The 72,089-nt window shown below is 41.1% G+C and overlaps 2 non-coding genes across 2 annotated transcripts; one reads left to right on the top strand and one right to left on the bottom strand.

The window, feature by feature from the left end:
• Positions 1-37,584: 37,584 nt before the first annotated feature.
• On the bottom strand, positions 37,585-37,692 carry LOC130955988 (small nucleolar RNA R71). The gene has a single exon (XR_009076957.1). It is a non-coding gene; the product is annotated as a small nucleolar RNA R71 (small nucleolar RNA).
• An 11,077-nt stretch (positions 37,693-48,769) lies between these two features.
• LOC130953330 (small nucleolar RNA R71) lies at positions 48,770-48,877 on the top strand. The gene has a single exon (XR_009075505.1). It is a non-coding gene; the product is annotated as a small nucleolar RNA R71 (small nucleolar RNA).
• Positions 48,878-72,089: the final 23,212 nt, after the last annotated feature.

A 72,089-nucleotide genomic window follows, 5' to 3' on the forward strand; every position in this document is an offset into this window, starting at 1 on the left:
TTTCTAGGAGAAGGCGGCACTTTTCCAGTGATCATAAGCTCTGCTTTAAATCCATAGGAAGAGGAAGCACTAATTCAAGTGCTAAGGACACACAAGACAGCTCTTGGGTAGTCCATAAGTGATCTTAAGGGCATTAGCCCAGCAAGATGCATGCACAAGATCCTATTGGAGGATGATGCTAAGCCAGCGGTTCAACCACAAAGGCGGCTAAATCCAGCCATGAGGGAAGTGGTGCAGAAAGAGGTCACTAAGTTACTAGAGGCTGGGATTATTTATCCTATTTCTGACAGCCCCTGGGTGAGCCCTGTCCATGTTGTCCCCAAAAAGGGAGGCATAACAGTGGTTCATAATGAAAAGAATGAACTGGTTCCTACAAGAACAGTTACAGGGTGGCGTATGTGTATTGACTACAGAAGGCTCAATACAGTCACCAGAAAGGATCATTTTCCTTTACCATTCATAGACCAGATGCTAGAGAGACTAGCAGGTCATGAATACTACTGCTTTTTGGACGGCTACTCAGGTTACAACCAAATTGCAGTAGATCCTCAGGACCAAGAGAAAACAGCATTTACATGTCCTTCTGGAGTATTTGCCTACAGAAGGATGCCTTTTGGTCTGTGTAATGCACCTGCAACCTTTCAGAGGTGCATGCTCTCTATCTTCTCAGATATGGTAGAGAAATTTCTGGAAGTCTTCATGGATGACTTTTCAGTGTTTGGAGACTCATTCAGCTCCTGCCTTAACCATCTAGCACTTGTTCTGAAAAGATGCCAAGAGACCAACCTAGTTTTAAACTGGGAAAAATGTCACTTTATGGTGACTGAAGGGATTGTCCTTGGGCATAAAATTTCAAACAAGGGAATAGAGGTGGATCAAGCTAAAGTTGAAGTAATTGAAAAATTACCTCCACCCACTAATGTTAAGGCAATCAGAAGCTTTCTGGGGCATGCAGGATTCTACAGAAGGTTTATAAAGGATTTTTCAAAAATTGCCAAACCTCTGAGTAATCTGCTAGCTGCTGACACGCCATTTATCTTTGATAAGGAGTGTCTGCAGGCGTTTGAGATCCTGAAAGCTAAGCTGGTCACAGCACCAGTCATCTCTGCACCAGACTGGACATTACCATTTGAACTAATGTGTGATGCCAGTGACCATGCCATTGGTGCAGTATTGGGACAAAGGCATGGTAAGCTTCTGCACGTCATTTATTATGGCAGCCGTATCCTAAATGATGCACAGAAGAACTACACAACCACAGAAAAGGAGTTACTTGCAGTGGTTTATGCCATTGACAAGTTCAGATCTTATTTAGTAGGATCAAAAGTGATTGTGTACACTGACCATGCTGCTCTTAAATATCTACTCACAAAGCAGGATTCAAATCCCAGGCTCATAAGATGGGTGTTGCTTCTGCAAGAGTTTGATATAGAAATAAGAGACAGAAAAGGGACAGAGAATCAAGTAGCTGATCACCTGTCAAGGATAGAACCAGTAGCAGGAGCATCCCTCCCTCCTACTGAGATCTCTGAAACCTTTCCGGATGAGCAATTGTTTGCTATTCAGGAAGTTCCGTGGCTTGCAGAGAGTACAGACTATAAAGGTTCTCCTTCTGTAACCACGGAGAGGAAGCATGAAGAGCTTCTCTCAAAACAGAGTCAAACAGAGCCTCCACAGTCAAACTCTAAGTTTGGTGTTGGGAGGCCACCACCAACTTCTAAGTTTGGTGTTGAACCCCCACATTCAAACTCTAAGTTTGGTGTTGGGAGGTTCCAACATTGCTCTAAGCCTCCGTGAGGCTCCATGAGGGCCCACTGTCAAGCTACTGACATTAAAGAAGCGCTTGTTGGGAGGCAACCCAATGTTTTATAATTAACTATTTCCTTTTGTTATTTTACGTTTTTTGTAGGTTGATGATCATGAGAAGTCACAAAATCAATTGAAAAAGCAAAAACAGAATGAAAAACAGGAAGAAAAATAGCACACCCTGGAGGAAGAACTCACTGGCGTTTAAACGCCAGTGAGGCTAGCAGTTGGGCGTTTAACGCCCAGTCTGGCAGCATTCTAGGCGTTTAACGCCAGAAAGGGGCACCAGACTGGCGTTAAACGCCAGAGAAGGGCAAGAACCTGGCGTTAAACGCCAGGAATGGGCACCAGCCCGGCGTTTAACGCCAGAAATGGCTCAAAACGCGATTTTTGATGCCATTTGGTGCAGGGATGACTTTTCCTTGACACCTAAGGATCTGTGGACCCCACAGGATCCCCACAAACCCCTCACCTATCAAATCCAATCTCTCTCTTCACCACTCACCTCCATAAAACCCCACTTACCTCACCATCCAAATTCAAACCACTACTTCTTCCCCTTTTGGCCTAACCACAAAGCCATCTCCCTCTCCTCCATTTCTTCTTCTTCTACTCTCTTCTTTCTTCTTTTGCTCGAGGACGAGCAAATCTTTTAAGTTTGGTGTGGTAAAAGCATTGCTTTTTGTTTTTCCATAACCATTTATGGCATCCAAAGCCGGTTCAACTGAGAAGGCATAACCTCAAGCCCATCACTAAGAAGAAGATGGAGCAAACAAGAGACCCCTCTCATCAAGAAATCCCTGAGATACCTCAAGGGATGCACTTTCCTCCACAAGACTACTGGGAGCAAATTAACACCTCCCTAGGAAAATTAAGTTCCAACATGGGACAACTAAGGGTGGAGCACCAAGAACATGCTATCCTCCTCCATGAAATTAGAAAAGATCAAAGGATCATGAGAGAGGAGCAACAAAGACAAGGAAGAGACATTGAGGAGCTCAAGCACTCCATAGGATCTTCAAGAGAAAGAAAGAGCTGCCATCACTAAGGTGGACCCGTTCTTTAATCTTCTTGTTCTTTATTTTTCTGTTTTTCGAATTTTAGTGCTTTATGTTTATCCATGTTTGTGTCTTATGATCATTAGTGTCTTAGTGTCTATGCCTTAAAGCTATGAATATGAATCCATCACCTTTCTTAAATGAAAACTGTTTTTATCACAAAAGAACAAGAAGTACAAGATTTCAAATTCATCTTTAAAACTAGCTTAATTAGTTTGATGTGGTGACAATACTTTTTGTTTTCTGAATGTATGCTTGAACAGTGCATATGTCTTTTGAATTTGTTGTTCATGAATGTTAAAATTGTTGGCTCTTGAAAGAATGATGAAAAAGGAGACATGTTACTGAGGATCTGAAAAATCATAAAAATGATTCTTGAAGCAAGAAAAAGCAGTGAATACAAAAAAAAAGGGAGAAAGAAAAAAGAAAAGAAAAAGAAAGAAATAAAGTTGTGATCCAAGGCAAAAAGAGTGTGCTTAAGAACCCTGGACACCTCTAATTGGGGACTTTAGCAAAGCTGAGTCACAATCTGAAAGGGTTCACCCAATTATGTGTCTGTGGCATGTATGTATCCGGTGGTAATACTGGAAGACAGAGTGCTTTGGGCCACGGCCAAGACTCAATAAGTAGCTGTGTTCAAGAATCATCATACTTAACTAGGAGAATCAATAACACTATCTGGATTCTGAGTTCCTAAAGAAGCCAATCATTCTGAATTTCAAAGGATAGAGTGAGATGCCAAAACTGTTCAGAGGCAAAAAGCTACTAGTCCCGCTCATCTAATTTGGAGCTAAGTTTCATTGATATTTTGGAGTCTATAGTATATTCTCTTCTTTTTATCCTATTTTTTTTTTAGTTGCTTGGGGACAAGCAACAATTTAAGTTTGGTGTTGTGATGAGCGGATAATTTGTACGCTTTTTGGCATTGTTTTTAGTATGTTTTTAGTATCTTTTAGTTAGTTTTTAGTATATTTTTATTAGTTTTTAATTAAAATTCACTTTTCTGGACTTTACTATGAGTTTGTGTGTTTTTCTGAGATTTCAGGTATTTTCTGACTGAAATTGAAGGTTCTGAGCAAAAATCTGATCCAGAGACTGAAAAGGACTGCAGATGCTGTTGGATTCTGACCTCCCTGCACTCGAAGTGGATTTTCTGGAGCTACAGAAGCCCAATTGGCGCGCTCTCAACGGCATTGGAAAGTAGACATCCTGGGCTTTCCAGCAATATATGATAGTTCATACTTTGCCCAAGATTTGATGGCCCAAACCGGCGCTCAAAGTCACCTACAGAAATTCCAGCGTTAAACGCCGGAACTGGCATAAAACTTGGAGTTAAACGCCCAAACTGGCATGAAAGCTGGCGTTTAACTCCAGAAAAGGTCTCTGCACGAAATTGCTTCATTGCTCAGCCCAAGCACACACCAAGTGGGCCCGGAAGTGGATTTTTCTGTCATTTACTCATTTCTGTAAACCTTAGGATACTAGTTTACTATTAATAGGATCTTTTGACATTGTATCTGTACCTTATGACCTCATGACATTTTTACACGTTTCTTTGTGTACATTCCACGGCATGAGTCTCTAAACCCCATGGTTGGGGGTGAGGAGCTCTGCTGTGTCTTGATGGATTAATGCAATTACTACTGTTTCTTATTCAATCATGCTTGCTTCGATTCTAAGATAACACTTGTTCTTAATCCGGATGAATGTGATGATCCGTGACAATCATCATCATTCTCAACTATGAACATGTGCCTGACAACCACCTCTGTTCTATCTTAGATTGAGTAGTTATCTCTTGGATTCTTTAATCGGAATCTTCGTGGTATAAGCTAGAACTGATGGCGGCATTCAAGAGAATCCGGAAGGTCTAAACCTTGTCTGTGGTATTCTGAGTAGGATTCAATGACTGGATGACTGTGACGTGCTTCAAACTCCTGAAGGCGGGGCGTAGTGACAGACGCAAAAGAATCACTGGATTCTATTCCGGCCTGATTGAGAACCGACAGATGATTAGCCTATGCTGTGACAGAGCATCAGGGACGTATTTTCACTGAGAGGATGGGAGGTAGCCACTGACAATGGTGAAACCCTACATACAGCTTGCCATGGAAGGAGCCTTGCGTGTTTGATGAAGAAGACAGTAGGAAAGCAGAGATTCGGAAGATGGAGCATCTCCAAAGCCTCAGCCTATTCTCCATTACTGCAAAACAAGTACCTTTTTCATGTTCTTTTGCTTTTTACAATCAATCCTGATAATTTCTGATATCCTGACTAAGATTTACAAGATAACCATAGCTTGCTTCAAGCCGACAATCTCCGTGGGATCGACCCTTGCTCACGCAAGGTATTACTTGGACGACCCAGTGCACTTGCTGGTTAGTTGTGCGGGATTGCAAAAGTGTTATTGCAATTTCGTACACCAGGTCTCTCTGAACTATCCAAGATGTCTTTGGATAGCTCTGCTGGAGGATCTCTTCATTTGAAGAAGACGCCTACAGAAGCTCAAGAGCTGATTGAAATGGTTGCAAATAACCAATTCATGTACACTTCTGAAAGGAATCCTGTGAACAATGGGACTAATCAGAAGAAAGGAGTTCTTGAGATTGATGCTCTGAATGCCATTCTGGCTCAGAACAAGATATTGACTCAACAAGTCAATTTGATTTCTCAAAGCCTGTCTGGAATGCAAAATGCACCAAGCAGTACTAAGGAAGCTTCATCTGAGGAAGAAGCCTATGATCCTGAGAACCCTTCAATGGAAGAGGTGAATTACCTAGGAGAACCCTATGGAAACACCTATAATTCTTCATGGAGAAATCACCCAAATTTCTCATGGAAGGATCAACAGAGACCTCAACAAGGTTTCAACAACAATAATGGTGGAAGAAATAGGTTTAGCAATAGCAAGCCTTTTCCATCATCTTCTCAGCAACAGACAGAGAGTTCTAAGCAGAATACCTCTGACTTAGCAACCATGGTCTCTGATCTAATCAAAACCACTCAAAGTTTCATGACTGAAACAAGGTCCTCCATTAGAAACTTGGAAGGACAAGTGGGTCAGCTGAGCAAGAAAATCACTGAACTCCTCCTAGTACTCTCCCAAGCAATACTGAAGAAAATCCAAAAGGAGAGTGCAAAGCCATTAACATGGCCGAATTCTGGGAGGAAGAAGAGGCAGTGAACACCACTGAGGAAGGCCTCACTGGACATCCACTGGCCTCCAATGAGTTCCCCAATGAGGAACCATGGGAATCTGAGGCTCAAAATGAGACCATAGAGGTTCCATTGGAATTACTTCTGCCATTCATGAGCTCTGATGAGTATTCTTCCTCTGAAGAGGATGAGTATGTCACTGAAGAGCAAGTTGCTAAATACCTTGGAGCAATCATGAAGCTAAATGACAAGTTATTTGGAAATGAGACTTGGGAGAATGAACCTCCTTTGCTCACCAAAGAACTGGATGACTTGTCTAGGCAGAAACTGCCTCAAAAGAGGCAGGATCCTGGGAAGTTTTCAATACCTTGTACTATAGGCACCATGACCTTCAAGAAGGCCTTGTGTGACTTAGGGTCAAGTGTAAACCTCATGCCCCTCTCTGTAATGGAGAAGCTAGGGATCTTGAGGTGCAAGCTGCAAAAATCTCACTAGAGATGGCAGACAACTCAAGAAAACAAACCTATGGACTTGTAGAGGATGTTCTGGTTAAAGTTGAAGACCATTACATCCCTACTGATTTCATAGTCCTAGAGACTGGGAAGTGCATGGATGAATCCATCATCCTTGGTAGACCCTTCCTAGCCACAGCAAAGGCTGTGATTGATGTTGATAGAGGAGAGTTGATCATTCAAGTGAATGAAGAATCCTTGGTGTTTAAGGCCCAAGGATATCCCTCTATCACCATGGAGAAGAAGCATGAAGAGCTTCTTTCAAAGCAGAGCCAAACAGAGCCCCCACAGTCAAACTCTAAGTTTGGTGTTGGGAGGCCACAACCAAACTCTAAGTTTGGTGTTGAACCCCCACATTCAAACTCTAAGTTTGGTGTTGGGAGGTCCCAACATGGCTCTAAGTATCTGTGAGGCTCCATGAGAGTCCTCTGTCAAGCTAATGACATTAAAGAAGCACTTGTTGGGAGGCAACCCAATGTTTTATAATTAACTATTTTCTTTTGTTATTTTATGTCTTTTGTAGGTTGATGATCATAAGAAGTCACAAAATTAATAAAAAAAGCAAAAACAGAATGAAAAACAGGAAGAAAAATAGCACACCCTGGAGGACGCACCTACTGGCGTTTAAACGCCAGTGAGGTTAGCTGTTGGGCGTTTAACGCCCAGTCTGGCACCATTCTGGGCGTTTAACGCCAGAAAGGGGCACCAGACTGGCGTTAAACGCCAGAAAAGGGCAAGAACCTGGCGTTAAACGCCAGGAATGGGCACCAGCCCAGCGTTTAACGCCAGAAAAGGCACAAAACGTGATTTTGCATGCCATTTGGTGCAGGGATGACTTTTCCTTGACACCTCAGGATCTGTGGACCCCACAGGATCCCCACATACCCTACCACTCTCTCTCTCTTCTTCACCAATCACCTCAACACCTCTTCCCCAAAACCCCTCACCTATCAAATCCCTTCTTTCTCTTCACCACTCACATCCATCCTTCATAAAACCCCACCTACCCCACCATTCAAATTCAAACCACTTTCCCACCAAACCCACCCTCAAATGGCCGAACATCCTCCCTCTCTCCTATATAAACCCTCCTTCACTCCTTCATTTTCACACACCTTAAACACCATCTCTCTCCCCTTGGCCGAATACAAAGCCATTCCCTTTCTCCTCATTTCTTCTTCTTTCTCTCTTCTTTCTTCTTTGCTCGAGGACGAGCAACCATTTTAAGTTTGGTGTGGTAAAAGCGTTGCTTTTTCGTTTTTCCATAACCATTTATGGCATCCAAGGCCGGAGAAACCTCTAGAAAGAGGAAAGGGAAGGCAAAAGCTTCCACCTCCGAGTCATGGGAGATGGAGAGATTCATCTCAAGGGTGCATCAAGACCACTTCTACGAAGTTGTGGCCTTGAAGAAGGTGATCCCCGAGGTCCCTTTTTCACTCAAAAAGGGTGAATATCCGGAGATCCGACATGAGATCCGAAGAAGAGGTTGGGAAGTCCTTACCAGCCCCATTCAACAAGTCGGAATCTTGATGGTTCAAGAGTTCTATGCCAATGCATGGATCACCAAGAACCATGACCAAAGTGTGAACCCAAATCCAAAGAATTATCTTACTATGGTTCGGGGGAAATACTTGGATTTTAGTCCGGAGAATGTGAGGTTGGCGTTCAACTTGCCTATGATGCAAGGAGATGAACATCCTTACACGAGAAGGGTCAACTTTGATCAAAGGTTGGACCAAGTCCTCACAGTCATATGTGAAGAGGGCGCCCAATGGAAGAGAGATTCAAGAGGAAAGCCGGTTCAATTGAGAAGGCATGACCTCAAGCCCGTGGCTAGAGGATGGTTAGAGTTTATACAACGCTCAATCATTCCCACTAGCAACCGGTCCGAAGTTACCATAGACCGGGCTATCATGATCCATAGCATCATGATTGGAGAAGTAATAGAGGTTCATGAGGTTATAGCCCAAGAACTCTACAAGGTGGCGGACAAGTCCTCTACCTTGGCAAGGTTAGCCTTTCCTCATCTCATTTGTCACCTCTGTTATTCAGTAGGAGTTGACATAGAGGGAGACATCCCATTGATGAAGACAAGCCCATCACTAAGAAAAAGATGGAGCACACAAGAGACCCCACTCATCATGAGATCCCTGAGATGCCTCAAGGGATGCACTTTCCTCCACAAAACTATTGGGAGCAACTAAACACCTCCCTAGGAGAGTTGAGTTCCAACATGGGACAACTAAGGGTGGAGCATCAAGAACACTCCATCATCCTTCATGAAATTAGAGAAAACCAAAGAATCATGAGGGAGGAGCAACAAAGACAAGGAAGAGATATTGAGGAGCTCAAGCACTCCATAGGATCTTCAAGAGGAAGAAAGAGCCGCCATCACTAAGGTGGACCCGTTCTTTGATTTCCTTGTTCTTTATTCTTCTGTTTTTCGAATTTTATGCTTATATTTATCCATGTTTGTGTCTTGTGATCATTAGTGTCTTAGTGTCTATGCCTTAAAGTTATGAATGTCCTATGAATCCATCACCTTTCTTGAATAAAAACGTGCTTAATTGAAAAACAAAGAAAGAATTGCATGAATTTTGAATTTTATAATAGTTTAATTATTTTGATGTGGTGGCAATATTTTTGTCCTCTGAATGTATGCTTAAACAGTGCATATGTATCTTGAATTTGTGGTTCATGAATGTTGGCTCTTGAAAGAATGATGAAAAAGGAGACATGTTACTGAGGATCTGAAAAATCATAAAAATGATTCTTGAAGCAAGAAAAAGCAGTGAATACAAAAAAAAAAAAAACGAAAAAAAGGGGGAAAGAGAAAAAGAAAGAAAAAGAAAGAATAAAGTTGTGATCCAAGGCAAAAAGAGTGTGCTTAAGAACCCTGGACACCTCTAATTGGGGACTTTAGCAAAGCTGAGTCACAATCTGAAAAGGTTCACCCAATTATGTGTCTGTGGCATGTATGTATCCGGTGGTAATACTGGAAGACAGAGTGCTTTGGGCCACGGCCAAGACTCAATAAGTAGCTGTGTTCAAGAATCATCATACTTAACTAGGAGAATCAATAACACTATATGGATTCTGAGTTCCTAAAGAAGCCAATCATTCTGAGTTGCAAAGGATAGAGTGAGATGCCAAAACTGTTCAGAGGCAAAAAGCTAAAAGCCCCGCTCATCTAATTAATACTGATCTTCATAGATGTTTTTGGAATTCATTGCATTCTCTTCTTTTTATCTTATTTGATTTTTAGTTGCTTGAGGACAAGCAACAATTTAAGTTTGGTGTTGTGATGAGCGGATAATTTATACACTTTTTGGCATTGTTTTTAGTATGTTTTGGTATGATCTAGTTAGTTTTTAGTATATTTTATTAGTTTTTAGTTAAAAATCACTTTTCTGGACTTTACTATGAGTTTGTGTGTTTTTCTGTGATTTCAGGTATTTTCTGGCTGAAATTGAGGGACCTGAGCAAAAATCTGATTCAGAGACTGAAAAGGACTGCAGATGCTGTTGGATTCTGACCTCCCTGCACTCGAAGTGGGTTTTCTGGAGCTACAGAAGCCCAATTGGCGCGCTCTCAACGGCGTTGGAAAGTAGACATCCTGGGCTTTCCAGCAATATATGATAGTCCATACTTTGCCCAAGATTTGATGTCCCAAACCGGCGTTCAAAGTCACCCTCAGGAATCCCAGCGTTAAACGCTGGAACTGGCACCCAAATGGGAGTTAAACGCCCAAACTGGCATAAAAGCTGGCGTTTAACTCCAAGAAGAGTCTCTACACGAAAATGCTTCATTGCTCAGCCCAAGCACACACCAAGTGGGCCCGGAAGTGGATTTTTATGTCATTTACTCATCTCTGTACACCCTAGGCTACTAGTTTTCTATAAGTAGGACCTTTTACTATTGTATTGAGATAATCTGGGTAGCTATCTTCGTGTTTCATGCTATCTTAGATCATTGGGAGGCTGGCCATTTGGCCATGCCTAGACCTTATGCTTATGTATTTTCAACGGTGGAGTTTCTACACACCATAGATTAAGGTGTGGAGCTCTGCTGTACCTCTATTGATTCCGCTTGTTCTTGTTCTAAGATATCACTTGTTCTTCAACTTGATGAATGTGATGATCCGTGACACTCATCATCATTCTCACTTATGAACAAGGTGACTGACAACCACTTTTGTTCTACAAGCAACCAAGGCTCTAGTGAATATCTCTTGGATTCCTGATTGCACGATGCATGGTTGATCGCCTGACAACCGAGTGCTCGCCTGACAAACGAGCCAACTGTTCCGAGGGTTTGCCTGAAACGTGTAGCTCGGTCGTCTGGAGAGGCCCGAGGTGGGGGGTTCAGTGACCCGAGCTTGATATGCAGAATGGTTGGTGGTTGTACCTGCAATGACACTCCGATGCTTAAGTTAGCATGGGTCCAAGCAGATATATGTAGATTTGGAATTGAATGCCATACCTGGGTGCTCCAGTGTATTTATAGTAGTTGGCGGTGATCTTCCCTGGATAAGATATTCTTATCTTATCTTATCTTTGGGAGTTTTATCCCTATCTTTGTGGAACCGCCTTTCCTAGGCCTTTTCGGCCTTTAGGTTTTGGGCTTCGTTCCTTTTGATGGGCCTTCCTTGTTTATTGTCCGAGGTCCGACCTTTAGGTGTGAGCTTTAGGACAAGGTCGGACCTCTTATGGATTTGCCGGGTTGGAGGACCTCGGTCAGGGTATGAACAGTGCCCCTGCCCGAGTTCGTCATTTTTTGGAAGGTCGTGCTCGGGCATAGTAGTTTTCAAAATTCAAAAAATGGCTGTTTCTGCATTTATTGTATTTTACCGTTTTTCCTCGATTTCCGTTTCGGGCTCTGTGAGGGCTTTATTTATTTGCTCCTTTTCCTCTTTTCTGTGTTTTGTTTTTCTTATGCTTTTGCGAGTACTGCTTCTTTTTTCTCTTTGAATCTTTCTGTGTGTCTTTCCGGGGTTTCCTCTGTGCCGTCGTTTCGTTCTCCTTGCTTCGGAGCTCTTCGTCTTCGTTTCTTCTTCCAGGTTTGTTCCCATGTTTCTCTTTTCTTGTGATCATATGCTTCTGTTCTTTGTGTGGCTCTCTTTTTTTTTTGGATGGTTCCTGTTTAAATGCTTTGAACACCTTTTTGCTTTTAGCTACTTGTAGTAACTTTTTAGCTTATTATGCGGTGTTTGTTTGCGTTTTGACTTTTAGCTCCGCTTTATGCTTTTTAGTTGTTTTTGGATAACAACCTTTTAACTAGCGTTTTTTGAAACTTTGTTTTACATTCCTCTTTGATTTCGTTTCTTCGCTTGTACTTTTTAGTTGTTTTTGTATAGCAACCTTTTAGTAAGCGTTTTCGAAATCGTTGTTTTCGCCTTTTTAAGGCTTCTTCTTGAATCCGGGCTTTTTCTCGGACCCGGGCTTTTTCTCGGACCTCGGGGGGGCGGTCGAGTACTTCCCTTGTTGGGTCCGACCTTGTTGTTGGTCGGCCTTTTAAGTTATTTTTGTAACCTCTTTTATTTTGGCTTTTTGAGCCTTTTCAGGGTTGCTTTATAACTTCTCACATTAATTTGAACCTCGTCGCTTTATCTTTGCCGACCTTGTGTGGTCTTTCGGCAATGATTTTTTGCGTTTTGCCGAGCATAAATTAATGCGCCTTGGCGGGGTACTTTTCAGGATTTGTTTCATCACGAGGAAGAAGAAAAGAAAATAGAAAAATTTGATTAGTATTAAAAAAGAAAGAATATTTACAGAGTGTTTACCCTTGACTAGGTCGGGTGCCTTACTTGACCGGGTGTCTCATTAAAAAACCCTTGTAGGGAAAAAGAGTACACCTCGGGTTATCTTTTTCTAGCTGTAGTATCGTCTTAGATTACAGGCGTGCCAGGCCCTGGGCAACTCATTGCCTTCTAGGTCAGATACTTTGTAATAGCCTGTTCCTAAGACTTCTGTTACCTTGTAGGGCCCTTTCCAATTTGCAGCTAGCTTTCCTTCTCCCGACTTTTGTGTTCCGATGTCATTTCGGATTAGAATCAGGTCGTGAATGGAGAAGCTTTGTTTTATTACTTTCTGATTGTATCTGAGGGCCGCTCGCCGTTTTAAGGCTTCTTCTCGGATCCGGGCTCTTTCTCGGACCTCGGGGAGGAGGTCGAGTTCTTCCCTTTGTGCCTGCGGGTTACCTTTTTCGTTGTAGAAGATGGTTCTAGGTGACCCTTCATCTATTTCGATAGGAATCATTGCCTCCATCCCATAAGCTAGTCGGAATGGCGATTCTCCCGTTGTAGAGTGTGGAGTTGTCCGATATGCCCATAGCACCTGGGGGAGCTCCTCGGCCCATGCCCCTTTGGCCTCTTGGAGTCTTCGTTTTAACCCGGCCAAGATGACTTTATTTGCAGCCTCTGCTTGTCCATTGGCTTGTGGGTGCTCGACTGAGGTGAATTGCTGTTTGATTTTTAGTTCGGCCACCAAGTTCTGAAAATTTGTGTCCGTGAACTGTGTTCCATTGTCTGTTGTGATGGAGTAGGGGACTCCGAACCTTGTGACGATGTTTTTATATAGGAATTTGCGGCTTTTCTGAGCCGTGATGGTGGCTAAGGGTTCAGCTTCGATCCACTTTGTGAAGTAGTCGACCCCTACTATGAGGTATTTGACTTGCCCCGGTCCTTGGGGGAACGGGCCAAGTAGGTCAAGTCCCCATTTTGCGAAGGGCCATGGTGCGGTGATGCTGATAAGGTCTTCGGGTGGTGCCTTGTGAAAATTGGCATGTTTTTGGCAGGGCGGGCATATTTTCACAAATTCCGTTGCGTCTCTTTGCAAGGTCGGCCAATAGAACCCGGCTCGGACTACTTTCTTGGATAATGCCCGAGCTCCGAGGTGGTTCCCACACATGCCTCCGTGGACTTCTTCGAGGACGCTCTTTGTTTCTGAGGTCGGGACGCACCTAAGGAGGGGGTTTGAGAATCCTCTTCTGTATAATACGTCGTGAATTAGTGTATAATTCTGGGCGTCTTTCGTGAGTCTTTTAGCTTCCTTTCTTTCGGCGGGGAGAGTTCCCGACTTCAGGTAGTTGAGTATGGGGGTCATCCATCCTTGCTGTTGGTTGGATATATTTAGCGTTTCTTCCTCTCTTAGCACGGAGGGAGATTGTAAGGTTTCCTGGAGGAGACTTCCGTTGTTGCCTCCGGGCTTGGTGCTGGCAAGCTTTGAGAGAGCGTCTGCCCGGGCGTTTTGTTCTCGAGGTATGTGCTGAATCTGTATTTCTGAAAAGTGGCGTAATTGTGCCTGTGCTTGGTCCAGGTATTTTTCATAGTTGGGTCTTTGGCCTGGTAGCTTCCATTTACTTGTGATGTGACGACCTGGGAGTCGCTGAGGATCGTGATTTTCTGGGCTCCGACCTCTTCGGCTAGCTTTAGACCTGCTAGTAGGGCCTCGTATTCGGCTTGGTTGTTCGAAGCCTGGAACTCGAATTTTAGGGATAGTTCTATCCGCGTTCCTTGGTCGCTTTCGAGTATAACCCCGGCTCCGCTCCCAGTTTTGTTTGAGGACCCGTCGACATACAGGTTCCATGAGAGTGGGGTTCCAGGGGTCTCAGTGTATTCTGCGATGAAGTCGGCTAGATACTGAGATTTTATGGCAGTCCGGGTTTCATAGTGGAGGTCGAACTCGGACAGTTCCACTGCCCATTGCAGTATTCGTCCTGCCAGGTCTGTTTTTTGGAGGATGTGTCTCATGGGTTGGTTCGTCCGGATTTTGATGGTGTGGGCTTGAAAGTAGGGACGGAGCCTCCGAGCTGTGAACACTAGGGCGTAGGCGAATTTTTCTATCTTCTGATAGTTTAATTCGGCCCCTTGTAGTGCCTTGCTTACAAAATATATGGGGTGTTGTCCTCGGTCATTTTCTCGTATTAACGCTGAAGCGACTGCTCGATTTCCCACCGAGAGGTATAGTACGAGTTCTTCTCCTTTTAAAGGTCGGGTTAGGATTGGTGGCTGCCCGAGGAATTCCTTGAATTCTTGAAAGGCTTTTTCGCACTCTGGGGTCCATGAAAAGGGTTTCCCTTTCTTTAGGTGTGAGTAGAGAGGTAGTGACTTTATTGCTGCTCCTGCCAAGAATCTTGATAGGGCGGCTAGCCTTCCATTCAGTTGTTGTACTTCTTTGACACACGTCGGGCTCTTCATATTGAGTATCGCTTGGCATTTGTCCGGGTTTGCTTCGATGCCCCTTTGAGTCAGCATGAAGCCTAAGAACTTTCCGGCTTCTGCGGCGAAGGTGCACTTTGTCGGGTTAAGTCTCATGCTGTGTTTTCTGAGGGTGCCGAAGATACTGGTGAGGTCGGTCAGCAAGTTTCTGTCTTCTTGTGTCTTTACCAGCATGTCGTCGACGTACACCTCCAGCTGTAGTCCGATGTGCTCTGAGAACACTTTGTTCATTAGCCTCTGGTAGGTTGCCCCTGCGTTCTTCAGCCCGAAGGGCATTACTACGTAGCAGTAGTTTGCCCTTGGGGTTATGAACGAGGTCTTTTCTTGGTCGGGTCCGTACATCGGGATTTGATTGTATCCCGAGTATGCGTCCATGAAGGAGAGATATCTATGGCCTGAGGCTGCGTCTACCAAGGCGTCGATGTTTGGTAGTGGATATGGGTCTTTGGGGCAGGCTTTGTTGAGATCCGTGTAATCGACGCACATCCTCCATTTTCCGTTGGGCTTTTTTACCAGGACCACGTTTGCGAGCCATAGGGGGTATTTTACTTCCCTAATGAACCCTGCATCTAGCAGTGCTTGTACTTGTTCTTCTATTGCTTGCATGCGCTCGGGTCCGAGCTTCCGGCGTCTTTGTTGGACAGGTCGGGATCCCGGGTAAACTGATAGCTTATGGCACATCAGGACGGGGCTTATGCCTGGCATGTCGGAGGCTTTCCAGGCGAAGAGGTCGGAATTCTCCCTTAAGAGGGTTATGAGTTCCTCTTTTAGGCCCGTTTTGAGGTTTGCTCCTATGTTTGTTATTTTTTCAGGTGTGTTCCCAATCTGGACTTTTTCAGTCTCTCCCTCTGGTTGTGGCCGAAGATCTTCTCGGGATTGAACTCGTCCGAGTTCTATCGTGTTGACCTCCTTCCCTTTTAGGCTCAGGCTTTCGTTGTAGCATCGCCGCGCTAGTTTTTGGTCGCCTTTTAGGGTAGCGATTCCTTTTGCGGTAGGGAACTTCATACAGAGGTGTGGGGTCGAGACTATAGCTGCCAGTCTGTTTAGGGTTGGTCGCCCAATGAGGGCATTGTATGCTGAAGCGACGTCGACTATAATGTAGTCGATGCTTAATGTTTTAGATTGCTCGCCTCTTCCAAAGGTAGTGTGTAGCGAGATGTATCCTAAGGGATGGATCGGAGTATCCCTAGTCCAAATAGGTCGGTGGGATAGGCCTTTAGTTCTTTTTCTTCAAGTCCGAGCTTGTCGAAGGCCGTTTTGAACAGGATATCTGCTGAGCTTCCCTGGTCAATCAGGGTTCGATGTAAGTTGGCGTTTGCTAGGATAATGGTGATTACCATTGGATCGTCGTGTCCGGGAGTTATCCCTTGAGCATCTTCTCGGGTAAATGAGATAGTGGGTATTTCGGGCAGGGGACTGTCTTCTCGGACGTGATAGATTTCTTTGAGGTATCTTTTTCGCGAGGATTTGGATGTTCCTCCGCCTGCAAAACCTCAATTTATCATGTGAACATGTCTTTCAGGGGTTCGCGGGGTTTGTTCGGCCCGATCTTCGTTGTCTCCCCGCCTTCTCTTCCTGGTCTCTTCTCCTTTCTCTGCTATGTATCTGTCGAGTTTTCCTTCTCTGGCTAGCTTTTCTATAACATTTTTTAGGTCGTGGCAGTCGTTAGTAGGATGACCGTAGAGCTTGTGATATTCACAGTATTCGGACCGATCTCTCCCCGCTCTCTTGTGTTTAAGCGGTCGGGGCGGTGGGATCTTTTCGGTGTGGCATACTTCTCTGTAGACGTCTACCAGCGAGACTCGGAGGGGGGTGTAGTTGTGGTACTTCCGTGGCTTGTCCGAGTTGGGTTCTTCTTTCTTCTTCTGTTCCCGATCCCGATCTCGGAGTGGGTAGGTTGATTCTTTCCTAGAAGAGTCTCTTAGCTGGGAGGTTTCCTCCATGTTGATATATTTTTCTGCCCGCTCCTGCACTTCGTATAGGGAGGTCGGGTATCGTTTGGATAGGGATTGGCTAAACGGTCCCTCTTTTAGGCCGTTTGCTAGTCCCATGATGGCTGCTTCAGTGGGCAAGTGTTGTATGTCCAGGCAGGCTTTGTTGAATCGCTCCATGTATTCTCGGAGAGTTTCTTGGTTACCTTGTTTGATCCCGAGTAGACTGGGGGCATGTTTTGTCTTGTCCTTTTGAATAGAGAATCTTGTTAGGAATTTCTTGGTTAAGTCTTCGAAGCTGGTGATCGATCTTGGTGGCAGGTTGTCGAACCACTTCATAGCTGACTTGGTGAGAGTGGTGGGGAAGGCTTTGCACCGAATCGCGTCGGAGGCGTCGACTAGGTACATTCTGCTTCTGAAGTTGCTGAGGTGATGACTTGGATCGGTGGTGCCGTCGTAGAGGTCCATATCGGGTGGTTTGAAGTTTCGCGGTACCTTCTCCTTCATGATCTCTTGCGTGAAGGGATCGTGGTTGCCTTCGGTGGTGGTGCCGCGTTCTGTTCGGTCTTTCAGGTTGGCCTCTATTTTCCGCAGTTTTTCTTCTAATTCCCTGCGCTTTCGAGCTTCCCTTTTCAGATCTTGTTCAGTTTCTTTCTGCTTTTTTATGTCCTCCTCGAGTTGTTTTAGTCGGTTTTGTTGTGCTCGGACTGCTTCTAGAATTTCCGAGCTCTTCTCTTTTTCAGAAATTTGTGGATCTTTGTTTGGGAGTGACGTTTTTGGGCGATTCTGTTTGTTTCCTCCTGGAGTGCGTGGTGATAGAGGGCTGTCCGGTCGTTCTCCGGTGTCAATTTCGTCCTCTTGTTCAGATGTAGCGTGGTCATTGTTGAGAGGGTCGTCCGCCATGGTAGAGAGATGACTTCCAGGTTCCCCGGCAACGGCGCCAATGTTCCGAGGGTTTGCCTGAAACGTGTAGCTCGGTCGTCTGGAGAGGCCCGAGGTGGGGGGTTCAGTGACCCGAGCTTGATATGCAGAATGGTTGGTGGTTGTACCTGCAATGACACTCCGATGCTTAAGTTAGCATGGGTCCAAGCAGATATATGTAGATTTGGAATTGAATGCCATACCTGGGTGCTCCAGTGTATTTATAGTAGTTGGCGGTGATCTTCCCTGGATAAGATATTCTTATCTTATCTTATCTTTGGGAGTTTTATCCCTATCTTTGTGGAACCGCCTTTCCTAGGCCTTTTCGGCCTTTAGGTTTTGGGCTTCGTTCCTTTTGATGGGCCTTCCTTGTTTATTGTCCGAGGTCCGACCTTTAGGTGTGAGCTTTAGGACAAGGTCGGACCTCTTATGGATTTGCCAGGTTGGAGGACCTCGGTCAGGGTATGAACACCAACCATTCCATGAGATCAGAGTCTTCGTGGTATAGGCGAGAACAGATGGCGGCATTCAAGAGAATCCGGAAGGTCTAAACCTTGTCTGTGGTATTCTGAGTAGGATTCAATGATTGAATGACTGTGACGTGCTTCAAACTCCTAGCAGGCGGGGCGTTAGTGACAGACGCAAAAGAATCGATGGATTCTATTCCGGCCTGACCGAGAACCGACAGCTGAATTCCGCGTGCTGTGACAGAGCATATGCAATCGTTTTCACTGAGAGGATGGGAGGTAGCCATTGACAACGGTGAGACCCTACACAAGCTTGCCATGGAAAGGAATAAGAAGGATTGGATGAAGACAGTAGGAAAGCAGAGAGACGGAAGGGAAGGCATCTTCATGCGCTTATCTGAAGTTCCTACCAATGAATTACATAAGTATCTCTATCTTTATCTTTTATGTTATTTTCGTTTATCACCATATCCATTTGAGTCTGCCTGACTAAGATTTACAAGATGACCATAGCTTGCTTCATACTAACAATCTCCGTGGGATTGACCCTTACTCGCGTAAGGTTTATTACTTGGACGACCCAGTGCACTTGCTGGTTAGTTGTGCGAAGTTGTGTAATGCCATGGAATTGAGCTACCAAGTTTTTGGAGTTCATGACCGGGGATTATGAGAGTTGTGAAAAAGTATTGTTCACAATTTCGCGCACCAGTCACTAAGAGAACAAGACTCGTGATCATCATCATCAAGGAAACCTGCGTCTTGGGTTATTCCGTTCAATTCTTCATAAGATATTTGTATTGGAGGCGGTGCAAAATCCTCCTCAGCGTCAATTGTAGCATCCTCGACAGAGTCTTCCATGACTCTGTGTTCCCATGGAGGTTCAGCATCTCTTAAATCTTCAACCAACTCTTCCTCTTCTACAATGACAGCATCCTCTACTTGTTTCAGGACGAATTTATGATCTATGCTGTCCACTGGAGCTTCTCGTGTCTTCTTCACAGTACATTCTTCATTAGATTCTCCACATAAAGCCATGGGAGTCTGTTGAGTGTCTGAACGTCTGGAAGATAATTGAATTATTGCTTGCTCCAGTTGATGAAGGGTTGCATTAAATTGGTTTATTGATTCTTCGAGGCGAACCTGTGATTCTGGCTTTGATGGATATGGGCATGGTGTATGGGGGAGTGGTGGTTCTTGGGAGTAATTGGATTGGTGTTGGGGTGGATAAGGATCGTATGGTGGCGAATGGTGAAAAGAAGCTTGTGAGTATGGTGGATTAAGGTTGTGTTGAAATGATGGTCTCTGAGCATAGGGTGGGGCTTGTTGGTAGCTACAAGGCGGTCCACCATATCTATCAGCTTGGTATGCATTGTAGACTGGTCTTTGTCCATGATATCTAGGAGGGTGTTGTTGCCTAAAAGGGTTATTAGATCCTTGTGGCTCCATCCATCTTTGATTGCTTAGACCTTGATGCATAGTCCTGTTATAGCTTCCATTCCTTGCAACAAAATTAGAACCAAACTCAAAGCGAGGGGGTGAGAATTCATAATAGATATCAGAAATAAGAGGGAAGAGAGAAAACAAATAAACAAGTAAAAGAAAATATTTTTTTTGAAAAATATTTACAATAACCAATAATAAGGCACACGTTTGCAATTCCCCGGCAACGGCGCCATTTTGAAAGAACTGAAGATTGATGGTTTAGAAGTTATAGTAAACTCTCATTGTAAGTATAGTTACTAAACCAAGCAATCAACCTTTCTTACAAACGTTTTGGTTGTCACAAGTAACAAACCCTTTTAAAATTGATAACCGAGTATTCAAACCTCGGGTCGTCTTCTCAAGGAATTGCAGGGAGGTATGTTCTTATTATTGGCTATGAAAAAGGTAAAATTGGGGGTTTTGGAAATAAGGAACAAGTATGATAAATGATAAGCGAAATAAATAAATAACTATAAAATAAACTCTTGGCAAGATATGAAAATTCGGAAGTTCTATCCTAGTTGCTCCTATGAGAATGAAAGTTAATCCCACTTAGTTAACCTTTGCGTAAGCAATGGAAAGTCAAGTGAACTAATTGGTTAGATTTCCCAAGTCCTAGCCAAATCCTAAGGAAAGACTAGAGTTAGTGAAATTCCAGTTAATTAGCCGACATAACAATCAATCATGAATAGTTGATAACTCAAGAGCTTCCAGTTAATCAATTAAAGCCAATAACATAAAAAGCTAAATAAGAATCTTAGATCTAAAATACCTTAAATAACATACATTCAAAGCAATAGAATCTAACATGGAAAATATTCATAAGCCAATTGGGCAACATAAATCAAACATAAAATAAAAGTATTAAAGTATCTCAAAGTAGAGGAGAAATATAAAGTAAAAGAAATATTGAACCTCATGAAGAGTCGAATTAAATTCTAATTTCTAAAAATCCTAATTTCTAAATCCTAAGAGAGAGGAGAGAGCCTCTCTCTCTCTAAAAAATACATCTAAAATTAAAAATTGTGAATAATGAAAAGCTTCCTGAGTCTCTGCATGTTCCCTGAGTTTAATCTGTGTTTCTGGGCCGAAAACTGGGTTGAAATGCGGCCCAGAATCTCTGCCAGCGACTTTTGTAATTCTGCAGATCGCGCACGTCACGTGGACGCGTCATTCATGCGGACGTGTCACTTAGCATTTCTCGTACCACGCGTGCGCGTCGTCCACGCTTTCGTGTCGTTCGTGCAGCTTCCAATCCGCGTGGTCGCGTCAGGCACGCGAACACGTCACTCTAATTTCTTCCATTTCGCGCGGTCGTCTCCTCAATTCCTTGTATTCCTTCCATCTTTGCACACTTCCTCTTTATTCTCTAAGCCATTCCTGCCCTATGAAGCCTGAAACACTTAACACACAGATCAAGGCATCGAATGGTAATAAGAGAGGATTAAGATTAGCTAAATTAAGACCAAAGAAGCATGTTTTCAATCATAGAACTAAACTAGGAAGGAATTGTAAAATCATGCAAATCCTATGAATAAGTGGGTGAAAAGCTTGATAAAATCACTCAATTGAATACAATATAAACCATGAAATAGTGGTTTATCACTCACCATGGAACTCCTTCAGCATCAAGACATGAAAAACAGGAAGAATAGTGCTACCCGTAGGAAGCTTGAGCCGATATTCTGCTTTACCCACCCTACTTTATATGCAATAGGGCCCGAAGTACCTCCTTCCAAGCTTATGGGCCTATCGGTAAGGCTTCATTTTGAGCAACACCCAATCTCTCACCTTGTATTCCTTATCCCTCCTATGCTTGTTTGCTTGATTTTTCATCCTTATCGTGTCTGATGTAAGAATCGGAGTTTTTCCAAAAAACTGTTTAATTAGAATAGAATAGTTTAATTGCCCAAAACAAGATCTGAAAATTTAGAGTGAGAATTTGAGGATCTAAACGTGATTTCTAGACTCAGTAGGTTTTTCTGAGACAGAAAATGTGTTTTCTGCGAAAAACTGTGAACCGACAGTCAGATCGGTTGAACCAGTTCAAGTCTGCCCGGTACTGTGCGAACAAAGGTAAAAACAGTCAAAAACCTTAAAAAATATTAGATTGCAAAGACCGGGCGTTAATTTTAAAGGTTTAGTCCAAAGTTGGGCCAAACGAGCTAAAAATGCTAACGGGTTGGACCGGGCCTAAGTTGGGCCTAAGCCCAACATATATTAGGGTTTATCAAATGAACCCATTCAAAACACCACACTCACAAACACAACACACCAGCTGAGAAAGCGAAGATGGAGAAGAAAGAAGAGTCACTATTCACTTCTCACTTCAATCTGCGATATCTCGAGCTACGGTGCTCCGATTCACGTGCTATCAGCGGCTACGCAAAGCTCTCGCCGAGCCCGTCACTTCTATCCAAGCTTTGTGGTAAGCTTTTCGAGTTTCCTTGCCCAATTTTTGTGCCCTTGTGAAATTCGAATTTTTTGGTTTGGTTTTGAGTGAATTCTTGTGTTTTGGGTGTTTAGGTACACTCTAGCACTTGATTGCTTGTAGTTTTGGCTTCCAAAACTGTTGGGCAAGGTAAGAGCTCTTGAAACCCTTGTGATTTTATGATTATGTTGAGCCCTAGATTGATTAGTGATGATTTATGTGTATATAGCTTGATTATTGTGAGTTTGGGAGCTTTTGAAGCTTGTTGGTGCTTGTTAGAATCATATTGGATGCTTGCTTGTGGTTGGAATCTCTACTTGTGCCCTTTTGGGGTTGTGGTTCATATTGGGAATCGGCCAAGGTATGGTTTTGGTTTCCTCTATGTAGTATATAATATTCATGGACACTTAGGCTAGTGGCCTGTAGGTTAGGTTTGAATTAAAATGGTTGTTGAGTGTTGAATATTGATGTATGATGATTTATGATGGGTTGAGAAATTTTTTAGTTCAATTATGAGGATTAATATTGATATGTTGAGGATGAATAATTGTGTGGATTGAAAAGTGGTTTGATATTATATATGTGATGTTGAGGTTGTTGGAATGGTAATTGATGATTTGGAATGATTGATAAATGGCTACATTGATGATGGTAGTTGGATAAGGGAGATTGATATTGAAATTGATGATAGAATGATGATTGGTGAAGGTATTGGTGGGAAAATTGTTTGTGATGTTATATGTTTGATAATTGAGATTTAGGATGATGAAGTGTGATGTGAAAAATTGGTGTGAATGATAAATAGTGACCCAAAAGGGTAGATTGTGTTGAAATTGGAAGTGTGGTATTGTTTTGGTTGGATGTAGTTTGTGAAAGTTGGTGAATTAAGATTTTGAGTGTTGGTAAAAGTTTGGTTTTTGGTGAACTTTGTCTGATCATAACTTTTGCCTCAGTTTTCAAAATTTGTTGAAATTGGTTGAGAATTAAAGTTTATTGAAAACTCTTCGAATTGATATAAAGTTTGTAAAATATGGATTTTTGAAGAGAAACTTATGATCATTCAAAGTTGGTGTCAAGAAATTCTGCAGAGTTGCAGAATCCCTGCGAAATTTTAACTTGTGTGCACGCACACGCAGAGGCAGGCTATCTGTTCAGAGCATTATCACAGCTTGTGCGCGCACATACCCAATGAGGATTTACAACCTGTGCGAACGCACAGGTTGGAAAGGTCAGTCTGTTGGGGGCGCTAGCACGCCTTGTGCGAGTGAACAGAATTATAAAATTTGGTACCTGTGCGCACGCACACCCTTATGCGTATGCACACATTTTGAAACTTCTCCTAGGCGTGCGCACGCATACCCTTGTGCGTACGCACAATGCCCTATTTCTCAAATTGAAAACTTGTTTTCAACTATTTCACTTTCCCAACAAGATTGTAAGCTTCAATGACACAATTTTAGGACTCTTGGGCTTATTCTTGAGCATTGAAACATGGGAAAAGTCTTAGGAGAATTTATTTGGGTTTTACGTTAGAAAGTTAGCAAATAGAGTTGTAGGTTTATGGTGTACTGAGGATGGGTATGGTTGAGTGAGAAAGGAGGATGGTACTGGAATTGAAAAACTGATTAACTATGAGTTCGGAATGGTAATCATGAATTGATAATGGTTGTGATGAGTCGAGGACTCGAAGATAAATGATGATCTTGAAAGATGTTGAAAGTGTGCGGGGCTTATATCCCCGGTGCAACAGATTTTTCTGCTGCATGATTTATTGTGGTTGGTTCCTTCTCTGCTCCAGGAAGTGTGCAGGGCTTATATTGCTGGCATAGTAGACTCCTACTACATGAGTGTGTAGGGCACTATATCTCTGACGTAGCAGATTCGCTGCTGCATGAGTGTGCAGGGCACTATATCTCTTGCGTGGCAGAAAAGGCTACATCCGGGAGGATGTGTTGGGTTGGCATTTACAGACCAACAAGTGAGGGCATTCATCATATGCATCTCTTATGTGCTTGTTTGCTTTGATTATTTGAGTTTGCCTAATTGTATAATATGTATACTTGCTTCTTGAAATTCTTATTATATATTTGAATATTACATGTATTTTCCTTGCTTGCATTATTTATGTTTGTCTGGTGCTGAGGAGGTTAGGTAGGCGATGGCAATAGGATTGCATGGAGGGTAGGTTGGTGAAGGCTATGGGACAGTGGTGATTAGTCTAGTTAGTAATCCCCTAAGTTAGATTTACATTACCCTGTTATTATATTATGGTTTAAGTTATGTTTCAATGTTTTAGTTAAGCTTTACGATGAATCTCTTGATGGATATGAAGTCTAGGATTGCCTTTGGTGTCCCGGGGTCTTATATCTTACATCATTGGGCATTGTTACCATACTGAGAACCTCCGTTTCTCATACCATATTCTGTTGTTATTTTTCAGATGCAGGTCGCAACCCACCTCGGTGAGTTGCATTGATGGTGACAGAAGCGGAGGATCATGGATACTTTTTGGAGTCTTTTGTTTTATTTTGTATATGTCTCTCATCTTTTGTATTTTGCTTTTGTCTAGAGGCTTGTATTGAGAGAGAAAAACTTGCATAGCTGTTTTTATTGTCAGATTTCTATATGGTCCGTATATCGCAAGCCGGCTTAAACTCCGCGAGTCTGGCTAGATTCTTATGTTATTATACTATTATCTTTTGTTATATTATATCTATATCTGTGCTTTAAGTTAGTAGCTTCATTGGTACGTTTTGCGCTTCTTAAATCGTGTTTTTGAGCTACATCCTTCATCGGGCTTCTAGAGTATATTAATTCTTTCTATATATTATATGTATAAGCTTTAAGACTGTAGTAACCTTTGATTAACCTTTGCTTTATGACGCGAGGTAAAACTTAGGCTAATTAGGGTGTTACATTTAGTGGTATCAGAGCGGTTCGTCCTTGTGAGCCTGAGGGATGGACCGATTGTGCTTCATTACATACTCTGTGTGTCTTTTTCTTTGATGCGCTTAGGTTATCTACTTGATGTTGCATAGTATTCATGCCTTGGGTTGAGCTGTACGACCCGAGCTGATTGAAGACGAGTCGACCGACCTCTTTAGGTCGGGACTATCCGACCTCTTCTCAAAGAGCTCGGAAAAATTACCAGGAAAGCCCAAAAAGGGCCCAAACAGAGGAACACAACCCATGTCCAAGGGCAGCCCAAGCCTAGGGACATAAGGGCTGTTCCTTCAAAGATAGGATGACTTCACTCAAAAGATAAGATAAGATGACTATCTTATCCCAAAGGAAGATCACCCCACACCATTATAAATACACTAGAGCACCCAGGTATAACTCATACTCTGATTCTACTAAAAACCTGCTTAATACCCTTGCTAACTTAAGCATCAGAGTCCCTTGCAGGTACCACCACCCTCCGGTGATAAAGGATTAGCACCACCACCAAATCCAACAAGTCGGACACAACAGCTCCAACTAGTACAGAAGATCTCATCCGAGATCGACCTTCAGTTTCAGGTAACCCTTAGAACATTGGCGCTGTTACCAGGGACCTGAAAGTCATCCCATCATCATGGCGGACAACCTTGACAATGACCACGATTCTGATCTAGAAAATAGAACGCTGCATAAAAATGCGGACGCCACCTCCAAAGATGCACCTCAAAACAGGGAAGATAAGCAACCCCCAAACACAGAATTTTAGAGGCTCTACAAGCTTACCAGGATCGCCTCAAACAACTCGAAAAAGAGGCCGAACATCAACAGAAAGCTGAAAGAGACCTCCGGAGAGAAACTAGGCGACGTAAAGAGTTAGAAGACAAGCTCTTAAAGCTTGAAGCCAATCTAAAAACCAAGACTACTTGATCCAGTCATAAAGATAAACCCCGCAAAGATCAAGACCCATTCACCAAAGAGATTATGAAAGCGAAAGTCCCAAAGGACTTCAAAGCTCCCGACATGACCCCGTACGACGGCACATCAGATCCAAGCCATCATCTCAGCAATTTCAGAAGCAGAATGTATCTCACCGATGTCTCAGATGCAATTCGATGTAAAGCCTTCCCGATAGCCTTAACAAAGACAGCAATTAAATGGTTCGACAATCTGCCCCCTGATGATAAGTCATCTTATGCTAGTTTTACAAGCATTTTTCATTAGTTTCCTTAGGTTTTATGTAATTTCAATCAACCATCATTTATTTGACACAAAATTATATGGTTTAAGCTAGAATTAGTTAATTTTATGAATGATTTAGAAACCTTGTGAATTTGGTGATACTTTGACATGTTTGTGTGGTTGCTTGCAGGAGAAGAAAGGAGGGCAAGGCACCATGAAGGAGCATAAGGCCATCGCTCAACCAAGGGAGCTCTCAACCAAAGGAGCGCTCAACCAAGGGAGTGCTCAACAAAGGCCAACGTTCACAAGGAGCGCTCAAAGAAGTGAGTGCTATGCTTACGAGTGTGAGCATTTTCGTCCTCCTCAACTAAGGAAGCAAGGCGCGCGCAAGAAAAGCAAGGCACATCAAAGACTGGTGCTCAATTAAGTGAGCTCTACGCTCACAAGTGTGAGCGTTCTTGTGCGTTAGAAGCAAGGAAAGCAAGGCCAAGTCAAGGAGAGCTCAAAGAAGTAAACGCTACGCTCATAAGTGTGAACATTTTCGAGCACTTACCCAAGGAAATTAAGGAAGTGCAGCTCTCACAAGAGGGAACACCAAGGCTCGAAGAGGGAGCACCCAAAGGAGCGCTAGACATAGCGCTCAATTAAGGAAGCATAGTGCTCACTAAAAGGAGCGCCAAGGATCGAAGAGGGGGCACACATTGAAGCAACAAGGAGTAGCGCTCACAATTTGAGCGCAGCGCTCACTTATTGAGCGCTAGAAGCATGCTTGGCCAAAGGAAAATGAATGCTACGCTCACAAAACCAAATGGAGCGCTCCACTAGAGCATGCCTCCAACCCATGCCACTTGAACCAAAGCCACCCGGATCCACCTTCCTTCAAATCCAAATTGGAAAATTCCACTCCAAGCTTTGAAGACAAAAAATAAAAAGTGTATAAATAGGAGTTAATTTGATTTGTAAAGGACCTTTTTGCTCATTATTAGTTTTCACTTTTAATTTTCATTTGTTTTGAATTTGGGGAATTGGGATTAGATCTAGTTTTCTTTCTGTTTTCATTTTCTTTCTTCTGCAACTTCTTCTTTCTATATTGGGATTTTGAATTCAAATTGAAGAACTCCATTGAATTTCTTGATCTGAGAATCATCTGTGCTTCCCTTTCATCTAGTTCTGAGAATTGGAGAATTGGATCAAGATCTTCTTTGCTGTTTTCATTTTCATTTCTTCTGCAATTTCTTTTCTGTTTGATCAAGGGAGTGATTGAGATCTAGATCTGTGGTGCACGAAATTGTGATCATCAATGGCACCATCAACATGGTACGCTCAATTGCAATCTCAACTCTTTATCACAACTTCACACAACTAACCAGCAAGTGCACTGGGTCGTCCAAGTAATAAACCTTACGCGAGTAAGGGTCGATCCCATGGAGATTGTCGGTATGAAGCAAGCTATGGTCATCTTATAAATCTCAGTCAGGCGAATTCAAATGGTTATGGAGGATTGATAATTAAAAGATGAATAAAACATAAAATAAGGATAGAGATACTTATGTAATTCATTGGTGAGAATTTCAGATAAGTGTATGGAGATGCTTTGTCCCTTCCGTCTCTCTGCTTTCCTACTGTCTTCATCCAATCCTTCTTACTCCTTTTCATGGCAAGCTGTATGTTGGGAATCACCGTTGTCAATGGCTACAGTCCCGTCCTCTCAGTGAAAATGTTCAACGCGCTCTGTCACAGCACGGCTATTCATCTGTCGGTTCTCGATTATGTCGGAATAGAATCCAGTGATTCTTTTGCGTCTGTCACTAACGCCCCACAATCGCGAGTTTGAAGCTCGTCACAGTCATTCAATCCTTGAATCCTACTCGGAATACCACAGACAAGGTTTAGACTTTCCGGATTCTCAAGAATGCCGCCATCAATTCTAGCTTATACCACGAAGATTCTGATTAAGGAATCCAAGAGATAAACATTCAAGCCTTGTTTGCATGTAGAATGGAAGTGGTTGTCAGGCACGCGTTCATAAGTGAGAATGATGATGAGCGTCACATAATCATCACATTCATCATGTTCTTGGGTGCGAATGAATATCTTAGAACAAGAATAAGCTGAATTGAATAGAAGAACAATAGTAATTGCATTAATACTCGAGGTACAGCAGAGCTCCACACCTTAATCTATGGTGTGTAGAAACTCCACCGTTGAAAATACATAAGTGATAATGGTAATCATTGGCTTCGGCCCCAGAGAGGGAACCAGAAGAACCAAGATGAAAATACAGTAGCAAAAGGTCTTATTTATAGAGAACTAGTAGCTTAGAGTTTACAGAAATGAGTAAATGACATAAAAATCCACTTCTGGGCCCACTTGGTGTGTGCTTGGGCTGAGCATTGAAGCTTCCATGTGTAGAGACTTTTCTTGGAGTTAAACGCCAGCTTTTGTGCCAGTTTGGGCGTTTAACTCCCACTTCTGTGCCAGTTTGGGCGTTTAACGCCGGGAATTCTTGAGCTGATTTGGAACGCCGGTTTGGGCTATCAAATCTCGGGCAAAGTATGAACTATTATATATTTCTGGAAAGCCCTGGATGTCTACTTTCCAACGCAATTGAGAGCGCGCCAATTGGGCTTCTGTAGCTCCAGAAAATCCACTTCGAACATAGGGAGGTCAGAATCCAACAGCATCTGCAGTCCTTTTTCAGCCTCTGAATCAGATTTTTGCTCAGGTCCCTCAATTTCAGCCAGAAAATACCTGAAATCACAGAAAAACACAAAAACTCATAGTAAAGTCCAGAAAAGTGAATTTTAAATAAAAACTAATAAAAATATAATAAAAAGTAACTAAAACATACCAAAAACACACTAAAAACAATGCCAAAAAGCGTATAAATTATCCGCTCATCACAACACCAAACTTAAATTGTTGCTTGTCCCCAAGCAATGGAAAATCAAATAGGATAATAAGAAGAGAATATACAATGAATTTCAAAAACTTCTATGAAGATCAGTATTAATTAGATGAGCGGGGCTTTTAGCTTTTTGCCTCTGAACAGTTTTTGCATCTCACTTTATCCTTTGAAATTCAGAATGATTGGCTTCTATAGGAACTCAGAATTCGGATAGTGTTATTGATTCTCCTAGTTAAGTATGATGATTCTTGAACACAACTACTTTATGAGTCTTGGCCGTGGCCCAAAGCACTCTGTTTTCCAGTATTACCACCGGATACATCCATGCCACAGACACATAACTGGGTGAACCTTTTCAGATTGTGACTTAGCTTTGCTAGAGTCCCCAATTAGAGGTGTCCAGGGTTCTTAAGCACACTCTTTTTGCTTTGGATCACGACTTTAACCGCTCAGTCTCAAGTTTTCACTTGACACCTTCACGCCACAAGCACATGGTTAGGGACTGATGACAAGTCATCATATACCCATTTTTCAAGCTAATTTCACTTGTTTTGTTAGCATTTATGCACTTTCTTGCATCCTAAGTAAGTGATTTGGAGTGAAAATGCATAACTTCTTTAAATCAAGCAACCACCATGAAATTAATGTTAAATCATAAGGTTTAAGCTAATTTTAATTAAATTTTAATTGATTTATAAGCCTTATGAATTTAGTGATACTTGGAGTGGTTGTTTTGGTTTATTGTAGGTGAAGAAAAGAAAAAAAGAAGGAAAAGCGTAGCCTAAGGAAATGTGGCCCAAGGAGAAGAAAGTGTGGTCAAAGGAAGGAAAAGTGTGCCGCATGCAATGGGGGAGGCAAGCATTGCCCTCCACAAGGGCACACTGCCCTCTAGGAGGGCAACATAAGGGAACAAAGCAAAGAAGGCAACTCTGCCCTGCCCACTACAAGGGCAGAGCACAAATTTGTGCTTTGAAATCAAGAAGAAGAAAATGTTGCCCTGCCCTCCACAAGGGCAGTATCGGGCTCACAAGGGGAAAAAATCAAAGGAAAATGTCTCCAAATGCTTGCCACAAGAGTTGAACACGGGACCATGAAGAAGCAAGGAACTAAGTGCCATCACCGTGCCAAGAAAGCCAAGGAAATTTATTAGCGTGTGTTTCGGCCATGATTCGAACTTGGGACATCAAAGTGAAAACACTGCCCTGCCCTCCGCGAGGGCAGGGCAGCATTTTGTGTGGCATGATTCTGGCGCACCAAGGAATGAATCTGGCAGCACCAGCGCGCACCACAGCACGATCCTGGCAGCACCAGCACGCACCACAACACAAATTCTGGCGCACCAATCTTTCCTGCCCTGCCCTTCGCGCGGGCAGGGCAGCGTTCTGCGCACCAAGACCGCACCAGCTCGCACCATGCACGCACCAAGCACCATTTTCTGCCCTGCCCTCCACAAGGGCAGGGCAGCCTCCTGGGAGCTATTGTTTTTGGGCCGAAAATTCAATTAAAAGTCCAATTTAATTCAATTCTTCACCAAATCAAAAGCCCATCCAAATCCCAAGATCCAAGAATAGAAAGTGTATGAATAGGAGTTAGTTTGATGTAATTAGGATCTTTACTTTTAAAAACTTTTAGCTTTGCTTTTGAATTTTGCACTTTCTTTGAGCTTTGAGCTTTTGCACTTTCCTTGAGAAACTTGACTGAGATTTCAGAGAATTAGGGAGGAGAATTGATCTCTCTTCTTCCTCGTTCTTGCTTGGGTCTTTTTAATTTCCTTGTTTTGATTCTTGGGTGTTAAGAATTGAGGAAATTCTGTCTCAATCTCCACTCAAGAACTCTTTAGTTTCTTTTCTGCATAATTGAATCTATTTACATTCTCTTTACTGTTCCTTCTTCAATTTCTTGTCAATTGCTTTGAGAACTTGGATCTAGGAAGGTAATTGAGATCTAGGCTCTGCTACCTAGTCTCTTGAACCCTGAGATCCCAATTTACTTTTGGTTCTTCTGTGAACCTTGCTGCATTTTAATTTCAATTTCTGTTTGAATCCTCATTGCTTCCAATTCAATTTCTGCTCTCTTAATTGTGGCAATTCAATTTCTCTTTGTTTAGATTCTGCAATCCCAGTCCTCAAACCCCTTTTATATTCAAGCAATTTACATTTCTTGCACTTTAAGTTTCTGCAATTTACATTTCTTGCACTTTAAGTTTCTGTCAATTACTCTCTTGTTCTTTAAGATTCTGCAAGTTTACTTTCCTGCTCTTTAATTTACTGCAAAATCCCCCTTTCCCTTTACATTCCAAGCAATTTATCTTCTGTTAAATACAACCCACTCAACCAAAACTTGATTCGCTTGACTAAACCAACCACTAAACTAAAATTGCTCAATCCTTCAATCCCTGTGGGATCGACCTCACTCATGTGAGTTATTATTACTTGATGCGACCCGGTACACTTGCCGGTGAGTTTTGTGTCGGATCGTTTTCCGCACATCAAGTTTTTGGCGCCGTTGCCGGGGATTGAAATAGATTGACAATGACTAAGTAAGGTGGTGGTCTAGATTAAGCATTTTTTTCTTTTTAACTAAGCACATTAACTGTTTGACACATTGTGTCACCTAACCCTCTAACCACATTCTAGCATTAGAATGTCCATGTTTCATTTGGTTTGTTTGTGATTCTTGCAAGTCATGGATGCTGAGGTGCGTGAAGAGGGAGTGAGCAACAATACCCAGCCTGCAAGAAGGGTGTTGGCCTCTTACACTATCCCCAATGCAAGAAACTGCAGGAGTAGCATACTCACTCCCAACGTTCATGCAAATAATTTTGAGTTGAAGCCTCAACTTATCACTCTGGTGCAGAACAATTGCTCCTATGGAGGAAGTCCACTTGAAGATCCAAACCAACACTTATCCATCTTCCTCAGGATTTGTGAAACTGTCAAAACAAGTGGTGTGCATCCAGACATCTACAAGCTACTGCTGTTTCCATTCTCTTTGAAGGATAAGGCCACTCAATGGCTAGAGACATTTCCCAAAGAAAGCATCAATAATTGGGAAGACTTAGTGAGCAAATTCCTAGCCAAGTTCTATCCTCCCCAAAGGATTATCAAGCTGAAAACAGAGGTGCAAACATTCATTCAAAGGGATGGAGAGTCGCTGTATGATGCCTGGGAGAGATACAAGGCCTTAATCAGGAAATGTCCCCCAGAAATGTTTAGTGAGTGGGATAGACTCCAAAATTTCTATGAAGGGTTGACACAGAAAGCTCAAGAAGCATTAGATCATTCAGCAGGAGGCTCATTGCAGCTAATGAAGATAGCAGAGGAAGCCCAAAACCTCATAGAGATGGTGGCAAACAATCAATATTTCTTTGCTCATCAAAGACAACGCCAACCAGCCCAGAAAAGGGATGTGATGGAGCTTGAAGGTGTTGACGTTCTCTTGGCACAAAACAAACAGATGCATCAACAACTTCAGCAACAAATAGAAATGATGGCGAAGAAAATTGATGGACTGCAAGGTGTTGCAGTAAACACACAACGCCAATCTCAAACCTCACATGGGTGGAATCAATCTGAAGAAAGTTTTGGGACATTCAATTTTGAGCAACAAAGCCCTGAGCAGGTGCAATGCATGAACAACACTTCAAGTTCATTTCAACACAATTTTCATGGTGATGCACACAAGACACCCTGGAAGACTCATTCTAATTCAAGGTGGGGTGAGCATCAGAATCAAGGACAAAGGGACTTCAACTCTGGCAGCCTCAGCAACACAAGCAACCATAACCATTCATCCAATAATACTATCCAATTCAAAAATTCACAAAACACATATCACCAACCCTATAATAACTCACAAAACCACCAGAATAACTTTTCCACATCCACATCCCACCCACAAAGTACCCCCATAATTAATTCAAACAACTTCCAACAACAACCATCTCATTTCACACAACCACAACCAAATTCAGACTCTCAAAGAATCTCAAGTCTAGAGAAAATGATGGAGAAACTCATGAAAAATCAAGAAATGGCAAGACAAGATCAGGAAGCTGCAAGGAAAGATCAGACCCTGGCATTCAAAAACCAAGAAACCTCAATCAGAAACCTTGAGAGACACATGGGCAAATGGCTAAGCAGATTTCAGAAATAGATGAGAAGAGAGCAAATGCCGTCCCCAATGTCACTGAAGAACACCCAAGGGACAAAGGAAAAAACACAAAATGGGAGGAGTGCAAAGTAATCACAGTGGGAAGTGAGAAGACTATGAAGAAGGAAGCCATCAATCAGGACAAACACAACAGAGAAGTTCCACAAGAAGAGACAGAAGGGAAAAGTAAAGAGGATCAAGAAACCAAAAATGTACAAATTTCAAAAGGATACAAGAACACCCTTGAATCACAACTACAAGAGAAGAGGGAAGGAGTGAATCCTTGTGTCCCCAAACTTCCATACCCTCAGAGGTTTAAAAAAGAAAATGAGAATAAGCAATACTCAAAATTCCTGGACATATTCAAAACACTCAGCATCAATATTCCTTTCTTGGAAGCACTTGAACAGATGCCATTATATGCCAAATTTATGAAAGAAGTGCTAACAAAGAAAAGACCCTTGAAGGAAGGACAAATTGTTGAGATGACAAAGGAATGTAGTGCTATCCTCCAAAGAGAGTTGCCAGAGAAGAAAGATGATCTTGGGAGTTTTTACATACCTTGCACCATAGGAGACATAACAATTGAGAAGTCATTATGTGACCTTGGTGCAAGCATAAACTTGATGCCTTTGTCTCTAATGAGGAAACTCCGAATTTTTGAGCTGAAATCCACACGAATATTCCTGCAAATGGCTGACAAATTGATGAGCGGATAATTTGTACCCTTTTTGGCATTGTTTTTAGTATGTTTTTAGTAGTTTTAGTTAAGTTCTTAGTATATTTTTATGAGTTTTTAGTTAAAATTCACTTTTCTGGACTTTACTATGAGTTTGTGTGTTTTTCTGTGATTTCAGGTATTTTCTGGCTGAAATTGAGGGACCTGAGCAAAAATCTGATCTAGAGACTGAAAAGGACTACAGATGCTGTTGGATTCTGACCTCCCTGCACTCGAAGTGGATTTTCTGGAGCAACAGAAGCCCAATTGGCGCGCTCTCAACGGCGTTGGAAAGTAGACATCCTGGGCTTTCCAGCAATATATGATAGTCCATACTTTGCCCAAGATTTGATGGCCCAAACCGGCGTTCAAAGTCACCCTCAGGAATCCCAGCGTTAAACGCTGGAACTGGCACCCAAATGGGAGTTAAACGCCCAAACTGGCATAAAAGCTGGCGTTTAACTCCAAGAAGAGTCTCTACACGAAAATGCTTCATTGCTCAGCCCAAGCACACACCAAGTGGGCCCGGAAGTGGATTTTTATGTCATTTACTCATCTCTGTACACCCTAGGCTACTAGTTTTCTATAAGTAGGACCTTTTACTATTGTATTGAGATATCGGGGTAGCTATCTTCGTGTTTTATGCTATCTTAGATCATTGGGAGGCTGGCCATTCGGCCATGCCTAGACCTTATGCTTATGTATTTTCAACGGTGGAGTTTCTACACACCATAGATTAAGGTGTGGAGCTCTGCTGTACCTCGAGTATTAATGCAATTACTATTGTTCTTCCATTCAATTCCGCTTGTTCTTGTTCTAAGATATCACTTGTTCTTCAACTTGATGAATGTGATGATCCGTGACACTCATCATCATTCTCACTTATGAACAAAGTGACTGACAACCACTCTTGTTCTACAAGCAACCAAGGCTCTAGTGAATATCTCTTGGATTCCTGATTGCACGATGCATGGTTGATCGCCTGACAACCGAGTGCTCGCCTGACAAACGAGCCAACCATTCCGTGAGATCAGAGTCTTCGTGGTATAGGCGAGAACAGATGGCGGCATTCAAGAGAATCCGGAAGGTCTAAACCTTGTCTGTGGTATTCTGAGTAGGATTCAATGATTGAATGACTGTGACGTGCTTCAAACTCCTAGCAGGCGGGGCGTTAGTGACAGACGCAAAAGAATCGATGGATTCTATTCCGGCCTGATCGAGAACCGACAGCTGAATTCCGCGTGCTGTGACAGAGCATATGCAATCGTTTTCACTGAGAGGATGGGAGGTAGCCATTGACAATGGTGAAACCCTACACAAGCTTGCCATGGAAAGGAATAAGAAGGATTGGATGAAGACAATAGGAAAGCAGAGAGACGGAAGGGAAGGCATCTTCATACGCTTATCTGAAGTTCCTACCAATGAATTACATAAGTACCTCTATCTTTATCTTTATGCTTTATTCGTATATCACTATACCCATTTGAGTCTGCCTGACTAAGATTTACAAGGTGACCATAGCTTGCTTCATACCGACAATCTCCGTGGGATCGACCCTTACTCACGTAAGGTATTACTTGGACGACCCAGTGCACTTGCTGGTTAGTTGTGCAAAGTTGTGTAGTGATCACAATTTCGCGCACCAAGTTTTTGGCGCCGTTGCCGGGGATTGTTTTGTGTATGGACAACTGACGGTTCATCTTGTTGCTTAGATTAGGTATTTTTTTTCAGAGTTCTTAAGAATGAATTCTAGTGTTTCAAGGTGATGTTCTTATCATCACCAAAGCTGATTGATCATCATCAATTTAGCTCTTGAATGCAATGTCCTGCTAAAGCTTAGCTAGCTATGTCTAATTCCTTTAGACTAAAGCTTTAGACTAACATTGCATGATTCCTGGAATTCTCATTAAGAATTTTGATACCTTTATTTTCTTCTTCCACTTAATTTTCGAAAAAACACAAAAAAATTACAAAATCATAAAATCCAAAAAATTTCTTGTTTGAGTCTAGTGTCTCATTTTAAGTTTGGTGTCAATTGCATGCATTCATTCATGTGTCTCAAGGATCTTCAAGATGTTATTGATGATTTCTGACTCTAATCTTTAAATTCTCTTGACTTGAGTGTTTTGTGTGTCTCATATGCATTCTCATTAGTGTCAGTAGTATACAAACTGCTAAGTTTGGTGTCTTGCATGCATTGTTATTTGATTTTAGTTGCATTTTGATTATTAAAAATCCAAAAATATTTTTAATTTGTGTCTTCTCAAGTCAATAATACAGGGAATTGAAGATTCAGAACATACTGCAGAGGAATTATACAGAAAAAGCTGGGCGTTCAAAACGCCCAGTGAAGAAGGACAGACTGGCGTTTAAACGCCAGCCAGGGTGCCTGGTTGGGCGTTTAACGCCCAAAAGGGTATAGTTTTGGGCGTTAAACGCCAGAATGTGCACCATTCTGGGCGTTTAACGCCAGGATGGCACAAGGGGGAGGATTTTGTTTTCAAATCAATTTTCTTTCAAGTTTTCAAAGTTTTTCAAAATCGAATCTTTTTCAAATCATATCTTTTCAATCAAATGTTTTCAAAATTAATTTCTTTCCTTTTTCAAAGATACTTGCTATCAATTAATGATTTGATTCAACATTTCAAGTATGTTGCCTTTTCTGTTGAGAAAGGTTTAATGTTTGAATCATATCTTTTCTTGATAGCCAAGTTATTAATTTTTAAAATCAAATCTTTTTAAAATTGTTTTCAAATCATGTCTTCTCAATCACATATTTTTAAAATCAATCATATCTTCTTAACCTCATCTTTTTCAAAATAGTTTTCAATCAAATCTTTTTGATTTCAAATTTCAAAATCTTTTTCAAAAATCACTTGATTTCTTTCCCACTCTTATTTTCGAAAATTAATTAGTTTTTTTTTTTCAAAATGTTTTTCAAATTCTTTTACTTAATTTTCGAAAATTACCTTCCCTCCTCTCACATCCTTCTATTTATGGACTAACACTATTCCTTAATGCAAAATTCGAACTCCATCTTCTTTGATAAGTTCGAATTTTCTACTTCTGTCTTCTACTTTCCTTTTCCTCTGACACCTAAAGGAATCTCTATACTGTGACATAGAGGATTCCACATTTTCTTGTTCTCTTCTCCTTCATATGAGCAGGAGCAGGGACAAAGGCATTATTGTTGAAGCTGACCCTGAACCTGAAAGGACCTTGAAGCGAAAGCTAAGAGAAGCTAAGGAACAATTCTCTGTTGAGGACCTAACAGAAATCTTCAAAGAAGAAGAACCCATGGCAGCCGAAAACAACAACAATGCAAACAATGCAAGGAAGGTGCTGGGTGACTTTACTGCACCTACTCCCGACTTCTATGGGAGAAGCATCTCTATCCCTGCAATTGGAGCAAACAACTTTGAGCTTAAGCCTCAATTAGTTTCTCTAATGCAACAGAATTGCAAGTTTCATGGACTTCCATTGGAAGATCCGCATCAGTTTTTAGCTGAATTCTTGCAAATCTGTGACACTGTCAAGACTAATGGGGTAGACCCTGAGGTCTATAGACTTATGCTATTCCCTTTTGCTGTAAGAGACAGAGCTAGGACATGGTTGGACTCACAACCTAAAGAAAGCCTGGACTCATGGGAAAAGCTAGTCAATGCCTTCTTGGCAAAGTTCTTTCCACCTCAAAAATTGAGCAAGCTTAGAGTGGAAGTCCAAACCTTCAGACAGAAGGATGGAGAATCCCTCTATGAAGCTTGGGAAAGATACAAACAATTGATCAGAAAATGTCCTTCTGACATGCTTTCTGAATGGAGCATCATAGGTATTTTCTATGATGGTCTCTCTGAACTATCCAAGATGTCTTTGGATAGCTCTGCTGGAGGATCTCTTCATCTGAAGAAGACGCCTACAGAAGCTCAAGAGCTAATTGAAATGGTTGCAAATAACCAATTCATGTACACTTCTGAAAGGAATCCTGTGAACAATGGGACTAATCAGAAGAAAGGAGTTCTTGAGATTGATACTCTGAATGCCATATTGGCTCAGAACAAGATATTGACTCAACAAGTCAATTTGATCTCTCAAAGTCTGTCTGGAATGCAAAATGCACCAAGCAGTACTAAGGATGCTTCATCTGAAGAAGAAGCATATGATCCTGAGAACCCTTCAATGGAAGAGGTGAATTACCTAGGAGAACCCTATGGAAACACCTACAATTCTTCATGGAGAAATCACCCAAATCTCTCAAGGAAGAATCAAGAGAGACCTCAACAAGGTTTCAATAACGATAATGGTGGAAGAAATAGGTTTAGCAATGGCAAGCCTTTTCCATCATATTCTCAGCAACAGACAGAGAATTCTAAGCAGAACAACTCTGACTTAGCAACCATGTTCTCTGATCTAATCAAAACCACTCAAAGTTTCATGACTGAAACAAGGTCCTCCATTAGGAATTTGGAGGCACAAGTGGGACAGCTGAGCAAGAAAGTTACTGAACTCCCTCCTAGTACTCTCCCAAGCAATACAGAAGAAAATCCAAAAGGAGAGTGCAAGGCCATCAACATGGCCGAATTTGGAGAGGAAGGAGAGGAAGTGAACGCCACTGAGGAAGACCTCAGTGGGCGTGCATTGACCTCCATTGAGTTCCCCAATGAGGAACCATGGGAATCTGAGGCTCAAAATGAGACCATAGAGATTCCATTGGACTTACTTTTGCCTTTCATGAGCTCTGATGAGTATTCTTCCTCTGAAGAGGATGAGTATGTCACTGAAGAGCAAGTTGCTAAATATCTTGGAGCAATCATGAAGCTAAATGACAAGTTATTTGGAAATGAGACTTGGGAGAATGAACCTCCTTTGCTCACCAAAGAACTGGATGACTTGTCTAGGCAGAAATTACCTCAAAAGAGACAAGATCCTGGGAAGTTTTCAATACCTTGTACCATAGGCACCATGACCTTCAAGAAGGCCCTGTGTGACTTAGGGTCAAGTGTAAACCTTATGCCTCTCTCTGTAATGGAGAAGCTAGGGATCTTTGAGGTGCAAGCTGCAAGAATCTCATTAGAGATGGCAGACAACTCAAGAAAACAAGCTCATGGACTTGTAGAGGATGTTTTGGTAAAGATTGAAGACCATTACATCCCTGCTGATTTCATAGTCCTAGAGACTGGGAGGTGCATGGATGAAACCATCATCCTTGGCAGACCCTTCCTAGCCACAGCAAAGGCTGTAATTGATGTTGATAGAGGAGAGTTGACCATTCAAGTGAATGAAGAATCCTTGGTGTTTAAGGCTCAAGGATATCCCTCTGTCATCATGGAAAGGAAGCATGAAGAGCTTCTCTCAAATCAGAGTCAAATAGAGCCCCCACAGTCAAACTCTAAGTTTGGTGTTGGGAGGCCACAACCAAACTCTAAGTTTGGTGTTGAACCCCCACATTCAAACTCTAAGTTTGGTGTTGGGAGGTTCCAACATTGCTCTGAGAAAATGTGAGGCTCCATGAGAGCCATCTGTCAAGCTACTGACATTAAAGAAGCGCTTGTTGGGAGGCAACCCAATGTTATATTTTATCTATTTTCTTTTGTTATTTTATGTTTTTTGTCGGTTGATGATCATGAGAAGTCACAAAATCAATTGAAAAAGTTAAAACAGAATGAAAAACAGGAAGAAAAACAGCACACCTTGGAGGAAGAACTTACTGGCGTTTAAACGCCAGTAAGGCTAGCAGGTGGGCGTTTAACGCCCAGTCTGGCACCATTCTGGGCGTTTAACGCCAGAAAGGGGCACCAGACTGGCGTTAAACGCCAGAAAAGGGCAAGAACCTGGCGTTAAACGCCAGGAATGGGCACCAGCCCGGCGTTTAACGCCAGAAATGGCTCAAAACGTGATTTTGAATGCCATTTGGTGCAGGGATGACTTTTCCTTGACACCACAGGATCTGTGGACCCCACAGGATCCCCACCAACCCCACCACTCTCTCTCTCTTCTTCACCCATTCACCAATCACCTCAACTCCTCTTCCCCAAAAACCCTTCACCTATCAAATCCCTTCTTCCTCTTCACCACTCACATCCATCCTTCATAAAACCCCACCTACCTCACCATTCAAATTCAAACCAATTTCACACAACCTAAACACCACTTCTCCCCCTTTTTGGCCGAACACAAAGCCATTCCCTTCTTCCTCATTTCTTCTTCTTCTACTCTCTTCTTTCTTCTTTTGCTCGAGGACGAGCAAACCTTTTAAGTTTGGTGTGGTAAAAGCATTGCTTTTTGTTTTTCCATAACCATTCATGGCATCCAAGGCCGGAGAAACCTCTAGGCCTTCACAAATCCATCCAGCAAGCACTTGGAGTTGTAGAGAATATACTGGTAAAGGTGGGAAAATTCCTTCTCCCAGCTGATTTTATCATCCTGGATATGGAGGAGGACCCTAACACTCCCATCATTCTAGGGAGGCCTTTCCTGGCTACAGGCAGAGCATTGATAGATGTTGAAAAAGGGGAATTGTTGTTGAGAGTGCATGATGAGCACCTAGCATTCCATGTTTATAAAACCTTGCATGAACCCACTCAAGAAGAAGATTGTATAGAGGGTAAAGCCAGGGATCAAAGCTTGAAAGAGGCATTCAATGAGTTAACTCCAAGACTTCCAAATCCATGCTTCAAAGAAGTAGAGATGGTACAACAGACCAAAGAAATCAAGGAGGAACTAGATCCAAAACCCCCAGATGGGAGCCTCAACACTCCAGATAAAGAACCATCAAGGCATGAATTATCTCCTGAGAAAGAAGAAAAGAAGAAGAGGCCAAAAGGGTGGAGAAATAAGAAAATTCCCACTGAAGGCTTCTCACCAGGGGATAAAGTGATGTTAAACACCCAACCAATGAAGGTGTCTCCACAATCATCTGAGTGCTATACTGTGAACCGGATCCTTTCACTTGAACACCTAGAGATCATCAAAGAGGAGACTGGAAGGAAGTTCATAATAAGAAGTGAAAAGCTGAGGCACTATGATTTTCAGCCTCCATGATCAAAGAATGGAGGATGTCAAGCTAATGACAATAAAGAAGCGCTTGTTGGGAGGCAACCCAACCTGAGGTAGTTTTCTTTTCATAGCTTTTTCAATAAAAATGTTGAATAATTGGTATGCATTGCAAGGAGCTAAGTTTGGTGTTGTACACCAAAACAATTTAAGGGAGAATGAAAGATTCTAAGTTTGGTGTTCCACCAAAAATCTCATTTAAAAACATATTCTCACCTCTTGCATAATGCTAGCTCTAAGCAATCAAACAAATTATCCAACTATTTAACTGCTTTCTAGCTTTAATTCCATAACCTTTAGCAAGAGTACAAGGTTTCACATATGGTTAACTTGTTGTATCTGAGACAGTGGCAAACAATTAAGTTTGGTGTTCCCACACCAAAATAAATCCAAGAGTCACACTCAATTTATGCATACTAACCATACACTTAAGGGCTTGAGAAGCAAGCAACTTTGAGAATTATGCAGGACATGAGTCAACAATTGAAGATATTGTGCATTTTAACTCAAAGAAAACACAACAGAAGGAAGAATCAAAGGTCTGCAACTTCAAAGGTTGTATCTAAACTTAATCCTTGCTGCTGTGTATTGTTTTGAACATGGGAACCATTATATATCTTGCTAAAGTGTTTAATTGGTTGCAAGTGGAATTGTTTGATTATGAACGATTTGCATAATGCTTGTCATTCATCACTTAGCTTTAAATTTTATTTTATTTCCCATATGCTTAAATAAAAGAGATTTGTTTGAATTGAAAAGTGAAATATCCAATGTTGCATAAGTAAGAATGGAAGTTGGTGGTGGTATATGTGTTTGATTAAATGCATAACTCATGAAATAATTGTTGCATAATATCATTCTCATTCAAGTGTGAGTTAGCTTGCTGTTGTAGAGACTCTTATCAATAATGAAAAAGCCCTTGGTAACAAAAACAGAAAGAAAAGGGAAAGAAAAAGCCAAAATGGCAAGAAAAACAAAGAATAAAGGTTGGACACCAATAGCTTGGACCCTAGGACACATGCCTGTGGTGTTCTTGTACTAAGATATGCTTGGATGAGTAAATTCTAAGGGGTATTTTAAAACCCGGTCACTTAGATCAACTGATTTGGGATGGCCAATTGAAAGTCCACAATAAAGAGCAACTTAGATACAGAACATTTAGTTATCCAAAGAGATGCTGGGCATCAATGATCCTAGGAAGAATTAGTGAGCCAAGTGTTTGTGGTGGAAAGATGTTGAGTAAAAGAAAGAAACAAATAAAGCCAAAGGCTATTACTGCAACATTTGACACCAAAACCTCCAAAAGAATAAGCTTGTTAAGCATTATAAGAAAGAAAAGTTAGCAAGGAAGTGAGTAAAGAGTAAGTCTTATAACAGCAAGTTTAGCAAACCTTTGATGAAAAATGTGTATTGTGTAACAGCAAACAATAACTTGAGTTATCATTGTCTGCATAAAGACCCCATAGATTAAGTTCTGCTATATGTCTAATAAGGATATGTGTTCTTTTCTTATTCATTTCAATTTCTCTTAGTTTTGATGCTTGCTTGGGGACAAGCAAGATTTAAGTTTGGTGTTGTGATGACAAGTCATCATATACCAATTTTTCAAGCTAATTTCACTTGTTTTGTTAGCATTTATGCACTTTCTTGCATCCTAAGTAAGTGATTTGGAGTGAAAATGCATAACTTCTTTAAATCAAGCAACCACCATGAAATTAATGTTAAATCATAAGGTTTAAGCTAATTTTAATTAAATTTTAATTGATTTATAAGCCTTATGAATTTAGTGATACTTGGAGTGGTTGTTTTGGTTTATTGTAGGTAAAGAAAAGAAAAAAAAGAAGGAAAAGCGTAGCCTAAGGAAATGTGGCCCAAGGAGAAGAAAGTGTGGTCAAAGGAAGGAAAAGTGTGCCGCATGCAATGGGGGAGGCAAGCATTGCCCTCCACAAGGGCACACTGCCCTCTAGGAGGGCAACATAAGGGAACAAAGCAAAGAAGGCAACTCTGCCCTGCCCACTACAAGGGCAGAGCACAAATTTGTGCTTTGAAATCAAGAAGAAGAAAATGTTGCCCTGCCCTCCACAAGGGCAGTATCGGGCTCACAAGGGGAGAAAATCAAAGGAAAATGTCTCCAAATGCTTGCCACAAGAGTTGAACACGGGACCATGAAGAAGCAAGGAACTAAGGGCCATCACCGTGCCAAGAAAGCCAAGGAAATTTAGTAGCGTGTGTTTCGGCCATGATTCGAACTTGGGACATCAAAGTGAAAACACTGCCCTGCCCTCCGCGAGGGCAGGGCAGCATTTTGTGTGGCATGATTCTGGCGCACCAAGGAATGAATCTGGCAGCACCAGCGCGCACCACAGCATGATCCTGGCAGCACCAGCGCGCACCACAGCACAAATTCTGGCGCACCAATCTTTCCTGCCCTGCCCTCCGCGCGGGCAGGGCAGCGTTCTGCGCACCAAGACTGCACCATCTCGCACCATGCACGCACCAAGCACCATTTTCTGCCCTGCCCTCTGCAAGGGCAGGGCAGCCTCCTGGGAGCTATTGTTTTTGGGCCGAAAATTCAATTAAAATTCCAATTTAATTCAATTCTTCACCAAATCAAAAGCCCATCCAAATCCCAAGATCCAAGAATAGAAAGTGTATAAATAGGAGTTAGTTTGATGTAATTAGGATCTTTACTTTTAAAAACTTTTAGCTTTGCTTTTGAATTTTGCACTTTCTTTGAGCTTTGAGCTTTTGCACTTTCCTTGAGAAACTTGACTGAGATTTCAGAGAATTAGGGAGGAGAATTGATCTCTCTTCTTCCTCGTTCTTGCTTGGGTCTTTTTAATTTCCTTGTTTTGATTCTTGGGTGTTAAGAATTGAGGAAATTCTGTCTCAATCTCCACTCAAGAACTCTTTAGTTTCTTTTCTGCATAATTGAATCTATTTACATTCTCTTTACTGTTCCTTCTTCAATTTCTTGTTAATTGCTTTGAGAACTTGGATCTAGGAAGGTAATTGAGATCTAGGCTCTGCTACCTAGTCTCTTGAACCCTGAGATCCCAATTTACTTTTGGTTCTTCTGTGAACCTTGCTGCATTTAAATTTCAATTTCTGTTTGAATCCTCATTGCTTCCAATTCAATTTCTGCTCTCTTAATTGTGGCAATTCAATTTCTCTTTGGTTAGATTCTGCAATCCCAGTCCTCAAACCCCTTTTATATTCAAGCAATTTACATTTCTTGCACTTTAAGTTTCTGCAATTTACATTTCTTGCACTTTAAGTTTCAGTCAATTACTCTCTTGTTCTTTAAGATTCTGCAAGTTTACTTTCCTGCTCTTTAATTTACTGCAAAATCCCCCTTTCCCTTTACATTCCAAGCAATTTATCTTCTGTTAAATACAACCCACTCAACCAAAACTTGATTCGCTTGACTAAACCAACCACTAAACTAAAATTGCTCAATCCTTCAATCCCTGTGGGATCGACCTCACTCATGTGAGTTATTATTACTTGATGCGACCCGGTACACTTGCCGGTGAGTTTTTTGTCGGATCATTTTCCGCACATCAGGGACAGCTTGGTTTAGTCACTTAGGCCAGGATGTTATTCCTGTAGGCCCTCCTATCCACTAATGCTCAAAGCCTTGGATCCTTTTTATTACCCTTGCCTTTTGGTTTAAAGGGCTATTGGCTTTTTCTGCTTGCTCTTTCTTTTTTTTTTGAATTCACTGCTTTTTCTTGCTTCAAGAATCATTTTTATGATTTTTTCAGATCCTCAGTAACATGTCTCCTTTTTCATCATTCTTTCAAGAGCCAACAATTTTAACATTCATGAACAACAAATTCAAAAGACATATGCACTGTTCAAGTATACATTCAGAAATCAAAAGTATTGCCACCACATCAAAATAATTAATCTGTTATAAAATTCGAAATTCATGCAATTCTTCTCTTTTTTCAATTAAGAACATTTTTCATTCAAGAAAGGTGATGGATTCATAGGACATTCATAACTTTAAGGCATAGACACTAAGACACTAATGATCATAAGACACAAACATTAATAAAACATAAAGCATAATTTTAACAGAAGAATAAAGAACAAGGAGATTAAAGAACGGGTCCACCTTAGTGATGGCGGCTTGTTCTTCTTCTTGAAGATCTTATGGAGTGCTTGAGCCCCTCAATGTCTCTTCCTTGCCTTTATTGCTCCTCTCTCATGATTCTTTGATCTTCTCTAATTTCATGGAGGAGGATGGAATGTTCTTGGTGCTCCACCCTTAGTTGTCCCATGTTGGAACTCAATTCTCCTAGGGAGGTGTTGATTTGCTCCCAATAGTTTTGTGGAGGAAAGTGCATCCCTTGAGGCATCTTAGGGATTTCATGATGAGGAATTTCCTCATGTCCATGAGTGGGATCTCGTGTTTGCTCCATCCTCTTCTTAGTGATGGGCTTGTCCTCATCAATGAGGATGTCTCCCTCTATGTTAATTCCAACTGAATTACAGAGGTGACAAATGAGATGAGGGAAGGCTAACCTTGCCAAGGTAGAGGACTTGTCCGCCACCTTATAAAGTTCTTGGGATATAACCTCATGAACTTCTACTTCCTCTCCAATTATGATGCTATGAATCATGATAGCCTGGTCTATAGTAGCTTTGGACCGGTTGCTAGTGGAAATGATTGAGCGTTGGATAAACTCCAACCATCCCTTAGCCACGGGCTTGAGGTCATGCCTTCTCAGTTGAACCGGCTTCCCTCTTGAATCTCTCTTCCATTGAGCGCCCTCTTCACAAATGTCTATGAGGACTTGGTCTAACCTTTGATCAAAGTTGACCCTTCTAGTGTAGGGGTGTTCATCTCCTTGCATCATGGGCAAGTTGAATGCCAACCTTACATTTTCCGGACTAAAATCTAAGCATTTCCCCCGAACCATTGTAAGCCAATTCTTTGGGTCCGAGTTCACACTTTGATCATGGTTCTTGGTGATCCATGCATTGGCATAGAACTCTTGAACCATTAAGATTCTGACTTGTTGAATGGGGTTGGTAAGAACTTTCCAACCTCTTCTTTAGATCTCTTGTCGGATTTCCAGATATTTACTCTTTTTGAGTTTGAAAGGGACCTCGGGGATCACCTTCTTCATGGCCACAACTTCATAGAAGTGGTCTTGATGCACCCTTGATATGAATCTCTCCATCTCTCATGACTCGGAGGTGGAGGCTTTTGCCTTCCTTTTCCTCTTTCTAGAGGTTTCTCCGGCCTTAGGTGCCATAAATGGTTATGGAAAAACAAAAAACATCGCTTTTACCACACCAAACTTAAAAGGTTTGCTCGTCCTCGAGCAAAAGAAGAAAGAAAAGAGTAGAAGAAGAAGAAAAATGGAGGAGATGGAGGAGGCTGTGGTTCGGCCAAGGGGGAGAAGTGGTGTTTAGGTTGTGTGAAAATGAAGGAGTGAAGATAGGTTTATATAGGAGTGGAGAGAGGGGTAGGGTTCGGCCATTATGGGTGGTTTTGGGAGGGAAAATTGGTTTGAATTTGGATGGTGAGGTAGGTGGGGTTTTATGAAGGATGGATGTGAGTGGTGAAGAGAATGGTGGGATTTGATAGGTGAGGGTTTTTTTTGGGGAAGAGGTATTGAGGTGATTGGTGAATAGGTGAAGAAGAGAGAGAGTGGTGGGGTAGGTGGGGATCCTGTGGGGTCCACAGATCCTGAGGTGTCAAGGATAGCTCATCCCTGCACCAAGTGGCGTGCAAAAATGCCCCTTTTGTCAATCCTGGCGTTAAACGCCGAGCTGCTGCCCTTTTCTGGCGTTTAACGCCAGCTTCTTGCCCATTCCTGGCGTTAAATGCCAGTCTGGTGCCCCTTTCTGGCGTTAAACACCCAGAATGGTGCCAGACTGGGCGTTAAACGCCCATTTTGCTGTCTTCACTGGCGTTTAAACACCAGCAAGTTTTCCTCCAGGGTGTGCTATTTTTCTTTATATTTTTCATTCTGTTTTTGCTTTTTCAATTGATTTTGTGACTTCACATGATCATCAACCTATAGAAAACATAAAATAACAAAGGAAAATAGATAAATATAACATTGGGTTGCCTCCCAACAAGCGCTTCTTTAATGTCAGTAGCTTGATAGTAGGCTCTCATGGAGCCTCACAGATGTTCAGAGCAATGCTGGAACCTCCCAACACTAAACTTAGAGTTTGAATGTGGGGGTTCAACACCAAACTTAGAATTTGGTTGTGGCCTCCCAACACCAAACTTAGAGTTTGACTGTGGGGGCTTTGTTTGACTCTGTTTTGAGAGAAGCTCTTCATGCTTCCTCTCCATGGTTACAGAGGGATATCCTTGAGCTTTAAACACAAGGGAGTCTTCATTCACTTGAATGATCAGTTCTCCTCTGTCAACATCAATCACAGCTTTTGCTCTGGCTAGGAAGTGTCTGCCAAGGATGATGGATTCATCCATGCACTTCCCAGTCTCTAGGACTATGAAATCAGCAGGGATGTAATGATTTTCAATCTTTACCAGAACATCCTCTACAAGTCCATAAGCTTGTTTTCTTGAATTGTCTGCCATCTCTAGTGAGATTCTTGCAGCTTGTACCTCAAAGATCCCTAGCTTCTCCATTACAGAGAGAGGCATGCGGTTTATGCTTGACCCTAGGTCACACAAAGCCTTCTCGAAGGTCATGGTGCCTAATGTACAAGGTACTAAAAACTTTCCAGGGTCCTGTCTCTTTTGAGGTAATCTCTGCCTAGTCAAGTCATCCTGTTCTTTGGTGAGCAAAGGGGGTTCATCCTCCCAAGTCTCATTACCAAATAACTTGTCATTTAGCTTCATGATTGCTCCAAGGTACTTAGCAACTTGCTCTTCAGTGACATCTTCGTCCTCTTCAGAAGAAGAATACTCATAAGAGCTCATAAATGGCAGAAGTAAATCCAATGGAATCTCTATGGTCTCAGTGTGAGCCTCAGATTCCCATGGTTCCTCATTAGGGAATTCATTGGAGGCCGGTGGACGTCCATTGAGGTCTTCCTCAGTGGCAATCGCTGCCTCTTCTTCCTCTCCAAATTCGGCCATGTTGATGGCCTTACACTCTTCTTTTGGATTCTCTTCTGTATTGCTTGAAAGAGTACTAGGAGAGAGTTCAGTAACTTTCTTACTCAGCTGACCCACTTGTGCCTCCAAGTTTCTAATGGAGGACCTAGTTTCAGTCATAAAACTTTAAGTGGTTTTGATTAGATTAGAGACCGTGGTTGCTAAGTCAGAGTGGCTCTGCTTAGAATTCTATGTCTGTTGCTGAGAAGATGATGGAAAAGGCTTGCCATTGCTAAACCTGTTTCTTCCACCATTATTGTTGTTGAAACCTTGTTGAGGTCTCTGTTGATCCTTCCATGAGAGATTTGGATGATTTCTCCATGAAGGATTATAGGTGTTTCCATAGGGTTCTCCCATGTAATTCACCTCTTCCATTGATGGGTTCTCAGGATCATTAGTTGCTTCTTCAGATGAAGCGTCCTTAGTACTGCCTGGTGCAGCTTGCATTTCAGACAGACTTTGAGAAATCATATTAACTTGCTGAGTCAATATTTTGTTCTGAGCCAATATGGCATTCAGAGTATCAATCTCAAGAACTCCTTTCTTCTGATTCGTCCCATTGTTCACAGGATTTCTTTCAGAAGTGTACATGAATTGGTTATTTGCAACCATTTCAATGAGTTCTTGAGCTTCTGCAGGCATCTTCTTCGGATGAAGAGATCCTCCAGTAGAGCTGTCCAATGACATCTTGGACAGTTCAGATAGACCATCATAGAAGATACCTATGATGCTCCATTCAAAAAGCATGTCAGAAGGACATTTTCTGATCAATTGTTTGTATCTTTTCCAAGCTTCATAGAGGAATTCACCTTCTTTCTGTCTGAAGGTTTGGACTTCCACTCTAAGCTTACTCAATTTTTGAGGTGGAAAGAATTTTGCCAAGAAGGCATTGACTAGCTTTTCCCAAGAGTTCAGGCTTTCTTTAGGTTGTGAGTCCAACCATATCCTAGCTCTGTCTCTTACAGCAAAAGGGAATAGCATAAGTCTGTAGACCTCAGGGTCAACCCCATTGGTCTTGACAGTGTCACAGATTTGCAAGAATTCAGCTAAAAATTGATGAAGATCTTCCAATGGAAGTCCATGGAACTTGCAATTCTGTTGCATTAGAGAAACTAATTGAGGCTTAAGCTCAAAGTTGTTTGCTCCAATGGCAGGGATAGAGATGCTTCTCCCATAGAAGTCGGGAGTAGGTGCAGTAAAGTCACCCAGCACCTTCCTTGCATTGTTGGCATTATTGTTGTTTTCGGCTGCCATGTCTTCTTTTTGTTTGAAGATTTCTGTTAGGTCCTCTACAGAGAGTAGTGCTTTAGCTTCTCTTAGCTTTCGCTTCAAGGTCCTTTCAGGTTCAGGGTCAGCCTCAACAAGAATGCTTTTGTCTTTGCTCCTGCTCATATGAAAGAGAAGAGAACAAGAAAAAATGGAATCCTCTATGTCACAGTATAGAGATTCCTTGAGATGTCAGAGGAAAAGAAGAATAGAAGGAGGAGGTAGAAGAAGAATAATTCGAACTTATTAAGAGAGATAGAATTTGAATTGTTGATAGTGGAGGAGTGTTAGTCCTTAAATAGAAGGATGTGAGAAGAGGGGAAGAATTTTCGAAAATGAATTAAAAGATTTTTGAAGAAATTTTGAAAAATTGAAGAATGATTTTCGAAAATTAAAGTTGGAAAAGAAATAAAGTGATTTTTGAAAAAGATTTTTGAAAGTAGAAATAAAAAAGATATGATTGAAAACTATTTTGAATGAGATGTGATTAATAAGATATGATTGAAAAGTTATGGTTTTAAAAAGATATGATTGAAAAGATATGATTGAAAAACAATTTAAAAAGATTTGATTTTTAAAATTAATGACTTGGCTAACAAGAAATTTAAAAGATATGATTCAGACATTAAACCTTTCTCAACAGAAAAGGCAACACACTTGAAATGTTGAATCAAATCATTAATTGTTAGCAAGTATTTTTGAAAATGGAAAGAAATTGATTTTGAAAATATATGATTGAAAAGATATGATTTGAAAAAGATTTGATTTTGAAAAATTATGAAAACTTGAAAAAAATTTGAATTAAAAACAAAATCTTCCCTCTTGTATCATCCTGGCGTTAAACGCCAGAATGGATACCATTCTGGCGTTTAACGCCCAAAATGCTACCCTTTTGGGCGTTAAACGCCTGACACCAGTTTTCCTTTTTCACTGGGCGTTTTGAACGCCCATCTTTTTCTGTGTAATTCCTCTGCTGCATGTTCTGAATCTTTAATTCTCTGTATTATTGACTTGAAAAGACACAAATTAAAACTTTTTTTTTGAATTTTTAATGATGAGGAATAATCAAAATGAAACTAAGATCAAATAAACAATGCATGCAAGACACCAAACTTAGAAGTTTGTATACTATTGACACTAACAAATTGAGAATGCATATGAGAAACAACAAAACACTCAAGACAAGAGAATTTAAAGATCAGAGCAAGGAAATCATCAAGAACAACTTGAAGATCAATAAAGAACATAATGCATGTAATTTTCAAAAATTAGAAAAATAAAGACATGCAATTGACACCAAACTTAAAATGAGACACTAGACTCAAACAAGAAACATAAAATATTTTTGATTTTATGATTTTATAAATTTTTTTTTTGAATTTTTCGAAAATAAGAAGTAAAAAGATTAAACATAAAATAAAATTACCTAATCTGAGCAACAAGATGAACCGTCAGTTGTCCAAACTCGAACAATCCCCGGCAACGGCGCAAAAAACTTGGTGCATGAAATTGTGATCATCAATGGCGCCATCATCATGGTACGCTCAATTGCAATCTCAACTCTTTATCACAACTTCGCACAACTAACCAGCAAGTGCACTGGGTCGTCCAAGTAATAAACCTTACGCGAGTAAGGGTCGATCCCACGGAGATTGTCGGTATGAAGCAAGCTATGGTCATCTTGTAAATCTCAGTCAGGCGGATTCAAATGGTTATGGAGGATTGATAATTAAAAGATGAATAAAACATAAAATAAGGATAGAGATACTTATGTAATTCATTGGTGAGAATTTCAGATAAGCGTATGGAGATGCTTTGTCCCTTCCGTCTCTCTGCTTTCCTACTGTCTTCATCCAATCCTTCTTACTCCTTTCCATGGTAAGCTGTATGTTGGGCATCACCGTTGTCAATGGCTACAGTCCCATCCTCTCAGTGAAAATGTTCAACGTGCTCTGTCACAGCACGGCTATTCATCTGTCGGTTCTCGATCATGTCGGAATAGAATCCAGTGATTCTTTTGCGTCTGTCACTAACGCCCCACAATCGCGAGTTTGAAGCTCGTCATAGTCATTCAATCCTTGAATCCTACTCAGAATACCACAGACAAGGTTTAGACTTTCCGGATTCTCAAGAATGCCGCCATCAATTCTAGCTTATACCACGAAGATTCTGATTAAGGAATCCAAGAGATAAACATTCAAGCCTTGTTTGCATGTAGAACGGAAGTGGTTGTCAGGCACGTGTTCATAAGTGAGAATGATGATGAGCATCACATAATCATCACATTCATCATGTTCTTGGGTGCGAATGAATATCTTAGAACAAGAGTAAGCTGAATTGAATAGAAGAACAATAGTAATTGCATTAATACTCGAGGTACAGCAGAGCTCCACACCTTAATCTATGGTGTATAGAAACTCCACCGTTGAAAATACATAAGTGATAATGGTGATCATTGGCTTCGGCCCCAGAGCGGGAACCAGAAGAACCAAGATGAAAATACAGTAGCAAAAGGTCTTATTTATAGAAAACTAGTAGCTTAGGGCTTACAGAAATGAGTAAATGACATAAAAATCCACTTCCAGGCCCACTTGGTGTGTGCTTGGGCTGAGCATTGAAGCTTCCATGTGTAGAGACTTTTCTTGGAGTTAAACGCCAGCTTTTGTGCCAGTTTGGGCGTTTAACTCCCACTTCTGTGCCAGTTTGGGCGTTTAACGCCGGGAATTCTTGAGCTGATTTGGAACACCGGTTTGGGCCATCAAATCTCGGGCAAAGTATAGACTATTATATATTTCTGGAAAGCCCTGGATGTCTACTTTCCAATGCAATTGAGAGCGCGCTAATTGGGCTTTTATAGCTCCAGAAAATCCACTTAGAACGCAGAGAGGTCAGAATCCAACAGCATCTGCAGTCCTTTTTCAGCCTCTGAATCAGATTTTTGCTCAGGTCCCTCAATTTCAGCCAGAAAATACTTGAAATCACAGAAAAACACACAAAATCATAGTAAAGTCCAGAAAAGTGAATTTTAAATAAAAACTAATAAAAATATAATAAAAACTATCTAAAATATACCAAAAATATACTAAAAACAATGCTAAAAAGTGTATAAATTATCCTCTCATCAATCTGCTTTCTAATCTCATTGCTCTTCTTCGATCTTTAGCTTCTCTTTTTTAATTTCATAATTGAGTTAAGTTTTCTTGCTGTTTGTTTCTTCAAGCAATTTTCCATTTCTGTTTTGCTACGGAGCTGAAACCATTCATCTCATAGCTCTCTGATTTACTTCAATATGCATTTTCCTTGTTAAATTCATGTCCTTGAACATGATGAGAAGGATGAGAATTGAGGAAGCCAAGCCAACAAGAATGGCACTCCAACTAGCTGACAGACCATTCAAGTTTTCACATGGAGTAGTGGAAGATTAATTAGTGAAAGTGGGAGAATTCATCTTCCCAGCTGACTTTGTTATGCTGGATATGGAAGAAGAGGCAAACACTTCAATTATCCTAGGAAGGCCATTCCTAGCTACTGCTGGAGCCATCATTGATGTGCAAAAAGGGGAACTAGTCTTGAGATTACATGAGGAGAAGATGGCCTTCAATGTCTTCAAGGCAATGAGTTATCCCAAGGAATCAATAGGAGAACGCATGATGGTGGTCACCATAGAACAAATAGTCCAAGGAGTTTTGGAAGAAGAGTAATATGAAGGAAGTATAGAATTGGAGCAACAAGCACTACATGAAGAACCACCACAAGGGACCATGGAAAGTTCAATCACGACAAACAACAAAGACAACAATAAAGAAGAGGCACCAAAACTAGAGCTGAAAACCCTACCTCCAAGCTTGAAATATGCATATCTAGGTGACAACAGCACCTACCCAGTGATCATCAACTCAAGCTTGAGTAAGGAGTAAGAAAAGGAACTCATCCAAGTGCTGATACAACACAAGGATGCTATAGTTTGGACACTCATAGACTTAAAGGGGATCAGTCCATCAACGTGCATGCACAAGATCCTGCTTGAAGAGGGTGCTAAGCCTTCAAGACAACAACAAAGATGGCTGAACCAAACTATGAATGAAGTGGTCCAGAAGGAAGTGTTGAAGTTGTGGTAAGCTGGGGTGATCTACCCCATCTCAGACAGCCCTTGGATGAGCCCTGTACAAGTAGTTCCAAAGAAAGGATGGGTCACTGTTGTACCAAATGAGAATAATGAGCTGATACCAACAAGAACAGTGACTGGTTGGCGCATGTGCATCGACTACTGAAAGCTCAATGAAGCCACCAGGAAGGACCACTTCTCCCTACCATTCATGGACCAAATGCTTGAGAGGCTGGCTGGACATGAATACTACTACTTTCTTGACGGTTATTCGGGTTATAACCAAATAGTTGTAGACCCAAAGGACCAGGAGAAAACTTCATTTACTTGTCCATATGGTGTCTTTGCTTATAGGAGGATGCCCTTTGGATTGTGCAATGCACCTGCAACATTCCAAAGGTGCATGCTCTCCAAATTTTCAGACATTATTGAAAGATTCATTAAGGTGTTTATGGATGTCTTCTCTGTATTTGGTAACACATATTCTGATTGCTTACATCACTTAGCCTTGGTGCTAAAGAGATGCCAAGAGACCAACCTTGTCTAGTGTCTCATGTTAAGTTTGGTGTCAATTGCATGTTTCTGTTCTTCTTGCATTCATTCATGTGTCTTAAGTAATCTTCAAGTTGTTTTTGATGATTTCCTTGCTCTGATCTTTAAATTCTCTTGACTTGAGTGTTTTGTTGTTTCTCATATGCATTCTCATCTTGTTAGTGTCAGTAGTATACAAACTGCTAAGTTTGGTATCTTGCATGCATTGTTTATTTGATTTTAGTTGCATCTTGATTATTCCTCATTAGTAAAAATCCAAAAAAATTTTAATTTGTGTATTTTCAAGTCAATAATACAGAGAATTGAAGATTCAGAACATATAGTAGAGGAATTACACAGAAAAAGCTGGGCGTTCAAAACGCCCAGTGAGGAAGGCAAACTGGCGTTTAAACGCTAGCCAGGGTGCCTGGCTAGGCGTTTAACGCCCAAAAGGGTAGTGCTTTGGGCGTTAAACGCCAGAATGGATACCATTCTGGGCGTTTAACGCCAGGATGGCACAAGAGGGAAGATCTTGTTTTTAATGCAAATTTTTTTTAAATTTTCAAAAGTTTTTCAAAATCAAATCTTTTTCAAATCAAATCTTTTCAATCACATCTTTTCAAAATCAATTTCTTTCCATTTTTAAAGATACTTACTAACAATTAATGATTTGATTCAACATTCCAAGTGTGTTGCCTTTTCTGTTGAGAGAGGTTTAATGTTTGAATCATATCTTTTCTTGTTAGCTAAGTCATTAATTTTTAAAATCACATCTTTTTTCAAAATAGTTTTCAATCATATCTTTTTTTTTCCAAAATCTTTTTCAAAAATTACTTGATTTCTTTTCCACTCTTGATTTTCGAAAATCAATTAGTGGTTTTCAAAATGATTTTAAAATATTTTTAATTATATTTCAAAAATTTCTTCCCCTCTTCTCACATCCTTCTATTTATGGAGTAACACTCCTCCTCAATGCACAATTCGAACTCTATCTCACTAAGTTCGAATTCTTCTCCCTCTTCCTTCTATTTTTCTGTTCCTCTGACACCTCAAGGAATCTCTATACTGTGACATAGAGGATTCCACATTTTCTTGTTCTCTTCTCTTTCATATGAGCAGGAACAAAGACAAAGGCATTCTTGTTGAAGCTGACCCTGAACCTGAAAGGACCTTGAAGCGAAAGCTAAGAGAAGCTAAAGCACAATTCTCTGTAGAGGACCTAAGCGAATTCTTCAAAGAAGAAGAACCCATGGCAGCCAAAAACAACAACAATGCCAACAATGCAAGGAAGGTGCTGGGTGAGTTTACTGCACCTACTCCCGACTTCTATGGGAGAAGCATCTCTATCCCTGCCATTGGAGCAAACAACTTTGAGCTTAACCCTCAATTAGTTTCTCTAATGCAACAGAATTGCAAGTTCCATGGACTTCCATTAGAAGATCCTCATCAGTTTTTAGCTGAATTCTTGCAAATCTGTGATACTGTCAAGACCAATGGGGTTAACCCTGAGGTCTACAGACTTATGCTATTCCCTTTTGCTGTAAGAGACAGAGCTAGAATATGGTTAGACTCACAACCTAAAGAAAGCCTGAACTCTTGGGAAAAGCTAGTCAATGCCTTCTTGGTAATGTTCTTTCCACCTCAAAAATTGAGTAAGCTTAGAGTGGAAGTCCAAACCTCCAGACAGAAGGAAGGTGAATCCCTTTATGAAGCTTGGGAAAGATACAAACAATTGATCAGAAAATGTCCTTCTGACATGCTTTCTGAATGGAGCATCATAGGTATTTTCTATGATGGTCTGTCTGAACTGTCCAAGATGTCATTGGATAGCTCTGCAGGGGGATCTCTTCATCTGAAGAAGATGCCTGCAGAAGCTCAAGAACTAATTGAAATGGTTGCAAATAACCAATTCATGTACACTTCTGAAAGGAATCCTGTGAACAATGGGACAAGTCAGAAGAAAGGAGTTCTTGAGATTGATACTCTGAATGCCATATTGGCTCAGAACAAAATATTGACCCAACAAGTCAATATGATCTCTCAAAGTCTGTCTGGAATGCAAGCTGCACCAGGCAGTGCTAAGGACGCTTCATCTGAAGAAGAAGCTTATGATCTTGAGAACCCCTCAATGGAAGAGGTGAACTGGATGGGAGAACCCTATGGAAGCACCTATAATCCTTCATGGAGAAATCATCCAAATCTTTCATGAAAGGATCAACAGAGACCTCAACAAGGTTTCAACAACAATAATGGTGGAAGAAACAGGTTTAGCAATGGCAAGCCTTTTCCATCATTTTCTCAGCAACAGACAGAAAGTTCTAAGCAGAACCACTCTGACTTAGCAACCATGGTCTCTGATCTAATCAAAACCACTCAAAGTTTCATGACTGAAACAAGGTCCTCTATTAGAAACTTGGAGGCACAAGTGGGTCAGCTGAGTAAGAAAGTTACTAAACTCCCTCCTAGTACTCTTCCAAGCAATACAGAAGAGAATCCAAAAGGAGAGTGCAAGGCCATCAACATGGCCGAATTTGGAGAGGAGGAAGAGGTAGTGAACGCCACTGAGGAAGACCTCAATGGACGTCCACTGGCCTCCAATGAGTTCCCTAATGAGGAACCATGGGAATCTGAGGCTCACACTGAGACCATGGAGATTCCATTGAATTTACTTCTGCCATTAATAAGCTCTGATGAGTATTCTTCCTCTAAAGAGGATGAAGATGTCACTGAAGAGCAAGTTGCTAAATACCTTGGAGCAATCATGAAGCTAAATAACAAGTTATTTGGTAATGAGACTTGGGAGGATGAACCACCTTTGCTCACCAAAGAACTGGATGACTTGACTAGGCAGAAATTGCCTCAAAAGAGGCAGGACCCTGGGAAGTTCTCAATCCCTTGTAACATAGGCACCATGACCTTTGAGAAGGCTCTGTGTGACCTAGGGTCAAGCGTAAACCTCATGCCTCTCGCTGTCATGGAGAAGCTAGGGATCCTTGAGGTGTAAGCTGCAAGAATCTCACTAGAGATGGCAGACAACTCAAGAAAACAAGCTTATGGACTTGTAGAGAATGTTTTGGTAAAAGTTGAAGATCGTTACATTCCTGCTGATTTCATAGTCCTAGAGACTGGGAAGTGTATGGATGAATCCATCATCCTTGGCAGACCCTTCCTAGCCACAGCAAAGGCTGTGATTCATGTTGACAGAGGAGAATTGATCATTCAAGTGAATGAAGAATCCTTTGTGTTTAAGGCTCAAGGATATCCCTCTGTAAACATAGAGAGGAAGCATGAAGAGCTTCTCTCAAAACAGAGTCAAATAGAGCCCCCACAGACAAACTCTAAGTTTGGTGTTGAACCCCCACATTCAAACTCTAAGTTTGGTGTTGGGAGGTTCCAACATTGCTCTGAGTATCTGTGAGGCTCCATGAGAGCCCACTGTCAAGCTACTGACATTAAAGAAGCGCTTGTTGGGAGGCAGCCCAATTTTATTTATCTATTTCTTTTGTTATTTTATGATTTTTATAGGTTGATGATCATGGGAAGTCACAAAATCAATTGAAAAAGCAAAAACAGAATGAAAAATGGAAAGAAAAATAGCACACCCTGGAGGAAGGCCTTGCTAGCGTTTAAACGCCAGTAAGGGCAGCAAATGGGCGTTTAACGCCCAGTCTGGCACCATTCTGGGCGTTTAACGCCAGAAAGGGGCACTAGACTGGCGTTAAACGCCAGGAAATGGCAAGAAGCTGGCGTTAAACGCCAGAAATGGGCACCAGCCCGGCGTTTAACGCCAGAATTGGCAAAGGGTGCATTTTTGCACGCCACTTGGTGCAGGGTTGAATTTTCCTTGACACCTCAGGATCTGTGGACCCCACAGGATCCCCACCTACCCCACCACCCTCTCTCTCTTCTTCTTCACTCATTCACCAATCACCTCTACCACTCATCCTTCAAAAAACCCTTCACCTATCAAACCCCATCTTTCTCTTCACCACTCACATCCATCCCTCCCAAAGCCACCCTCTCATAATCGAACCCTACCCCTCTCTCCACCCCTATATAAACCCATCTTCACTCCCTCATTTTCACACACCCTAAACACTACTTCTCCCCCTTTGGCCGAACCACAAAGCAATCTCCATCTCCTCTATTTTTTCTTCTTCTACTCTCTTCTTTCTTCTTTTGCTCGAGGACGAGCAAACCTTTTAAGTTTGGTGTGGTAAAAGCATTGCTTTTTGCTTTTTCATAACCATTTATGGCACCTAAGGCCGGAGAAAACTCTAGAAAGAGGAAAGGGAAGACAAAAGCTTCCACCTCCGAGTCATGGGAGATGGAGAGATTCATCTCAAGGGTGCATCAAGACCACTTCTATGAAGTTGTGGCCTTGAAGAAAGTGATCCCCAAGGTCCCTTTCAAACTCAAAAAGAGTGAATATCCAGAGATCCGAAGGAGAGGTTGGGAAGTTCTTACCAACCCTATTCAACAAGTCGGAATCTTGATGGTTTAAGAGTTCTATGCCAATGCATGGATCACCAAGAACCATGATCAAAGTGTGAACCCGGACCCAAAGAATTGGCTTACAAAGGTTCGGGGGAAATACTTAGATTTTAGTCCGGAAAATTTAAGGTTGGCATTCAACTTGCCCATGATGCAAGGAGATGAACATCCTTACACTAGAAGGGTCAACTTTGATCAAAGGTTGGACCAAGTCCTCACAGACATTTGTGAAGAGGGCACCCAATGGAAGAGAGATTCAAGAGGGAAGCCGGTTCAACTGAGAAGGCACGACCTCAAGCCTGTGGCTAGAGGATGGTTGGAGTTTATCCAACGCTCAATCATTCCCACTAGCAACCGGTCCGAAGTTACTATAGACTGGGCCATCATGATTCATAGTATCATGATTGGAGAGGAAGTGGAAGTTCATGAGGTTATAGCCCAAGAACTCTATAAGGTGGCAGACAAGCCCTCTACCTTGGCAAGGTTAGCTTTTCCTCATCTCATTTGTCACCTCTGTTATTCAGTTGGAGTTGACATAGAAGGAGACATCCTTATTGATGAGGACAAGCCCATCACTAAGAAAAGGATGGAACAAACAAGAGACCCCACTCATCATGAAGTCCCTGAGATACCTCAAGGGATGCACTTTCCTCCACAAAACTATTGGGAGCAAATCAACACCTCCCTAGGAGAACTGAGTTCCAACATGGGACAACTAAGGGTGGAGCACCAAGAACATTCCATCCTCCTCCATGAAATTAGAGAAGATCAAAGAATCATGAGAGAGGAGCAACAAAGACAAGGAAGAGACATTGAGGAGCTCAAGCACTCCATAAGATCTTCAAGAGGAAGAACAAGCTGCCATCACTAAGGTGGACCCGTTCTTTAATCTCCTTGTTCTTTATTTTCCTGTTTTTCAAATTTTCATGCTTATGTTTATCCATGTTTGTGTATTATGATCATTAGTGTCTTAGTGTCTATGCCTTAAAGTTATGAATGTCCTATGAATCCATCACCTTTCTTAAAAAAAAATGTTCTTAATTGAAAAAGAGAAGAATTGCATGAATTTCAGATTTTATAACAGATTAATTATTTTGATGTGGTGGCAATACTTTTGTTTTCTGAATGTATGCTTGAACAGTGCATATGTCTTTTGAATTTGTTATTCATGAATGTTAAAATTGTTGGCTCTTGAAAGAATGATGAAAAAGGAGACATGTTACTGAGGATCTGAAAAATCATAAAAATGATTCTTGAAGCAAGAAAAAGCAGTGAATTCAAAAAAAAAAAAACAAAAAAAAGAAAGAAAGGAAGCAAGAAGAAAAAGAAAAAAGTAATGAAGTTGTGATCCAAGGCAAAAAGAGTGTGCTTAAGAACCCTGGACACCTTTAATTGGGGACTCTAGCAAAGCTGAGTCACAATCTAAAAAGGTTCACCCAATTATGTGTCTATGGCATGTATGTATCCGGTGGTAATACTGGAAGACAGAGTGCTATGGGCCACAGCCAAGACTCATAAAGTAGCTGTGTTCAAGAATCATCATACTTAACTAGGAGAATCAATAACACTATCTGGATTCTGAGTTCCTAAAGAAGCCAATCATTCTGAATTTCAAAGGATAAAGTGAGATGCCAAAACTGTTCAGAGGCAAAAAGCTAAAGCCCCGCTCATCTAATTAATACTGATCTTCATAGATGTTTTTGGAGTTCATTGCATATTCTCTTCTTTTTATCTTATTTGATTTTCAGTTGCTTGGGGACAAGCAACAATTTAAGTTTGGTGTTGTGATGAGCGGATAATTTGTACGCTTTTTGGCATTGTTTTTAGTATGTTTTTAGTAGATTTAGTTAGTGTTTAGTATATTTTTTATTAGTTTTTAGTTAAAATTCACTTTTCTGAACTTTACTATGAGTGTGTGTTTTTCTGTGATTTCAGGTATTTTCTGGCTGAAATTGAGGGATCTGAGTAAAAATCTGATTCAGAGACTAAAAGGACTGCAGATGCTGTTGGATTCTGACCTCCCTACACTCGAAGTGGATTTTCTGGAGCTACAGAAGCCCAATTGGCGCGCTCTCAATGGCGTTGGAAAGTAGACATCCTGGGCTTTCCAGATATGTATAATAGTCCATACTTTGCCCGAGATTTGATGGCCCAAACCGGCGTTCCAAATCAGCTCAAAACTGCCCGGCGTTTAACGCCGGAACTAGCACAAGAATGGGAGTTAAACGCCCAAACTGGCACAAAAGCTGACGTTTAACTCCAAGAAGAGTCTCTACACGAAAATGCTTCAATGCTCAGCCCAAGCACACACCAAGTGGGCCCGGAAGTGGATTTTTATGTCTTTTACTCATCTTTGTAATTCTTAAGCTACTAGTTCCCTATAAGTAGGACCTTTTACTATTGTATTTTCATCTTGGTTCTTCTGGTTCCCTCTCTGGGGCCGAGGCCAATGATCACTCTTGTTCTTATGTATTTTCAACGGTGGAGTTTCTACACACCATAGATTAAGGTGTGGAGCTCTGCTGTACCTCGAGTATTAATGCAATTACTATTGTTCTTCTATTCAATTCAGTTTGTTCTTGTTCTAAGATATTCATTTGCACCCAAGAACTTGGTGAATGTGATGATTATGTGATGCTCATCATCATTCTCACTTATGAACGCGTGACTGACAACCACTTCCGTTCTACAAGCAAATAAGGCTCTAATGTTTATCTCTTGGATTCTTTAACCGGAATCTTCGTGGTATAAGCTAGAATTGATGGCGGCATTCAAGAGAATCTGGAAGGTCTAAACCTTGTCTGTGGTATTCTGAGTAGGATTCAATGATTGAATGACTGTGACGAGCTTCAAACTCGCGATTGTGGGGCGTTAGTGACAGACGCAAAAGAATCACTGGATTCTATTCCGACATGATCGAGAACTGACAGCTGAATAGCCGTGCCATGACAGGGTGCGTTGAACATTTTCACTGAGAGGACGGGACTATAGCCATTGACAACGGTGATGCCCAACATACAGCTTGCCATGGAAAGGAGTAAGAAGGATTGGATGAAGACAGTAGGAAAGCAGAGAGACGGAAGGGACAAAGCATCTCCATTCGCTTATCTGAAGTTCTCACCAATGAATTACATAAGTATCTCTATCTTTATCTTTATGTTTTATTCATATATCATCCATAACCATTTGAGTCTGCCTGACTAAGATTTACAAGGTGACCATAGCTTGCTTCATACCAACAATCTCCGTGGGATCGACCCTTACTCGCGTAAGGTTTATTACTTGGACGACCCAGTGCACTTGCTGGTTAGTTGTGCGAAGTTGTGTTTATGCCATGGTATTGAACACCAAGTTTTTGGATTTATTACCGGGGATTATTTAAGTTGTGAAAAGTAGTGATCACAATTTCGTGCACCAGAGACCCACAATTGAATGGGCATGCCACTTGAGCAACATGGCGTGGGACGCTGGTACAAAAGTCCAGAGAAAGGGCTGAAGGCAAATGAAGTCTAGGCGTGTCATGTGAACAACAAGGCGTGGCACGCCAGTGAACAAGAAGACAATGCAAAAAGCTGGGCGTGCCACTTGGTATCAAAGGCATGGCACGCCAGCTCAGGAATCCAACACAAAGCTGGGCATGCCAATTGGTATCGAAGGCGTGGCATGCTAGCTCAATCATCCCACTTTGGCGTGCTACTTGAACATCCAGGCGTGGCACGCCAACCTTTGGGACCAAGGCAAATGAAGGGCGTGACATGCCAGTCCCATGGCGTGGCACGCTGGTAGTATTTTCCAGAGAGGAAGAAGAAAAGCCAGTGAACTTAGGCGTGCCACTTGGATGACGAGGCATGGCACGCCAGCAAGAAGATGATGCATTCAGAGGGGCATGGCACGCCAGACCCTGGGTGTCCCACGCTGGTACAAACTTCCAGAAGCATGGAGATAAAGAAGATGACCTTGGGCGTGCCACTTAGTGTCGAAGGCTTGGCATGCCAGGTTACTTGGGCCAATTGAAATGCCCTGGGCATGCCACTTTGGCTTGAAGGCGTGGCACGCCAGGGAAGAAACAGAGGAAGCGTGACACGCCAGAGAAGCGCCAGTCACACGCCAGCTGGAAGATCACGTTTGTTGAGTTTCTTTTCCCTCCAAATTGTAATTTTCTTTTCACTTTTGTAATTTCCTTTATTTTCTAGATCTAGGAGTAGTATAAATACCCCTTGGAAGTATGGAAAAAGGGGGTTAACAAGTCACAGAGATCACTATCTCAAGATATTGTAGAGTTTTAGTTTTCAATTCACTTTTTACTTTTTACTCTTTATCTCTTCCATCTTTTGTACTTTCTTTCTGAGCTATGAGTAGCTAAATTCCTTCTCATTGAGAGAGGGAGATCTATTGTACTTGATGGATTATTGATAGTGAATTTCTTCTTTTCTTCATCTTCTCTTTGATTTGCTAGAAGGAATTTTGATTTTCATGCTTAGTGTTCAATTAACTTGGAAAAGAGATTTAATGCAAAATGGGAAACATGAAACCATGCTAGAAATCCTTTTTCACACTTGAGTAGAATCTGGTTTTTGGTGTTTGGATATGGTGACATACAATCCTCCCTCTACTTGGATCTATGATGATGTATGGTATAATCAGGGACCAAGCATATCTCTCTTCATGAGCAATTAGACCATGGAATTGGCTATTGATCAAGATCTGAGAGATTGAGTCACCAAGGGATTGGGGCTCAATCAATTATGATTCCCAAGAGGTCAATGAGTTGCATGATTGAAGAGGATATGAGTTGGATTTAATCCAAAGAGACAATATCTCCTGATCTCAATGAATCCCCCCATTCTTATCTCTCCCATTCTTTTATAGCTTTTATTTACATTCTGCAAAGTCCCATTCTCCTTTACATTCCTGCTATTTCTATTTCTGCACTTTATTGCTTTCCTTTATTCTTTTTCCATTTATGTTTCTGCCATTTATAATTCTGCACTTACAACTTACTCTGTTAAGCTTGACTAATTCACTAATTAATTCAAATTGTTCAAATCTATCAATCTCTGTAGATACGATCCCACTCCACTGTGGGTTAATACTTGATGATAATTTTGGTGTGCTTGCCAAGAGCGGATTCATCAATATTATTGGGAAGGGAGTGAATCACAGACTCACCACTTACTAAGTCGATGAACACCCCAATGCATCCTTCTACAAAGCTTGACAAAGACGAAAATGCAAATGATGTTGATGAGACAACATACCAAAGAATGATAGGCTCACTAATGTATTTAATTACCTCAAGACCTGATATACTCTTTAGTGTGGGGCTATGTTCAAGATGTCAATCCAAATCTAAAGAGTCTCATTTAAGTGTTGTGGAGAGAATCATTTGCTATGTTCTTGGCAGTACAAATTATAGGTTATGATATCCTAAATCTGAATCTTTTAATTTAATTGGACATTTAGATGCTGATTTTTCAAGTGATAAAGTTTATAGAAGAAGCACCAGTTGCATTTGCTGCTCAACTGGAAATGCTTTAAATGTGTGGACTAGCAAGAAACAAGGAACAGTGGCGCTGTCCACCGCGGAGGCTGAGTATATTGCTACCTCTCTTTGTTACTGTCAACTTCTTTAGTTAAAAACTCAATTAGCTAACTATAAGTTGAATGCAGTACAAAAAAAATCACCCATTCAGTTACTCTTGAAAAATGTAGCTAAAAATGAAAAAAAATAATGCCTTTGGCTAAGACTATGCTTTTTTGGCTTTGAGGTCGCTTTAGTGGGGGATATCTATTCGGCCGTTGCTTATTCTCAAAGGCTACACTTTCTTGTATCAAAAGCTACACTTTTGGCGTTCAAGAATAGGGTACACTTTTCAAGTGATGCTGTTCATGACCAAAGGCTACGCTTTTCAGCTTCCATGCTTACTAGAATTCAAAAGAATAGGCTACATGTAACACCCTAATTACCCTAAACCTTACCTCATGCCATAAGGCAAAGGTTAATTAAAGGTTACCACAAATCTATGACTTGTACATAAATATATATACCGAAGAAGTAATAAATCAAAAATCCCAATGAAGGATATAGCTAAAAAAAATAGGATTTAAAAGCGCAAAACGTACTCACAAAGCTACTGACTTAACGTACAAGAAACAGATATAGTATAACAAAATATAAGAGTATAATAGCATAAGGATCTATCCATGGCTTGCAGAGTTTAAGCCGGCTAGCCATATACAGACAATACAGAAATCAGAAGATTTAAAATAGCTTATACAAGTTTTACTCTCAAAGTAAGCCTCTAGGCAAAAGTAAAAACAAAAGTGAGAGTACAAATCAAAATAACCAAAATGACAACAAAATAGAAAAGGATCCTCTGCTCTGCTACCATTATGCAACCCACTGCGGTGGGTTGCGACCTGCATGTGAAAAACAACAACAATGTATGGAATGAGAAGAACCGGAGGTTCTCAGTATGGTAACAGTACCCAGTAATGTAAGATGTAAGACTCCGGGATGCCAGAGGCAATCCTAGAGCTTCATACCAAATAGATATTCAAGCTTAAATGAAATAAATAACTTAAACCATAACCAATAATTAAAGGTATCTAAACTTAGGAGGTTTCTATCTAAAACTAATCACCGCTGTCCCACAGCCTTCACCAACCTACCCTTCGTGCGATCCCATCGCCGCCGCCTACCTAACCTCCTCAGCACTAGAAAAACACAGATAATGCAAGCAAATAAAATACAAGATAGTATTCATATATATGACAAGTAATTCAAGAAGCAAGTAGACATGTTATACAATTAGGCAAGCTCAAGTAAACAAAGCAAGTAAGCATATAGAAGATGCATATGATGAATGTCTGTCCTATTGGCTGTGATATCACATGTCGTTTATTGTGCCAAACCCGACAAAAAATCCAGACCGCAACTCCCCAATTAGTCTCTCTGTTGCGCATACTCAGGAGGAATAATTCCGAGGGATAAGGGCCCTACCACCTTTTCCTTTCAGAGGGAAACAATTCGAGGGAGAGTGCCCTACCACCATCCTTTGGATACCGCATGATTCCGTGGGTTAGTGCCCTACCACCTTACAACCAGAGAGAAACCCATGATCAGGAGGAAAAATTCCAAGGGATAAGTGCCCTACCACCTTCTCCTTTTAGAGGGAAACGTTCCGAAGGAGAGTACCCTACTACCATCCTCTAGAGTGATAAACATGATTGAGAAGCCCAGCTTCAAGCCTCACATCCGAACATAGGCAGGAGACTACCAAAGCCCCAACGACGGATAACAATGCATATCATAATCACGTATTCAATCTCAGAGGCCACTCCTTATAGCATAATTCTACTCATACTCATTTCATCAATCATAACCATTTATTTCCAAGTTTTCAACTCATCATAACCATCATCAATTCACAGCTTCCTATTCTGAACTCACAAGTTGGTCAATTTCTCAGTTCATATACCATTCTTCTTTCGCACTCAACCAAACTCGTCCTCAATACACTAGAAACCTAAGCCTCCATTCTCTAACCTTTCGAAATAATACCAAATCAAACCTCCTAGGACCGTTCCCATGTTTTAATGCCCAAAAATAAACCCATGAGTCTTAAAATGGTGTCACAGAAGCTTACAATCTTGTTGAGAAGGTGAAATAGTTGAAAACAAAGCTTAAGTTTGAAAAACAGGGCGTGTGCGTACGTGGTGCACGAAATTGTAAATCACACTTTTCACAATTCGTACCACTAACCAGCAAGTGCATTGGGTTGTCCAAGTAATACCTTACGTGAGTAAGGGTCGATCCCACAGAGATTGTTGGCTTGAAGCAAGCTACGGTTATCTTGTAATTCTTAGTCAGGATATCAATTATAATTATCAGTTGACTTGCAAATGAACAAGAGAGCATGGATTAAATAATACTTGTTATGCAGTAATGGAGAATATGTCGGAGTTTTGGAGATGCTTTGTCTTCTGAATCTCTGCTTTACCCCTGTCTTCTTCTTCACGCACGCAATGTTCCTCCTATGGCAAGCTGTGTGTTGGTGGATCACCGTTGTCAATGGCTACCATCCATCCTCTCAGTGAAAATGGTCCAGGTGCGCTGTCACCGCACAACTAATCATCTGTCGGTTCTCACTCATGCTGGAATAGGATCCATTGATCCTTTTGCGTCTGTCACTAGCCCAACCCTTGTGAGTTTGAAGCTCGTCACAGTCATTCAATCCTTGAATCCTACTCGGAATACCACAGACAAAGTTTAGACTTTCCGGATTCTCAAGAATGCTGCGAATGGATTCTAGCTTATACCACGAAGATTCTAATTAAGGAATCCAAGAGATACTTATTCAATCGAAGGTAGAATAGAGGTGGTTGTCAGACACACGTTCATAGATTAAGAATAGTGATGAGTGTCACGGATCATCACATCCATCATATTGAAGTGCGAATGAACATCTTAGATAGAAACAAGCGTGTTTGAATAGAAAACAGAAATAATTGCATTAATTCATCGGGACGCTGCAGAGCTCCTCACCCCCCAAAAATGGAGTTTAGAGACTTATGCCATCAAAGAGTACAAAGTTCAGATCTAAAAATGTCATGAGATACAAAATAAGTCTCTAAAAGTTGTTTAAATACTAAACTAGTAACCTAGGTTTATAGAAAATGAGTAAACTATGATAGATAGTGCAGAAATCCACTTCTGGAGCCCACTTGGTGTGTGCTGGGGCTGAGACTTGAGCTTCTCACGTGCCTGGGCTATTTCTGGAGTTAAATGTCAGGTTGTAACCAGTTTCTGGCGTTTAACTCCAACTTGCAACCTGTTTCTAGCGTTCAACGCCAGAATGCAACATGGAACTGGCGTTAAACACCAGTTTACGTCATTTATCTTCGAGAAAAGTATAGACTATTATATATTTCATAGAAAAACATACAAACTCATAGTAAAGTACAGAAATATGAATTTTGCCTAAAAACTAATAAAAATATACTAAAAACTAACTAAAACATACTAAAAACTACATGAAATTACCCCCGAAAAGCGTATAAAATATCCGCTCATCACAACACCAAACTTAAACTGTTGCTTGTACCCAAGCAACTAGATAAATAAAATAGGATAAAAAGAAATTAAGAAACAATAATATCTCAGAGTTTCAGGTGAAGCTCAGATTCTAATTAGATGAGCGGGGCTAGTAGCTTTTTGCTTCCAAACAGTTTTGGCATCTCACTTTATCCTTTGAAATTCAGAATGATTGGCATCCATATGAACTCAGAATTTAGATAGTATTATTGATTCTCCTAGTTTAGTATGTTGATTCTTGAACACAGCTATTTTATGAGTCTTGGTCGTGGCCCTAAGCACTTTGTTTTTCAGTATTACCACCGGATACATAAATGCCACAGACACATAACTGGGTGAACCTTTTCAGATTGTGACTTAGCTTTGCTAAAGTTCCCAATTAGAGGTGTCCATAGTTCTTAAGCACACTCTTTTGCTTTGGATCACGACTTTAACCACTCAGTCTCAAGCTTTTCACTTGGACCTGCATGCCAAAAGCACATGGTTAGGGACAGCTTGATTTAGCCACTTAGGCCTGGATTTATTTCCTTGGGCCCTCCTATCCATTGATGCTCAAAGCCTTGGATCCTTTTTACCCTTGCCATTTGGTTTAAAGGTCTATTGGCTTTTTCTACTGCTCCTTCTCTTTTCTTTTTTCACTGTTTTTTCTTGCTTCAAGAATCAATTTCATGATTTTTCATATCAACAATAATATTTCTCTTGTTCATCATTCTTTCAAGAGCCTACAATTTTAACATTCATAAAATTCAATATAAAAAAAATATGCACTGTTCAGGCATTCATTCAGAAGACAAAAAGTATTACCACCACATATAAATAATTAGAATTTTCCTTATTAAAAACTCAAAAAAATATTGCCTCCTTATTCTAAAAATCTGCTATTTTATTTATGTTTGATGATGATGAAAAAAATAAATTATAGCTTAATTGGAGATAAAATCAAAATAGATATACTAATTACTACTACTCATATATAACTTCTAAGGTAAATTCCTAATAAGAACAATTATCACAGAGTTAAGGCTAAGATTAGGACTCAACAACCTTTATTTTTGGGAGGTGGATGCTCCTTTAATCTGTGGGGTGCTTGGCCCTTCAAGAGACAGCTTCTGACGCTTCAGTTGCTTCAGTTCACGCCCTTGCTCTTCTTGTTCCCTAAGCAGTTTGCAAAGCATGCTACTTTGATTTTGCTGTTCTTCCTTTAGTTGGTCCATAGCTTCTTGCAACTTGGTGACAGATGCTTCAAGACGCTCCCAGTATTCAATTTGAGGGATTTTCGGGAGGAACTCCTGTGCTTTCCTCTTGATGGGGTCATCCTGCACTTGTTGTCCTTCCATTGACTTTTTGGTGATTGGTTGCTCAACTGAGATATACTCATTTACTCCCATCTTCACCCCAGCATCTTTACATAGCATAGAGATTAAGCTTGGATAAGCCAATTTGGCATCTTTGGAGTTCTTGTTTGCAATTGTGTAAAGTTCACAATAGATCAGCTGATAAACTTCCACTTCTTTTCCCAATATAATGCAATGGATCATTACAGCTCTTTTGATGGTGACTTCAGAGCGGTTGCTAGTAGGCAGTATAGAATGCCCAATGAAGTCCAGCCAGCCTCTGGCGACTGGTTTGAGATCTCCTCTTTTGAGTTGGTTTGGGACACCCTTTTAGATGGTTGTCCACTTGGTTCCAGGGAGGCATATGTTCTCTAGAATTTTGTCCAAGCTCTTATCTGTTCTCATCATTCTCCTATTAAAGGAATCTGGGTCATCTTGCAGCTGAGGTAGCTTGAAGATCTCCCTGATTTTGTTAGGGTGGAGGTGAACAATCTTCCTTCTGACCAGCGTCAGATAGTCATAGAAGGCGGTTCCAGCTATTCTCTGCCTATCTATTTGCCACAGATTAGAGTAGAATTTCTGAACCATGTTTCTTCCCACCTTTATTTTAGGATTAGCTAGGATTTCCCAGCTCCTGTTTTGAATTTGCTCTTGGATCTCCGGATATTCGTCTTCTTTCAGATTGAATTTAACTTTCGGGATCACTGACCTTAGACCCATTATTTTGTAGTAATGGTCTAAATGTTCTTTGGTTAAGAACTTTCCTTGATTCCAAAGTGGTTTTGGAATATTCTCTTTCTTGTCTCTTAGAGTGGTTTGTTTTCCCTTAGGAGTCATGATCTTAGTGGGTATTGGTTTAGTGATCACGGATAAACACACCAAACTTAGGGGTTTGCTTGTCCTCTAGCAAAAGAAAGGAAAGGAGAGGGATAGATGGAGAGCCAAGTTTGAATTGTGGATGAGAGGGGGGAGGCCGAACTAGGATTTAAAGAAAAGGGGGTGGGTTTTCGAAAATTTTGAAGAAGTTATAATAGAAGATATGATTTGTAAAAGATAAGTATGATAGAAAAAAATAAAATTTAAAATTGAAAAGATATGAAAGATATTTGAAAAAGATAAATCTGAATTTGAAAAGAAGATATGATGAGTTTAAAAAGATTTGAGAAGAATTTAAAAAGATTTGAAAAGAATTCAAAAAGATAATTGAGTTTTGAAAAAGATTTGAAAAGAAGTTGAAGAGAATTTAAAAAAAAGATTTACGTTTAGAATTAAGATACATTTGATATATTTGAAAAGGGATTTGAAAAATTAGGATTTGTAATATGTTTATGTAAGAAATTATGGATGGAAACATGAAAAATTTGAAAAAAATCAAGTTGGGAACAAAGACTTCCTCCCTTCCACAATCCTGGCGTTAAACGCCCAACTGCTGCATGTTTTGGGTGTTTAACGCCCAGTTGGTGCTTGGTCTGGGCGTTTAACGCCCAGCTGTTGCTTCTAGCTGGTGTTAAACGCCAGAAACTCCTTTATCACTGGGCGTTTTTCTGAATGCCCAGGATGCTGTAAATCTGGCGTTAAACGCCCAGAAACTACTTCTTTCTGGCGTTTAACATCCATATGGCTATCTCTACTGGCGTTAAACGCCCAGTAGATGCTTCTTTTGGGCGTTTAACGCCCAAAACAGCTCTTACTGGCTTTTTCGCACCAGTTAGCTTCTTTTTGTTGTTTTATCCTCTAAATCCTTCTATAACTCTGTGAACTCATGCAATTGCTATTTTACCTTGAAGATAATTAATATGAACCTGTAAAATTCAATTAATTAACAAATAAGCTTTGTTAATGGCTGGGTTGCCTCCCAGCAAGCGCTTCTTTATTGTCTTTAGCTGGACTATTACTGAGCTTTAATCAAGTCTCAGTTTTGAGCATTCTTGCTCAAAATTAATTTCAAGATAATGTTTGACTCTCTGTCCATTAACAATGAACTTTTTGCTAGAATCATTATCCTGAAGCTCTACGTATCCATATGATGACATATCTGTAATCACATATGGTCCTCTCCACCGGGATTTCAATTTTTCGGGGAATAATCTGAGCCTAGAATTAAACAGCAGGACTTTCTGCCCTGGCTCAAAGACTCTGGATGACAGCTTCTTGTCATGCCATCTTTTTGCTTTCTCTTTGTAAATTTTTGCATTTTCGAAAGTATTGAGTCTGAATTCCTCTAGCTCATTTAACTGGAGCAAGCGTTTTTCTCCAGCTAACTTGGCATCAAGGTTTAGGAATCTGGTTGCCTAGTAGGCCTTATGTTCCAGTTCCACTGGCAGGTGACAGGCTTTTCCATACACAAGCTGGAATGGATAGGTCCCTATAGGAGTCTTGAATGCTGTTCTGTATGCCCACAGAGCATCATCCAAGCTTCTTGCCCAATCCCTTCTACGGTTAATCACAGTCCATTCCAGGATTCTTTTAAGTTCTCTATTAGAGACTTCATCTTGTCCATTTGTCTGTGGATGATATGGAGTTGCCACCCTGTGGCTAACTCCATATCAAACCATATCAGAGTAAAGCTGTTTATTGCAGAAATGAGCTCCCCATCACTGATTAATACTCTAGGGACACCAAATCTACTGAAAATATGTTTCTGGAGGAATTTTAGCACTGTCTTAGTATCATTAGTGAGTGTTGCAATAGCTTCCACCCATTTGGATACATAATCCACTGCCACCAGAATATAAGTGTTTGAGTATGATGGTGGGAAAGGCCTCATGAAGTCAATACCCCATACATCAAACAACTCAATCTCCAAGATCTCTTATTGAGGCATGGCATAACTGTGAGGCAGATTGCCAGATCTTTGGCAACTGTCACAATTAAGTACAAACTCTCGGGAGTCTTTACAGAGAGTAGGCCAATAGAAGCCACATTGGAGGACTCTTGTGGCTGTTCACTCACTTCCAAAATGTCCTCCATATTGTGATCCATGGCAATGCCAGAGGATCTTATGTGCTTCTTCTTTAGGCACACATATACGGATTACTCCGTCTGCACATCTCTTGAAGAGATATGGTTCATCACAAAGATAGTACTTTACATCCGTGATCAATTTCTTTGATTGCTGCCTACTATACTCTTTGGGTATGAATCTCACAGCCTTGTAATTTGCAATGTCTGCAAACCATGGTATTTCCTGGATGGCAAAGAGTTGCTCATCCGGAAAGTTTTCAGAGATCTCAA

Source organism: Arachis stenosperma, chromosome 1 (genome assembly GCF_014773155.1).
Source record: "Arachis stenosperma cultivar V10309 chromosome 1, arast.V10309.gnm1.PFL2, whole genome shotgun sequence".
NCBI classification, from domain to species: Eukaryota; Viridiplantae; Streptophyta; class Magnoliopsida; order Fabales; family Fabaceae; genus Arachis; species Arachis stenosperma.